Raw genomic sequence first — 70,670 nt, 5'->3', positions numbered from 1 at the left:
TATATATATAAATAAATAAATAATGAACTATATATATCCTTTTGGTCATATTCTATATTCTAATTTACTTCTGTCTATTTTCTTATGACTGTACACTGTGTGAGTGTTCACCATAAATGTCCCCTTTATTCCTCCGATGGCTGTTAATGAGGTATATTTCATGTTGTTGTTCAGAATTACAGTTTTTATACTTTGTTTTGTGAATAGTGTTATGTTGATATTTCTGTTCCTGACCCTGCTTCGTATTCCACATCCTTCCTCAACTGAGCTTGTTTTGCGACAGACGTTACAGATTTTCTAAACTTGTAGTTTTCATCTTTCTCTCCCCACACAGTCATGTGATTTCTTTGCTTAGTGGAACATACTGTATGGATGTTGTTGCTCTTCTACTATGACAATTCTTTTTATATTATTCACATTTCTTTTTGAAAATCCCCTTCTTTTCAACTTGAGTTCAAATTGTGACCTTTTACACTGTAGAAAAAATAAATTTACAGCCTTTGAATAAAAAATAAAAAAGACTATGAAAGGGATTTAACATTGGCCTGGAGAAATTGTCTCATTCTTTTGATTAAAAGCAATGTACCGTGTATCATGTTGGATCTGCACTTCACTACATTACATTCATTTAGTTGACGCCTTTAAGTGCATTCAACCATGTGGGGACAACCAAAGGAATCATTCAAGTAGATTAAGTTCAAATGCTGCATTCAGACACAACAAGACATCGAAAAAGTTGTTGTTTGTAATATCCTTTTGTTATTATCATTTAGGAAAAAATGAAATTAATAACACAGACATTCTTATTAACTTGATGTCTCAATGGCAGTTTTTCAACCTTTTTAGCACTATTTTGTTCCAACATCCATCCATCATCTCTAAACCCTTACCCTACTCAGGGCTGGAGCCGATCAGCCGACATTGGGCGAAGGCGAGATTCACCCTGGAGAGGCCGCCAGACTATCACAAGGCTGGCTCAAAGACACGGACAACCATTCACGCTCACATTCACACCTACAGGGGATTTTAGAGTCATCAATTCACCTAAGCTGCTTGTCTTTGGACTGAGGGGAAAACCACGCTGACACGGGAAGAACATGCAAATCCCCCAAAAAAGGGCCATCCAGACGGATCGAATCCGGGCCACTTTTGCTGAGAGGCCATAATGCTAATGCTTTGGCAAAATAGTTTTTTTTATATATATATATGAATAATAAGTATCAGTGTAGATCTTCCATAAGCTGTTTCCAAGAGTCCATGAAAGACGGTGGAAAAATGTTCCAAATGCCCTTTGGAAAGACGCATACTGTTTGATGACATCATTTGTCTGTCCCTTCCAAAACTGTTACTATCGTGGTTTGGACTAAAATAACTTCTTTGTTACGGCTTGGGGAATTTTCCCAACTGGCAGTTAAAATACATGGAGATTTATGACAATGTGGGGGTCATTTGTTGTATTTTGCATTGGGCCATTTGGCCACTTTCCTGCCATTAGAGGCAAAATCCTGAGGAGTGTCCCCAATTGGTCCCAAGGGGGCCAAAGTTTCTACCAATTAGCCAGTAAGGCCAATAATAAGAAATATTTTCTAACTGAAAAAGATTCACAGAGTGACACACTATCCAGAACTGGAATATCTAAGAACAATAAACTTTTTTTCTCGAGATGCCACAGAGGGCAAGTGGTGATCTGGGCTTTGGTCAAGGACCCACTCGCCCTGTATGTGCAAAATACGGGATTCCTGGGACCATCCTCTGAGAAGTCGCCATTCCGGAATCCCTTAAAAATGGAATCTGCCATTTTGAATAACTTTAAATGGGGCGAAATTTCAAACAAATGTCCTGTCCAAGTTTTTTTTTTTTTTTTGATCCACCCATATGGCAGAAAGTTTCTCATTTCATGGACAGTGAGAGAAATTTCAATCTACTGCAGTGCGTTTATGCCCACACAGTCCTGAAAAGAGGTGTAATCATTGTAAGTACAAAATAGTGTAGGGCCTTCAAACGTCCTAAATGTCCCCATGAGGGGGCGACGGCTCAATGAGAACACCGCTGATGATGAAGACACATTAGTATGTGACCTTTTCTACTGATTCATTGGATAGAGACAGCGAGTGCGACTACTGACAGTGGCAAGCGTCAGTCAGGTGTCACAACAGCGGCACTCGTTCGGCACCCATCAAGAAGCTGCTGAGCGGGTGGAGCCACATTTCCTGAGAACGCCCATTGTTGTTACGACAGGTCAGCTGCCATAAATCAGTTTTATGATTTTAGTTGAGTCACCTGAGCCACCCGTTCTCTGTATACATCCTTCGAGTAACCACATTGTACTTTTTTGTTTCTCATTCATTTTATTTAAGTATGATTTTGCTGGTTTTGAAACAAAAGGGAACATAATACACTCTTTCCAAATTATTACTTTTATAGTCATTTACAACAATCGGCTAAAATAATGAAAATAAATCATCCGTTTCATTATCATTTAAAAGTATGTATATACAAACGTTTTAAAATAAAAACCCATAAAAGTCCAATCCAAAAATACAAGTCTGAAAATATTTTTTTCTTATATGTAGATGTCAGGTGCCACATGTGCCACCAGTAGTCAGTAGCCAGCACTTTTCCTGAGGCTCCCTGATTGCAGATCTGTCAAACTGGAAAAGAGCTGTGCGTTGCTCCTTTTAGTATTGTAGAGTGCTGCCTGCTCATCGTTCATCCTTATTTGCATGCAGGTTGATACTAAGGGACTTCTTAGTGTGAGTGACTGGATGCTGCTTGCTGGCAGAGGCAGTGGGGCTGAGCTCAGTAAAGCCTCTGAAGCAGAGAAATGGTGGGGCATGCTTGGGGATGTGCCTTGCCTCAGCTAAGGGAACACTCCCAGTAGGGGTTTGACGGAGGCCTGGCAGAGGCAGCATCTTCAGGAGAGCACTGGCAGGCAGCAAGGCCCCCACATCTCTCCCCGTATAGCAGCGGAAGCGTGGCCACCACACTACCACAACCCTTAATTCCAAACATCCACGTTTCAAGATTCAAGATCCCGTCTCAGCAACTGGCGTGTGTGAAATTCATTATCATAATGTGTGAGGAGATCAGAGAGGGAGAGAGAGCCGGGGAGAAAGAAAGAGAATGCATGCATATAGAGAGTGTGAAATGAATGACTTTAATCTGGTCCTGCTACTTATCTGTGGCTTGTGAGCAGCGCTGGATCGCTGCAGATGAAATCGCTTCACTGCATTTCCAACGGCACAGAAGATGAAGTGGATCATTTACCCAGAGAAAATGCTGTCATTATGGAGTTAATGACTTTACAGCAACCCAAAGTGACATATGGCAAGAGTACAACCCGTTTGTCTGATTATCTGTTATGAACAGAATTAACATGGAGAGCAAGGTGCAACTGAACCATTGAGTCCATCAGATTGAGGGTTCTAAGCGGTGGTTTGTGTTTTATTGGTGTTCAGCAACTCACACATCTCTCTTGACAGGTTTTAGTCGAAGTCATCCCCAAACACCCCTGTAGTGTCCAAAACTTGAAGCAGAGTGTAAACCTTAAGTAGATGTGTTTCTTGTCCTATGCACATAGCTCACACCACTCCTAGGTGAAAGCAAAAAAGGTTTTTATTGATCCAATTTCCCTCAAACAAGTTGATGAAAACAACTTCCTTTCTTTCTAAAAGTATCGCAGTTTATCTCAACGGGTTAATCGACGGGTTAGTCGACGGGTTAATCCACAAATTGTTCCTCAAGATAATCCAGTCATTTACGTGTATTCCTTACAATAAAGAATGACAACAACATCCTACACTGTAACGAATTACTGTAAATTTACGGTGGATTTTCAACGGTATCTTACAGTATTTCATAATAACTGTAACATACAGTTAAATGTGCATCCCTCGCATGTAAATTAACAGTTAATGCCGTCAATTAACAATAACAGCAGACCACCGTAATTTAACAGCATAATACAGTATTTTTTTGTGAAGAGGTGGATACTTCTCTACAAGTTGAGTGAATCACAGTGGTGGGCCGTCAGGGCCTGCAAAGGCTTCTCTGCTTGCCTAAACAGAATCACAAAGTTATATCTATTTTATAATTTAATAATTTTTCTTAAATACACTACATGTATTGTAATTAATAAAAATATTTTTCCCATTATCTTATTTTCTCATTGCACAGCTCCTGTCTTCCTCAGTTGCTCTGCTTCCAGTGCAGCTTGTTTTAAGTAGAGCTTTTATCCAATCAGATTTCACCTCTGTGTCTCTAGGTAAGAACAGAGGCAGAGACCTGCAGACTCTCAAGTGAATCCATGTGCAGTTTAAGTGAATGGGGACGATATTGTTGATTGTCATAGTGTTCAACCAATCAGATCTTTAGTTTGACATGTTGGGCGTATTCTTTGACATGCCAGAGCCTGCTAGCTGGCTTACAAGTATGTGATTGGTCAGTGGGCTGACATGTTGGGCGGTGACAATCCCAATATCTGCTGCCTCTGTAGAGCGGACATTTTCAGCCCTCAAACACATAAAACCTATTCAAGAAATACAACTGGGGAGGCTCGACTGTCTTCACTGGCGTCCATGAATGGAGAAGGACTTCTTACTGGAACTAAAACACACGGATGTACTGAACAACCGCGAGATTAAACTCTTTGCTAACAAAGAAAGGAGGATGCACTTTGTCTTTAAATAGTGAACAGCAGCTCTGGTAAGTTAACTGCGTTTGTTTTTACATCTGCAGTAGCTTTAATATGCTTGTTGATATATTATTATTTGTACAACTTGTTTTTATGAAGATTTTTGTTTGGTTTTATATGTGATAGGAACCATTGTTACGTCCAATGTTGCACTGGGGACATATTTAGCAGGTGCCAGTGTTGGCAACTTGGCAACTTTCTCACTAAATCTGGTGACTTTCCAAACAATCATGGAGACTTTTTTTTGTCAAAAGCTACTAGTGACAAATCTAGCGACTTGTTCTGGTGTTATTGTAGAATTTTCTGGTGTTTTGACGTTAAGCCTCGCGCTGCAGTCAGAGTAGAGAGGAGACGCACTCTCGGCAGATAGTGTATCTACAGGTGTTGGCTTCATTTTTACACAAAACAAATAATAACCGTAGCTGTGTTTCAGCTGCAGGACAGCAGTGAAGGCCCAGGTATAAAATGCCCGCCACTGGTGAATCACAATCCATCTACATCGTACTGTCTATTGTAGGTTAATGTGTCTGCAATGACGATAGAATATTTTTATTATTCAAACTGTTTATTGCCTAAAAGTCATTTTTGAGTAACAAGACATGACTGACTGCTCCTGAATGTGACTTTGGACACAACAGCTTCAGTTCATCCTTCTGAGCACAGCCATGTGGAGATCAAGCGAGGAGCCAAGGTAACTTACGCTAATCATCCGAAATTCAAAGTCTCCAGTATTGTTTTGTCTTCATGAATATTGAACTGTTAACATCTCAGATAATGTTTCACTTGGTCTGTTTCGTTACATTAGGTTGCTAATATTGACGGAGCTAGCTCTGTGACGTTAGCTAGCTCGAGCTCAATTAGCCTTACAAAGGTTAGCTAGCTAACAGCATAGCAAGTCAAGTTTACATAAATGAAGTTAATCACCAATTACAGTGTTAAGATGTAACGTTAGTAACCTAACTTGTGTTTACTTGTACTATTATTGAACATACTGTAGGACCGCAAACGGGACGATTACCAAAATGGAGAGGGGACCAGAAATCGCCGACGTGTGTTCAAGAAGATGAACAGTTTAAGGTAACGCTAACAGTAACGTTAGCTGTGTCCCAGGAGCAACATTAAAACCAGATCAAACTCATTTTAGTGTTGAACGTTCGTCCATTGTCTTAGCTTCATTTCTTCACCTAACGTAATCTGCTCATCACATAGTCTGTTCATTTAAACTGTATGGTATTGTTGTATTAGCTTTTTGTAAAGACTTGCATTGATATGTTAACATGTGTGAGTTTTACAGTCATTCGTCATCAGAGATTGAGGATACCAGCCAGACGCTGCAGTCAAGTCCTCTTTTAAGGTGTTCTCTCTCCTTATTGTTTTCATTCACGTGTGAGTTCATGCAGTTCAAATTAACTATAAATGTGTATAAGACTTGTTAACAAGCTAGACTGTGATGCAGTTCTATTACAATGTTCTTGATACTATTTTAATTCAGTGTTACACTGTTGATGATAATGAGGTCAGTTAAGCTGTTCATTAATGATTTTATTGGTTTATCAGTTTTGGTTTATTATTGGTTTATCAGTTTATCAGTCTCAACATGCAGTACATTGTGAGTTTTGTGATGTAATACAAATGTCCCTTTATTATTTGAGAACATGTAATAAACTGCAACAATTATGTATTGAATGTCTATTGTGATTCTTTTATTTGTTGGGAATTAAATGCAAAAGTAGGGGGTTGTGTTACCCTTTGTAAATAAACGGTAACATTCTGGCATATTGAATTTGGCTTTTACAACCACCAAACCAACCCAGCCAATAAAAGCGATCTTAAACTTTCCCCTCCAGATGTTGCACTCCCACATGCCCCCAGTGCATTAATTGACTTGGCTAATTAAACGGCACATATTGGTGATGTCACGAGATCACGCACAATTTTCCGAAAGTGACGGCCCCTTTCCAACAGTTTCCAATGACGGCTCCTCAAATGGCTCTGTGTCTCCTGCAAAAACGACATCAGAAGAGAGTGCTGAGATTAAAGACTCTTTGTCGTTTAGCAGTTTCACCCTTTGATGCTTTTCCAGAGTTGTGATGTGCTGTTTGAGGTGGACGCCTTTCCTTTCATCCAAACGTACCACTTTTTTTTCAGTACGTCAACAGATCTGATGAGCTTGCCAGTGTTACTGAAGTAATCACTCACTTTAATACACTTTTGAATGTTTCATCCAGAAACTGGTTTCTATCCTCTAAAGAATAGAGATCTGAGTTCGTGTTAGAGGCTTCGCCAACCGATACCAGTTACCAGATACCTTAGGGACATAGTTCATGTCTTCTTCACATGATACCTGGCTATTGGACACACCCTGTCCTTCACTGGTGATCACAGTCTGATCTCTTGCCTCATCTCGGTTGTGGAAGCTGCTTCATCAACATTTTATGTAAAATAGTACTTCAGTGTGTCAGTGTCCTGTTTGAAAGGGGCTTCACAGAAGTGAGCCACCGCAGGCTGTTGATGCGGACGTGCAAAGCGTTTGTGTCTCACATCTCCACACTCGATACATTTCAACTGTCCTGAGCTGGCAAACATCACCGCGCTTTACTCTGAAAGACACCTCCAGTGTTTGTGGGCATGTCTAAGAACATGAACACCTGCCGCCTCAAAGGCCGCGCATGTGGGATCCTTACATCCCCAACTCCCTGTTTGGAATCCACCGGAACATTTACCAAACCTACGGCGCTCGTTCTCTAACAACTTATTAGGTATAAATGGATACGGTGCACAGGACTTTTCAACCAGTAGACCGGTGTTTGATACTGCTGTTGAGTTATTTAGAAGTTGCGTTAGTGATGTTTGTGACGTGTCTTCCGTACTTATGTGACGTTGTTTACATTGCGTTACGTAATAAGCACAACCACAATGTCTTTCTTCAACCTAACAAAGTGGTTTGGTTGTCTAAACCTAAGCAAGTGTTCTTGTTTGAATTCACAACGTTAACCACATGTTTACAACGACCGTTCACTGGGCCAACCTGTGTGGAAGAAAGTGACGCAAAGGAGTCGAACAAAGCGGTTGGTAACTTAAGCGCCACTCACAAGAAGGAGAGGAGGAGGTGGGAGGGCGACGTGAAGTGTATGACCTCTGTAAAAGGTAAATATCTATTTAATAAAGGTTTATCCCTTTGGCATCTCCACATCCATTGGAGACACATAGACCTCGCTCTATGTCCAATGTGTTGAGTTTCATGAGCTTTATCTCAAAAGTAACAAGTAACAGCCGTCACATATACTGTATGTTGTGGAGTAAAAAGTTATATTTCCATCTGAAATATAGTCAACAGAAGTTGAAGAATACTCAAGTCAAGTACAAGTACAATTGTACTGAAGTACAGTACTTGAGTTTAGGTATTCATCTATTTTCTACCACACTGTGTGTTGCAGTGGTAGAGTCAGCCAGTCAGTCTTCACGTGTCCACACACTTGTCAGAGGAAGTGGATAGTGATTGTGGTTACACTGATTGTACTGAACCCATCTGTGATATCACAGGCTGCTTTTGAAGAGTTTCTAGCAGCTAGAAGGATACACTGGCAGCACTCGAGGCTTGTGTCTGTTACGTGTACGTCTGCTTTACAAACTGTTGACACATCCTTTGCAAACGCAACCACTATTATTGGAAACTAGTACTTTCACATGTGCAGACATGCCACTAATATGCACAATATCAATTAGTAAAGTTACATCCTTTAAAAACATCAAGTTTCTACTTCAACAAAATAAAATGGGATGAAAGAGAGTAATACAGGTGTGATGCAGGGGTGTGTCAATGTAATGTCTCTGGAGAGACATTTGTCCAACATGGCCCAAAGACAGACAGGATGTGGACCCGTAAACAAACCTCAGAAAATATTTCATTTTATTTCAGACTGACATTTGTGTAATTTATTCAGAAAATCTGCCTTCCTGTCTTTAAGAATATATCACAACAATGTAGGAAATCTGTGAACCAGCAGGTCCACATGCTGCCAATGTGTAGCTTTATTATTTGAGCTCATGTCCACATGGATATATTACTCATAAGGTTGTATTTAATGTCTGTTTGTGCAGCGGAGGACTGTTGAGCACCTGATGGAGACTCTGAGGTAATTCCTGTTCTCAGCAGGGACCCGAACATTCTGTCGTTACCATGTTTACCAAAATGTGCATGTGTTCTAAATTCGGAATCCAGAACCAAGCGTTCGGTCAGAAAGCAGAAATCTCTACTTTCACTCGACGAAATCTCCATAAATACACCTTCAAACTGTAATTCTTGCATCAGGAACTCTACTTGTGACTGACTGTCAACGTTTTTGAGAACTTTTTGCTGGAAAGAAGTGAGATTTATACACTTTATAAACCACTGTTGTTTTCAATGTATTTTACCATAGAGACTTTTCAAACCCCCCTGAACACACCGATGTTTATGCTAACATTGCTAATATTTTAGTTATCAGTGTATATTAATCCACTAGGACTGACTTTTGAGTGTTGAGACCAAGTTTAAACAAGTTTATCTGAACTAAAGCTGCTTTCTTGGTTAGCTAACGTTAGCTTTATAGACCTGACCGTCCAGCATTAGCTTAAACTGAGAAATGCTAATAAAAATATATTTATATAAGTTCTAGGTGATACAGATCAAAAGTGATGCACGCATGACAATATAATCTAATGTGTTCACAATTCACACATTTCCTACATACTTTTATCTTTTATCAGATCTTTAGTTTGACATGTTGGGCGTATTCTTTGACGTGTCAGAGCCTGCTAGCTGGCCTACAACTACGTCAGCATTAAGTGCAGCTCAGTTTCCATGTGCAGCTCTGCAGCGAGGTACAGCGTGTGCTGTGATTGGTCAGTGGGCGAGCACGTGACTATCGTGAAATGATCACGTGATGCAGCTCAGCCAATCAAATATGGGCATTCTGACAAGTTTCCTGACTCCAGTGAGATGTATACACACCGTGACACGGGGGGCTGAGATGAGGAAAGACCCGAGCAATACGTTCTTCATGTCAGTTGTGAAAGTAAAACCATAAGACGGACTCCAATAGAGAAGAATGGGTCGTGGCTTGTCATTAAGGGGTGATGGTGGACCCCGCAGCCAGACCAGTTGATAACCACTGTCCTACATGAGTGCAGAAAACAATATATTTCCCTCAATTTAAGCTTCTACATTTTCCTAACGCACTAGCATTATTCAAACATATTGTTCGGTTGGTAAGCCTCGTACCAAACTGTTTAATACGAATACGTAAATAGTTACAGTCCTTGAAACAGTCCTTGATGGCACCACAGTCCTAGCTGTGGTGCCATCATGTGGTTATAAGGTGGTATTTCAGCTGCAGGACAGCAGTAAAGGCCCAGGTATCTCTGTCTGTCTGTGTCTCTCTGTCTGTCTGTCTCTCTCTGTGTCTGTCTCTCTGTGTCTGTCTCTCTGTCTCTGTCTGTCTGTGTCTGTCTGTCTCTGTGTTTGTCTGTCTGTCTCTGTTTGTGTCTGTCTGTCTGTCTGTCTCTTTGTCTCTGTCTGTCTCTCTGTTTGTCTGTCTGTCTGTGTCTTTCTGTGTCTGTGTCTGTCTGTCTGTGTGTCTCTTTCGCTGTCTGTCGCTTTCTGTCTGTGTCTCTCTCTCTCTGTCTGTCTATCTCTATGTCTATCTGTGTCTCTCTGTGTCTGTCTGTCTGTGTCTATCTCTCTGTCTGTATGTGTCTCTCTCTGTCTGTCTCTTTCTGTGTCTCTCTCTCTCTGTCTGTGTCTGTCTGTCTCTGTGTTTGTCTGTCTGTCTCTGTTTGTGTCTGTCTGTCTGTGTCTTTCTGTGTCTGTGTCTCTGTCGCTGTCTGTCGCTTTCTGTCTGTGTCTCTCTCTCTCTGTCTGTCTATCTCTATGTCTATCTGTGTCTCTCTCTGTCTCTCTGTGTCTGTCTGTCTGTGTCTATCTCTCTGTCTGTATGTGTCTCTCTTTCTGTGTCTGTCTGTGTCTGTGTCTGTCTCTGTCTCTGTCTGTCTCTTTCTGTGTGTCTCTCTCTCTGTCTGTGTCTGTCTGTCTGTGTCTCTCTGTGTCTGGTAGTGCTGTTGTGAGACTGGTCCCAGTGGGTCTGAGAGGAGGCAGTTAGTCTCAGCACCAGCTGACATAGTGGACTCTTCTCTGGAGGGCTTTGGAGTGGAGGGTGTCTGGGGGGATGGATTTAAGGTGATTGAAGAATGTGAGTGCTCTCTTTTGAATGTTAATGATCAGTGGTATCGGCCTAGTTCTGCTCTACATGCTGTCTCTGTCTGTGTCTCTGTCTGTCTATTTCTGTGTCTGTCTCTGTCTGTATGTGTCTCTCTGTGTCTGTCTCTCTCTGTGTCTCTATCTGTCTCTGTCTCTCTATGTGTCTCTATCTGTCTCTGTCTGCGTCTCTCTGTCTCTGTCTGTCTGTGTCTGTATCTGTCTTTGTCTGTCTTTGTCTCTGTCTTTCTGTGTCTCTCTGTGTCTGTGTCTCTCTGTGTCTGTCTCTCTGTCGCTGTCCGTCGCTGTCTGTCTGTCTCTCTCTCTCTGTCGCTGTCTGTCTCTCTCTCTGTCTGTCTGTGTCTGTCTGTCTCTGTCTGTGTCTGTCTGTGTCTCTGGCTGTATCTGTCTGTCTGTCTGTATGTGTATCTGTGTCTCTCTCTGTCTGTGTCTGTCTGTCTCTCTCTCTCTCTCTCTCTGTCTGCCTCTGTCTTTCTGTCTGTCTGTGTCTCTGTTTGTCTCTGTCTGTCTGTGTCTGTCTGTCTCTGTGCGTCTGTCTGTGTCTCTCTGTCTGTCTGTGTCTCTGTCTGTGTCTGTCTGTCTGTCTGTGTCTCTCTCTGTCTGTCTATCTCTGTCTGTCTGTGTCTCTCTGTGTCTCTGTCTGTATGTCTCTCTCTGTCTGTCTCTCTCTGTGTCTGTCTCTCTGTGTATGTCTCTGTGTATCTGTCTCTGTGTCTGTCTCTCTCTGTCTCTGTGTCTGTCTGTCTTTGTCTGTCTTTCTCTCTCTGTCTTTCTGTGTCTCTCTGTGTCTGTCTGTCTGTCTGTCTCTCTGTCACTGTCCGTCGCTGTCTGTCTGTCTCTCTCTCTGTCTGTCTGTCTCTCTTGCTGTCTGTCTGTCTCTGTGTCTCTCTCTGTGTCTGTCTCTCTGTCTGTCTCTGTCTCTGTCTGTCTGAGTGCGGAGTTGACGGAGCGTGTTTCAGAGCGATTAATAGGGGACTGACGGAGGACGAGGTTGAGCTGCTGAGGACAGAGGAGAGGAAGCTCCTGACTCTACAGATCTATTTCCAGATCTAGGATTTATTCCAGAGCTGAACTGGGTCTCAGGACCATCATTCAGTGAAACAGACTCTAAACTCTTGGACCTCCACACAGGGAACGGGTGTGAGAGCCGACACTGTGTGGGGACAGAACCTGAACATGAACAACATGCAGGATTCGTTGAGAAACGGTGCAACAACGAAGCACAATGTTGTGCGTCTGGAGATGAACTAATATTCAACGCTCCTTGAAAATATTATGAAGAGAAACCATGGCAATGCTTTTTTGTTTTTCCATGTTTTAAGAAAATAAAGGTTTCTAAAAATCAAAAAAATCTCTCTCTCTCTCGCTCTCTCTCTGAGCTGATTGTGGGCTTTAAAGTAACCAACCAGATTCTGCACAGTTTCTTTCAGCCAATCACATCAACTTTAAAAATGTTCTCCTCATCTTCATCATCACCCCCCCTCGGTTATCTTACTTCGGGATCGAATCCAATCGCCAAAGACTTTGCACTATTCAAATTGTATGCATGTATAATAAATTATTGTTCAATTCTAATAACGTCTCCTGATTGAAATGCATGCCCCCATACACACCACAGCGTGTTTCTGCTCTGCTAAGCTAAAGGCAAGAGTTCATCCTGGAGACGCTGTAAGCAACATATGCTGAGGTTACTTCTAAAGATGTTTGTCCAATAAGGAGGGAAATAAGACTCCATCACTCGTACCTTACTTTCAGAAGGAAACATGTTTTATTTTAATCTATTTATGCATAAATTGGAGCCTTTGCCATTATTTGCATCTCTGTCACCTTTTTGAAAATCCCACTGTAATGTAAAGTCTGCACTGCACCACCACTTAACCACCATGTCACTTTTACCAAAGTAAATGCAGACCTGAGTGATGGATTACACCACTGGTTTCATTTTAATGCCACATGGAAATGAATGGAAACTTATTTTGTTGAACGTAAAAGCAGAAACATATAATCAATAATCAAAGTCATTCTTATATTTTTCATGTTAGAGTGAAATCAGCTCTAACAAAGTCATGATAATATAAATGTACTTGTTATTTATTGTGCTGTTACTGCTATGGTTGTAGAAAAGGAAGCAACATTACTGAAAGCTAAATACTAATGAGGTTTGGCATTTAATGTTAAATAAAAAATATATATTTGTAGTTATTTGATCTAATGATCATGGCCACCAAGTAACACAACCAACCAGCTGTTTGTGTTTCCATCAAAACATCCCCTGCACCGTCACTGGTCTGTTAAAGGTAGCAGCAGGAATCAGAACAGCAGCGCTTTGTGGGCCAGTGAATGAAGCAGACGGACCGTCACTGTACCTGCTGTAGATGCAGCCTGGTTCTGAGTGCCAAACACAAAGACCAACGCTGGCACAAGATGAAAGCCCACTGCAAACACAAACCATCTGTGTGCTTCTAATATGCAAACACAACATGACCTGATTAGTTAAAGAAATATACATAATGAATGAATTCCCCGCAGCACATTCAGCTTCACTTTTGCAACTTTGTGTGATTTCCTCCTAAAGGGCAAGAACAATACACGTGTTTTATTCACAGCAAGGCATTCAGGTAATATTTATACTTTGTGATGAAATTAAAAATAATTTAATAACTTTATAAAAAGTCAATTAGTTTAACAGTGACATTATAAGATCAAGACATTCATTCGTTCATTCAGACCTTTATTTAAACTGAAAAAGTTGAGAGTGACGTCGAAGTCAAAAACAGGCACACAACAAGATCAACTATGAAGATAAACCAGGGACCATAACACAAGAACAAAAAGAATAAAAAGCAAAGATGAGCTTGAACAGCTCCACGTTGGCATACAGCGGGCTGGGATCAGGGTTATGAACTGTGCATCTGTTGGAAAGGTATCGACCTTTACGCTGTGTTGAAGGTCATTCCATCAATCAGGAGCACTCAAGGAAAAGGCAGAAATTCGAAAATCAGAAGAAGGAATTTCTCGGCAATCTAGCCAGCCGTTAGCATAGCATTCATTGAGTAGCTCTTATACTTTGCCCTTTTCCATTGTCAGCAGTATGAGCCTCTAGAGATAGCAGCAGCTGTTTCTGTCAAACAACATGCTGCTCAGCGTCCCGCCTGTCCTGCCAGCTCACATAATGGAAGGTCTCTGCATCCATTACCACTGTTTACCGTGTGGCAGCTCTCACACTCACCGTACAGTCTCACCCTGTCCTGCCCAGGCTGGATATGGACCAAGACTAGTGGACACACACACACACACACACACACACACACACACACACACTTTATAAGTAGACATTATACGGATTACTGTGCATTCTACAATCAATTTAAAGTAAACAATTGTAAAAATATGAATTATTTGAAGGGACAGCTTCACACGATGACATGACACCATGATTTAAGGCTTTTTAAAGCCGTTTCTCACCAGTGCAATGTTGTGGCCACTTTACACAAGAGAAACCTCCCAAACAAAGAGTGTCTGAGGGGCCAACTTTAACAACGCAATACATAAAGTAATCAGTAGGCTTCACCGTGTTTGTTGGGTGATGAAAAGGGGACTGTACATTGTTCCGAAACACCAAAAGTTCGAAAAATGTCTCATTTGACCAAAAAAAGCCCATTTATCCGACAATCTGTCACCCCGAAAACAAACTGCCATTGTTCCTATGGTGCAATAAACAGGAGCCCACGGCTAATTATTATGCAAAATGAAGGCAATATTTTGTAACAAAGGAATGCATTACTCAAACATGCAGCAGTTCCACAGGGTGTGCAAGCATCCACAGGAACCCACAAAATCAGGTTTTATAAATTTACGTGCAAATGATTTGGGTAAAAATCTGTGCTTAGTTTGAAAAGACGTTGACACAGATTGATTGGTGCATAAAACAAACTGTCACAGTCCTGTCCTCTCTGGGGTTGATCACTCAACTGGTAACGACGGTTAGGTTTAGGGTGTGGTGTGGTTGTGGTCAGAGGCAGCCTATATGAGACACACTGGGCTTTCAACTAACTCCAATGTAAACCCACCTGTGTCATTATTAGACGCTCAGAGCATGGCGGAGTATAAAGTGTGCAATAGAACACTTAGGGGCGGTGCATGGGTCGAACAAACAGGACTTTAACCCAGGAGACCGCTGTTCGTGTCGCGTTAAACTGAAAGTCACCATTGTTTTCTAATTTAGTTTTTGGTACTTCTACTTGAGTCAAAATATGGTGATGCTTATACCTGTACCACCTTTATTTTGGAGGAACATTACAGTAGCAGCCTCACTTCCTGGCTAGGCCTCTTCCAATCCATCTTAGACTGTTTTCATCCTGCCTGCCTGTTTCTCTAACTCGCCTGTCGTTTCAGGTCCTGCCACTCACACCCTATCATCCCTCACTCCCCTAACTTGATCCCTGACCGATTGTCTGTGTGTTACTGCCGAGCTCTCCAGCGTTATCCTTGTTTCTATATCTGATCTGCTTGTTTCTGACCTCGGATTTTCTGCCTGCCCCTTGTTGGATGTGTTTGCCTGAGTGACTGATCTCCAGTTTTGACCTTTGACCCTGCCTGAACACCAAGTAAATCCAACTATCCTTGTAAATCTGTCTCTGTGTCGTGCTTTGGGGTCCAGTGCGCAAGCACGTATTACAATTAACATCACTGGTTAAACAAAATAATCCAGATGATAAAATGTTGTTTTAAATATGAACCCATATTAAAGTATAGCATCCGGAATAACACCGTATCATTTTCTTCACAATAATTAGCATTTGACTGTTAGGCATCCCATGTCAAGGTAAGGGGTGTAATCATATTACATTCTTTCCTTTTCTATAGTTGTGTTTTCATTCTTTCATGCAGCAGACATCAGCAGCGCTGTGTTCTTCCCCTCCGTGCCACCACAGTGCATACGAATTAGTCGGCTGCCGGGCTGAATGAGATGGTGATTACTTACTGCCGTGTCAGTAATCTACCTCCTGAGACGTCCCGGCTCCCACCAGGTTGGCTACTTTCATCCTTTTTTTTATAGGGGATTGGGATTTAGAAGTGTGTGTTCCACATTATCATAGGCTAAATCCCCTGCACTGTCAATTACACTGAACGCACCGTCTGCAGGGGTTTGGGCTGAATGTAACAGGTGGAGATGACTGACAATCAAGCCCTGAGGGAACACTTTTAATGAGGCAAATGTGTTTCTCTTGTCAGATTATGATGGCGAGAATTGTGATGCGATACATAGAGAATCAAGTACTCTTATCAAAAGCCTCTCTTCTCAGAGGACAAGTGTTGACAGCACAGTCAGGGGCATTATCTGAAGACTGACACAGCTGGCTGAATCCATTTTATTTCTGTCATTGTTCACTTGTTGACTTAAATGAATGCAAGTCTAAGAAACACAATCCGTGTGCAAGGGGAATCTTCTAAAAATAAGGTTAACTTTGTAGGGATTCACCCGTGGTTGCAGATGAACGTGGTTTATGACGTGGCTCAAACCCCCTCAGTTTAGAGACACTAGCAGGAGTATGGACACAAGAGCATAGCAATACATGGCTGTGGACAGGGCCAGCATCAAGAGATATGTTAGCCACCTAAAGAAATCAATCAGTTCAAGTGTACACTATATTTATCTACAACGGGTTGTTTCAGTGCTTTGAAGAGAGCAAAGATAAGTGTCACTTTCAGTTCAGATCCCCTGACGGCAAGATAAAGCTGTGAAACAGATCAGAATGTAGCATACACTTAAACTGATACGGATTTTCTTTAGGTTGGCCTTTCTTTAAAGTGGCTAAAATTTATATTTCTGCCGGCCAGTTTCAAGCCCACTTCCAACCGCTGCCCCCCCCCTTTCAGTAGCCTGATAGGCATGTCTATTCCACTGTGAACACGTCCATTCATTCAGTAGTGAGATACTGCTGCCTCAAAAACCTATAAACCAACTGAAGAATCATGGTTTGCACTGCGTTTCTCACAGAGCTGAAACTCTTTTCCAGGAACTGGACTTTCACCCATTCACACCCATTCATCTACTTATGCATGTGTACCATGCCCATCAGGAGTTTCTAATCATTCATACACCGCAGGAACAACCTATGAGAGCAATTGGGGGTTGAGTGTTTTGCCCAAGGACACATCGACATGGACTAGCGGAGCCGGGGATGGAACCACCGATCCTCTGACTGAAGGAAGACCTGCTCTCCCACTGAGCCACAGTCTTGGGCTGGTGTGGTCACATCATCCTGCGGTGATGAATCATGGTTCATACTCGCAGTGTTGAGACCAGCTTGAGGTGTGAGCTCGTTTTTAGGTGCTTTAAAACAGCACCTAAAAACCTTGTGTCTTACAGCCCAGTGCTGAGATACAGAACCTAACTCATCTCAGTCACAGAAAGGAGGTAAATAGGCCTATGTCTCAAAATATATATATATCACAAACATGGTTTACATCTACCATAAACATGGTGAAAGAAACCTAAAAACACAATGATATATTTTCCATGTTTTATTTAAATAACTTAGCTTTTCTTTATGGTTTTACTGTAGCGTTGTTTATTTGAGTCATCCTCTGAACCCAATTAAGGATAAGGGCTAATTCTGTTCTAATATGACCGCTGCTACAGGGCCATAGGTTGTGCAATATAATTATGAGGCGGATTGATCTCTTTTCTGTCCGCTCATCCAGATTCTTAACGAGGCCCTTTGGGCCCCTGAGCTGTGTGGTTGATGAGTCGCTGCACATTAACACGACGGCTGCATATCGATCTCAATGAGCAGCTCTTGCAATCATCCGCGTCCAGTCTACACACGCTGAAGGATTTCAGACTTGATTTCGTGCCGGGCAAAGAAAGACACAAAACGACAAAATGGAGGCAGGATTTCCTCTCAGTGCCGGCCGAGGACAGAGAGCTCCTCCCAGCTGCTGGAGGGGACAGACTTCACAATCACACTAACACATGAACTGCATTCATCTCAGGGTCAGGGTCAGGGCAGGCCGACCAAACGAAAGCAGAAAGACAACACAGTGAAGCGGCGATGCCTGCGCCTCATCAGCAGTGGGCGGCGGCCATTAAGTCGTATTATGTCACGCTGACTGTGGGTCTGGATCTCCGTCAGCCTCGGGGCTCACTGCGTGGGACGCAGGGCTTGCGTGATGGCAGGAATAGAAGAAGCAAGTTGGGCCACCGGCGTCCAGAGGATGAGATATTGCAGAAATATGTGGTGATTCATTTTTAAGAACACGTTGTGTGGTTCAGGGGAGGACGAGATGGCTGCACGCGGATTACACAATGTTCCCTCCATTCATTTGAGACGGCCCGGGGGCAGCTGTGTTGTTTCACTGGCTCAGTGCCTATGCATAATAACATATCATATTATAATAATCAGATCTAATTTGATTTATCACCATAGCTAAAGATAGAGTCCTTTATCCAATGTGAGGATGTCGTATGTTAGAGAGATTTTAAACCTTCTGAGGGAAACTAATTGATTGTCTCTCAACCTATTGAAGACATGCTCTCCTATTGTCTTACTAAGTATATCTATATATACGTATATAGATATACTAAATATCTCTGAATGCAGGTGAAGGAGTTCTTTTGTTCTCATTATGTTGATAAAGACGTACTGTGGACAGCAAACATTTCTCTTGCAGAAGTACATTAACATGATTTCTAGGCGAGAGGACTGAACTGAAACATAAAACACATTGTCACAGTCTATATGCCTTGCTCGAATTGGCAGCATACAGAGAAGAAGTAGGGCATGCATGGTTAAATGCATTAATAATGTGTGTGTGTGGGTGTCAGGGACACATGCAGACATGTTCACATTCACACACATGGAGAACCACACTTCCGGGGCCTCAGGAGGCCCCTCAGCGCTGCCAGACTTGGATTGACTCCATCACACTCAGCATGTCGTACAGTACCAGCATGCCTGTCTTCATCTAGGCTAATAGAACATTCATTCTCTGCCAGGAGCCATGAAGGACCCTTCTCTCCACCTGAGGCACGCTCCATGAGTCCATATGTGCTGCCCGAAGGCTCCACGAGATGAGGCAAGAGAGGGAAGATACCGGCCGTGTGGTTTGTGGAACAACCTGCTCTTTAATGGAGACGGTGCATCGGTCAGCTGATTGTACAGTGAGAGAGTTTCCTGCAGAGTGCAGTTTAACATGTGCAGGGTTCTGTAATGTGTATCTTCTTCACTTGTGTTGTTTTATGTGCACAATTTTAGACCCGTGGAAATTACAAAATAACATTTTGTAGTAATAGTAATATTGCAATGTTTCACTGGAGCATTAAATGCTATTAGTAGGTCCTAGGGCCCACCATCCACAGAGAAATCAGTGTTATTGTTACTATATTCTTTTATTAATTAAAATGTATTTTTGTCATTATTGTTGTTATTGGATGTGCTTTATCCAAATGTTTGTATTTGACTATCTTGCAACATTAGTGTGTGTGGAGCTTCAAATGGGTTGTGAATCCATGTGTCCACATGTGGGAAGGACTTGCGTAAATGCTCGGTGAGTTAGTTGAGGTTCTCTTTGTCATCAAACAAATGCTTTATTTGTCGTGTCACAGTTCAAACTGTCTTGTCAACACTTTGCTCCATGACAACCAATGCACCTCAGTATGTAACAGTGGGAACAGCCTGGAATTTAGCAAACATCACTGCATCATAGAGGACTGAAATAAGATCATCCGACATGTTTGTGGCTACGCGGGCCTCCTTCTAAACACAACCAGAGGATAGAGCTGTTGCCCCACCAGGCTCAGTCACGCGGAGCGTGGCCACTGCATTCCACTGGTCTTCATACATTCATTGTTGATTTGGATCAGCAAGAACTTGATGACATTACGAATCATAGAAATCACAAGACCGTTTACATTTCAACGAATCACAATCAGAAGCCTCAAACAACTAGTGCACAGTTTAACTCCGTACAAAGAAGATGATTCTCTCTCTACAGAGACCTCCATGCAGGGCACAGTGAATAGACCCAGCAGTCATCAACACACTTAACATCAGTGTAAACCTCTGCTGTATGTACATGTAGAAACACGTGTTCTCCCCCCCGCTGCATTAGGAACAAGCGCTTGTGGAGTGCCTCATTTTCAAGGCACCGCTTTATTTAGAGTACGCTCTTTAGTATTTTATTTGATTAAGCGTGTAGGATAACCTACTTAGTGGCAGCACATGTACAGCTGCACAGTCCTCGCCAGTTATTGCTAAAAGCTTTCTTGCCTCAATGTTTTTTTCTGAGGCAGCCAGGACTGTTACCTGTTGTCAATTCAACCGATGCTGTCGGCTGCTTTCAGGACTCTGATAGTTCACTTCATGTACATTAAGACCATGTATGTTAAGGAGCTGTACTGAGGCATTATGGTTGTTTTCTATAGGAAACTGCCACAGGCAATACAACACCAAAATGACATACTTTGGCTGTTATTATCCAAATGATCAATGGAATCTTGCTATTTGATTTGGGCACATGGTGGAATTGGGTCCTGATGCAAATCGAGCGGTGCATTCATCCCATCCCATAACCATATGATGGACGTGTTGACCAGCGGAGATATGTCTGCAGTGGTGTAGCTGTCCTCATGGAGGAAGAGAAGCCAATCGGTGGGACCACACTGGCTCCTGTTGAGGTCAGGATCTCCTCTAGTTTACATGATGCTTATGAATCTTAGAACAAAGGTTGAGTATTTCTGACAACTCTTAGTGAAATGCTAAGAGTATTTAAGTTGTGCTTTTATGTGGAAAGGTGAAAACGAAAGCAGTGAAGCTGTAAAACTCCCAAAGCTGTTGACGTTGTAAAGAGTGGTTGCCGTCTTGGTTCAGACTACGGAGCGTCAGCGTCAGAGTTCTTGTTGTATTATCTGCATAAGAATAAACGCACCAAGACCACACTATGTTTTGGCGAGGGGTCAGTAGCTCGCACGCAATGCATCCTGGGATGTGTAGACACTGCCAGTACAGCTCCATAAGGCAGGGAACTGTAAATAAAGAAGGCACTGAGGAATGTATCGCTTCAATGGACCTATAGCATCAGCACTGATTGGAATAGAGCATTTGTTAGGCAGGTACGCTTGATTACACTTGGACTGAAACTGATCCAAAACTCTATTACTCTCCTCAAATGGATGTGTTGTTAGTGGGTAGTTATGCTTGGCTTCTCCGGCCAACGTGCTGTGTTGTTGTATCCCCGACAAAATCACTGTCAGTGAGGAGCCTCCTTATTACAGAAGATCACTCAACATGTGGGCTTGCTTCATGTTTCGTGCCACCTCGAATGAAGCTGTGTGTGTTTGCTGGCCAGTGACTTGACTTTGATGTACCATCAGGTGTTTGAGGGGGTCCCAACGTATATCACAACTGATCCAAAACAAGAGATTAAATAAAGAAATAGAAACACAAGTACAGACGGACAATTGACAAAAGAAAGACAAACCACATGCATTAAGTAATGAAATCATTGAAAACATTACAACCACAATGTAGCCAAAGGAGCCGATACATCAGCAGGAGAGCACGAGTTGATCACCAAATACAATCAGGTATAAAGAACAGATATTTACGTATAGTTTTAATAATAGCCTAAAGATATGATGATGATACACGACTTATGCAACTGTGCTAAGATGTAATAAAAATATACAGTGAGTTTTGAGCCAATAAAGCCATTTTCGACACAAAAAAATAGATTCAGCATCTGCTACTTCATCCAAGTCCAGTTGACCTTTAACTCCACTAGATAAGTGATGAACACATTTATTTCTCATGTACGCTAAGACAGAACATGGACCAATCAGCATCCCTTTTGATTGACAGATGGTTCATCCAATCACCTGCTAAATACTTTGTGAAAATGTCGGCCCTTTTTCAATGAAGGCTTCTCTGAGGTTTCTGAACCGTCTGGTGGGTCGGGTTAAAAAAGTTAGTTCACTTTGAAGAGTCCTTGTTGGAAATGTGTTCCTACACGTGCACTGATCCACCTCACAATTATCAGATGACCAGAAACTTACAATGAATGCTAATGTTGCTCATCACTCTTTGAACCGATGTTAAACTGAATCTATTTCAGCTCTTGTATGTTTTTGAGATACTTTTAAACTCTGCATTCAGTTTAGAAACAGGCTGGAAGTTTAAGAACAATGAGGTGGAAACGTAAGGACACAATGACAAGTGTTTCACTTAACTGCTCTTCAATCTGAGGAGCAAATCTTCTGCACTTGAAAAGGATAAACTACATTTTTGTGTGAAGCAAAACTCAAACCATTTCCCCCCTTACGGCATAAACCTTTTTATTTATATAAAAAAAAAGGAAAAGCGAGCCTTTTCAGTTCAGCACTGGAGCGATAATCATGTGTGCTCTAAAAACATTCTCCTAAAAAGACGTTTCAATCCATCCGCTGTCACGGAGGAGGAATAATGAACATAACCGCTGCATTCAGGATTAGGCCTGCCGACCGGCACAGCTGTGCGAGACACTTTGCTTAAAACATTTGCTTTTTTGCAGGTTGTTTATCCAGTTCTTCCCCGGTGTCAGAGGTGTGAGCAACAAAACTTTACAGTCTACAAACAGGAAGTGAAACAGTGTATAGTGAGGCCTCGTCTTTATTATCTCAACATCTCAAAATCCATTTTATTCATACTTTTTCTTTCACATATTCAAAAATGCTAAAAGCAATAAAGAGACAAAGATATCAGTACGATATCAGTACAAAAAGATTATTCAAGCATTCTGTTACAGAGACGTTGCAGACGAGTCAACGTGAAATCTCTCATCGGCACAAACAACCAAACATTCTGAATTATTGTTTCATGAAGCTTTTGAGGCTCCTCTGCTCAAAGCTCTACAGGAGACCGGTCCTGTGTGATTCATGGCATTCTGGTCTTACATGTTGGCCTGGACGTGGCTTCAGATGGATGTAGACATCTGTGTGTCATGTTCAATGCATTTCTTCAGCAACTTTGTGTTATGAGTTTATGTTTTATTGTCTACTCTGACTCCACTTCAGTACATAAAAGAGAACATACAGACAAAGGCGTTTCTATTCAATCATATTTTGAATGAGAGAGTTTGATCATTGACTTGTGCAAGAATCAGAATATTAGAGATGCTCACTGCTTCAGATGAGGCGATCAGAGGTTCCTGCTGTGACTTGGTTAAAACACGAACATCCAATGTAGAAAAAACAATGTGGTATAAAGACACCACGTGTGCTCTGTGTCGGTGTTTGCACTTCATCCAGCCCTCCATGTTGCTGAATGTTATCAGGGTTTCACAACTACACCCATCCGTACGCCGACGGGAGCAATTTGGGGTTCAGTGTCTAGCCGGAGGTCACATGGACAGGAGGAGCGGTTTCAGGTTCACTGTCAATGCCACGGAACACATCGTAGAAGTTGTCGAATAAATGAGATGTTGTGCCCAAAAATCATTTCCATTCCCAACAGCCCACGTCTGTTGGATTGGACCATTGTCCGGCCGACCTCTTGTTAAAACCAATGCTGTGGTCTAGCTATCGTTTTTGCTCAGGAACTTTCCTAAATGAGTGAAATGACCCAGAAGAATCTACGTGGCAGCCGTGATAAGAGCCGGTCCAACTCTCTAGACGCCAAGGAAAGGTGCTTTAATCCCTCCTCCCTTATATCCTTCAGTTCAGGGAACACTGGACCATCCTTCACCAAAGGAAATGAAATGATGTAAATCCCAAAATTCCTTGAGGCAGCAACATTTAAAGCGACGCACCATTTGTCTGTCAATAATACCCACGGTCAAGGAAAAGTTAAGAAAAGAGATAAGACGCCATTTTTTGATCTATCTGACTGCTGATCAAGTCTTAAAGCCGCACAGCATTCTGGTCTTTAGAGGAAAACAGTCACACAAAGGTCCCTGACTAGCTTCTACCAGGACTCACAGCTAGCTAGTGGAGCTCCAAGGACCATTGTTGTCAAACTATTGAATGAACTTTCACACTCCATTCACAGATAAGTACCTTGGAACCATCAACACCGTCTATGTGTTATAAACATACGGATGTGTTATAATCAGCTTACAGCTCTGTATGAATATACACGTAAAGGAGAATTGCTTTAGGAATTATATATCATTTGTCTCAATTAGGTCTTTAGAGAGTTTTTGGTGAAATATATTCGTGAAGAGTAAATGTTCATCACTCAGTTGTGTTAAAAGTACTTTTTTAGTCATCACAGATCTGACAATAAATGATCCCTGAATCATTTAACTGCCTGCTATGGCGGTAAGAATGGAGTATAGAATTTAGATAAACATGCTGTCACTGTCTGAATCTGCTTCATGTCTATTCTATAAGCAGGGAGACGGTGTCCTGTCCCTCGGACTCCTCTCTGTTCTTCCAATATGGTTTATAAAGTGCCGTCCTTTGGTTCTGCCCAAATCTATTTGCTGCTCAGCAACTATTGCTACTATGACAAAACCAAAACAAAAGAGCATTCCTGTAGCGCATGTTTGAATTTGCATCAGGAGGAATATAAATAGAATATTCTCTGGTCAATATGGCCGACATCTTCACATTCAAATTGCAACAACAGGGAAACGTTGTCCATCAACTTTGACTGCATTTGAGCATCATTGATGTGAACAGAGTCCACCTCCTCTGGTCCCACCGGGGTCCTGGTCTCTGTCCCGCAAGCGCAGCTTGATCCGGGACACCACGATGGAGCCACTTCTCTGGATTCTTAATTTAATCCATTTTATGTTCTTGCAACTGGATATTAGCCAGGAGCATGCTGGGTAGTGGAATAGCCTCAGGACTTAGCTGGGTTAGCTTAGCTTCCATCTCCACTCTCCTCCTGGGGCGGTCAAATCCACCGTCGGTGGTGTTTGGTCCTGCAGGTCTGGCTGGTGGGTCGGAAGATGCCGTGGACGGTGACCTCCTTACCGTTGTGGTTTCCTGATGTATGCGCCCACATGAGCAGGTTGCAGTATAGAACACCATGTTATAAAGCCTCCAGAATCATATCACTGTTGTAAACAAAGCCGTTGTTCCCCTTTAGAGCACCCAATGACCACTGAGAGTAACTGATAATCACATTATAATGCATTATTACAGTTATAAAAATGCATAAGAAAATGATTATAATGTAATACTTAAACTATGGGCATATAATACACTATGATCCCTGCAAAAACAAACAGTGCTATAAGCAGTTTAAGTATGTTTAATATGCATTTTATGATGATTTGTATCTACGATTCCTCCATCTATGGTTCAAATGCATACAATTAGTGACAATACTCCTTCAACTAGAGGTCTAGAGTTCACCACTCTTACTTGGTCAGTTGAGTACAACTTCCTGATAGAAAATTCCAATTAGTGGAGTGGAGCTGGAGACCTGGTTGCATTATTAGTTTGGGTTTCTACAGTTCCTGTATCCACCAAAAATAATGCACAACAAAGCAGCAGAGTAGAGCCAGAAGAGCCGCGAGCCTTCTTTTAGCTTTTGGCAAACCACTCGGTCGACTGTAAACACCAGAATGTGGATATTTGGATCTCAGTGTTGGTTTTAGTGATGCACAATCGTCACTGGAATGGTGGGCTGGGATGTACTTCTTTGGCCAGACAGACAGACAGAAAGAAAGAAAGAGAGAGAGCGCTTGTTTTTCGTACATGATGCATGTGTGAGTGAGTGGGCATCGGTTCAGAGTCTATATTTGGATGTGTTGGAGAGACAACAGAGAGTCTGCTGTGGAGACGTCTCCACACTTTAAGAGGCGTCTTCCCCATCTCTCTGCTCGCCGGGCTCCACTCTCTGAGACAGAAGGAAGGACTCCCACACAGCCAGGCACTGGAAAAGAAGACGCATCATCATCATCAGCATCATCATCACAGAGGTTTTCGGATCACCAATATTAGAAATCTATAGAGTCGTTGTGAGACTCTATAGAGGCATTAACCAAACACGTGGTACAGAACGGGTTAAGTTGCGCCCATCATCATGAAACAACAACAGAGGCTCCATATATATCGTATATAAGAAGTGGACGTAGTCATCATGACGTCACCCATTGGTTTGTGGACCGATGGTTTTTTTTTTAACCAATGAACAGAAGTGAGCATATTTGCAATGTGGAGGATTGACGTAGAGACGCCGTGTAGAGAGAAGTAGAGTCATTTTCTCATAGACTTCTATACAACCAGAGGAGTCGCTCCCTGGTGGTCAGTAGAGAGAATGCAGCTTTAAGACACTTCATCGGCTTCACTCGGCAGAACCCGGAGGTTACTGCCTGCTCCGTAGTCAAAACCAAGACGGTAAACTTTATAATTCCTTTCCATCTTGACCAAGACAGCGCATACCAGATCTAAAACTTCCGTTCTTAACTTTCACAATAAGAGCTCTCGAAGTATAATATTCTCAGGCAAGTATTTCGCATTTTTGTGTCATTTATTCGTCGCGTCCCCGGTGTGTAAGGCCTTAAGTCAAATTTAGATTTTCTTCTTCTAGACCAGAGCCTCATTAGCATAAGATGCTTGTTGACTTTGTTCGTAGTTATTTGTTATATGTTGTCTTGCATTTACTTGACATCACATTTTAAGTTGAAGATGAAAAGCTTTGTAAACTTTCACAAGTGAGAATCATCATGGCTATTATCTGCGTGATAATCATCTTCTTCACTACCGTTCCACTTTAAACATCATGGTTCTCATCAGAGCTCTAAAGCGGCGGTCAGCTGAAGAGCTTTTCCAAACATCTCTCCCCTTTCCCTTTTGAACTGCCTCGCTCTTCTTTCCTTCCTCGCCATCTCATCAGTGAAAGCACGTTATTGCACCGACAGAGGCACTAAGAGAGCCCCATTGTGAGGATGCAAGTGTGGACGTGTGTGAGTGTGTGTTGCAGAAGACTTGCCAAAGCGAATTACATTTTTATGGCATAAAAGCAGTTATCTAGAAAGCAGAGGCAGGAAGTCATGCAGCCAGAAAGTGAAAATAACAAGCACACACCAACAGGCACAGAGCCTCTCCAAAGCTGATCTATGAACTGGGGTTCCACTCTGTCAGCACACATCAATAAAGCACAGTCAGCTTTTTTCAAAGGTAATAGCAGTTTGTTTTGAGGCAGTAATTAACATTTAACAGCCAAGTTATTTCAATAGCACCCACAGCACCTTGGTAGCACTGTGGCAGTGCAGGCTGGTGCTGGAGGCAGAAATGTCATTCATTGGTCAAGTTAATCCACAATTGACCCTTTGAGTCGCGCCCCTTTAGGCTCTGTGCTCCAATAACAATTGAGTAAGATCGGAGCCCGGCAGAACCTCAGTCAAGTTTCCCTTTTCCGTCTGTTTAAAGTTATAACAAGTCACATTACATTGGTGTCACAATGTTCACAGACGATCCCTTTAGGGAAGCTCTCATTTACCAACAGCAGGGTCTGACAGTCTGCACCACTCAGTCCTGGCTCCCCTGGGCCTCCCTTTTCTCCAGCAGGCCTTGGCCTCCCACAGCATGGTGTTGGTTTTGGCTTCCAGACAGGACTGGAGCTAACCGACTGCACTCCCTGAAGAAACTATGAATTAAATTTTGGTTTCCAGAGAGAAGCAGACAGAAGGGTCTATGTACGGTGTTTGAGGGACGTATCCGGGATGTGAAACTGATTCAGCGGCTAAAAGATAAGAGATAGAATCTAAAGCCTACGGATCACAGTGTAAACGAGTATCACTATTACCCAACATCTAACCATGGCTTGCTCCAAATGCATCCAAGACCTGATACAATCGCATGAGAGTCTATGGAGCAGAGTCGGATGATTGACGGACGCTGATCGGTTACTGGCCAGTCTGCACCGAGGGGCGGGACTTAGCGAGGGGTTAATTGTCGTCTTTGCAGCAGAACTGGTTCTTTTGGCTTGAGAAGAAAGATCTACCACAAAGTGTTTCTAACAAAGCAGACCGAATGTGGAACTAAACTTTAAGGAAGACTACAGAGAAAGCCAAGGGACATGGAGACGGTACAGTAGCACATTAATGTGACAACAGAAAGTGCTGGTAGAAAAGTAAAAAGGATTCATTCATTTCCAGTTTAGTCTGGCAGGTGGAGTCTCTGGATTTCAATCAGCTCTCTGGATAAGCAATATGCATTTTCTATATCGTGTCCCACCGAGCATTTTTACATCAAATGATATCTAATTTCTGTCTGATGAGCATTTTTGATAACTAATTTTGCACTCTTGGCATATAAACACATGCATCCAATTAAATGTGATTTGAGACAACTAGCTTACCCCTCCCTTCATTTGAAACTACACTTGGCTATTAGCTCGTTGGTTGTGGTAGCTTGATTAGCTAAACTGCCTAATATTTAAGTGCAAATATCAAGCATGTTTGGCGAGAGGGGAATCTTTCTTTACACTAAGTACCACTAAGCAAGCCTTGGGATTGTCTCAACTTGACTATTGCCGGGCAATCTGGTTAAGCGCTGCAAATAAAGAGCTAAAGAAGCTGCAGCTAGAGCAGCTCGTCTCACACCGTCCTGTAATTTGATTCAGGAATATGTGTTTCAAAACAAAACTGCCTGTACTCAAAAATAACTTTATTTACAGAACAGACGCAAACGTGAAACAATCCAGGCTCATTCAGCTACATGTTAATACACACACACACACACACACACACACACACACACACACACACACACACACACACACACACACACACACACACACACACACACACGGTGTAGCAGACAAACCTAGCTCTAATTACAGGGTTCATTAGGAAAGCCGGCCTGAACAGCTGACTGCTGTCCTCAACAGGTAAACACAGAGAACCAGGCCAAACACACACAGATGGCATGGCGACACACTGCCACCTCTCTTACACACACAAAGTAGAGTGGCAGAATTCAGTCACTTACTTGAAGTCAAGGCCTACTATGCGTGAGCTTTTTGTCCATTACAGACTCGAAGCAGCTACCATTACGGGGTTCAAACTATGCAGCGTGAACTCTCTCTCTCTGATCTCTCAGTCAACTCTGTGTCTTTGTAGTATCACTGCAATGAATCGTACAAACAGGGAAAAGGCTTTTAGACAGACTCTTCTCAAAGGCATTGACGAGGTGGCCCTTGGTTGTTCACATGAAAAGTAGTTCCAGGAAGAATCAGCTGAAGAGAGAATTTCAAACACCTTAAAAAAACAGTACTTGTGGACTCATGACACTTTTTTTGGAGGGAAAAAAAAATGTGTGGAGGAAGCTTCAAAGTGGGAGACAGAGGAATTGTGCTGCTTTAAACACAAAAGTCTAAGCTACATACTTGACGCGCTACTCCGGTCACGGCAGAGTCCTCACTTAATCGCTCACTCGACCCATTCGGTAGTTTGAGCTAGACACAGAGCAATCGGACTGACATATGGACACATATGGTGTAAATGTAAGCAGGTTGAATCATATCTGGATACAAGGTGTATTTTAATGCAGGCTGTAGAGGGACGTCAATGTTTCCTATAACTAGGTCTTCTATCTTCGTTATAATGATTTCTTCTGGAGAACATTGATTTCTCTGCCATGTATATGAAAAACGTAACGTGTTTTCAAAATATAAAAAAAGTGGTAAATGTTGAAAAAAAAAGGCGGTAGTCATCATTATGGACCTTTGCTTGCTTTTCGAGGTGAGGTAAGAATGCGAGGAGAGCAGAGGACAATGCTGTGTTATGGGGGACTGCCCATGATTCCGAAATCCCCAAATGTCCGAAAAAAGTCCCATTGGTCCGAAAGCCCATTTGTCCCACAGCCTGAAAACAAATGCTCACTGCTCCGAGAATGCACACTCTCCCTTCAACAAACAGAAATACATGGCTAATTATTATATAACACGGCTTTATGTCTTTACCTTCACTATTGTTTTTCATACCGTGGTGAAGGTATGACCTGCCTTTCTCTTCCTCCAATCGGCCAGTCGCCATTTGCCTTTGTTGGTTGGGTTGGTCAAGTTATGGCATGACGTGAAATTGGTTAGGGTAAGAATATCAGGGAAAGCCAATCAGAGGCAGCGAAAGGCGGGTCGAGAAGGTCCGATGATGTCATTCTGTATAATAGTTAGCCATGTGCTTCGGCTTGGTGCATGGAGAGTTTGTATTTTTGGAGCAATGGTACATATTTCGGACTATTGGGGTTTCGGAATAACTGGCTGTGGGAACTCCGGCGTGGCACTGTTTTATGCAGCTGCTTGTATTTCAGTTGTGGTCAGTAGCTTAGCTCGCTCACTGACTCATGGCCACTCGCTGGTTTGGAAAAGTTGCACGTGAAATGCATTTCCGCTTACGTAGATGTTGTATATGGATTTGTAAACGCAAAAGCATTTACACTTGCGTTCAATGTGGTCGCAAAGGGACCCAGACCACCGCTGGAGGTGGTCTGGCCGATCAGATCACAATCAGTCTTCAATGCTTTTTGGGTTTCATTTCACATTTGTTACTTTTAAGGTCAAATAATATAAAAGCCAATCAATAAACTGCCACATTAGAGTTAAGACAATTAGAAATACATTGTCAATTATAACCTTATCCGAAAAATTGTACAATGCGTGTCGAACTAAAAAAATAAATTAAAACAACTGTCAAAAACTAAGATTTCAAGTTGAATCCAGCTATTATTTGTTTTAGTGTGCCATGCTTGTGTAAATGTTGAAGGGAGGGATTTTTCATCTCACAAGTCGATCATTTTAAAAGATACTTCAGAATCTAAATCCTCATTCTGCAACACACGGGCACAGCTGTTGACACCATCAGTCCAAACACACCAACACTGCCCTACAACAGCAATTCCAATTCTATGAAGACAGTAAAAATAATCCTGATATGTAAGCAAGTTCCTTAAATTTACATCAGTCCCTGTTGCTATGAGGTAACCATGGCAACACTGACAATACTCTGCCGCTGCTATTCACGGCTAATAGAGTCACAGCACTCAGCTCATCACTAACCTGCATCTGAATGATGATCGCTGCATCCGTAATCACTGCTGGATTTGAGGAACAGTACAATGACATATTTAGGAAGCTAACAGTTGAGAACTTTAAGTTTGGTTAAAAAGGTTTGAATCAATTATGCGGTGTCCTAAATAATGTACTTAACTAATTAATTTTCTCTATTTAGCTGGTTGATCTGGACTTACGTTTGAGTTTGATGCATGACAACAAGCATTGTGTCAAGTGTGTTTCTGATGCTAATGATAGTCTACTTTAAGACAATACCAATTTGCAGATTGTGTCAGAGGAATAACTGCATGTAGCTGTGTTAATAGAACCTCAAAATATTGATGCATCCTCATTCTGCTACGCCCACACAGCAATCACTGCATGTTTTAGAGCTAATATACTGTACAGGCCGGTGTCTATCAATATATCACAGCAGCAGTTGGTTGTTATTCCTCAATTAACAGATCAAAGTTCCCAAGCAGGCAGCAGGTTTGTCACATCCATACATAACATGAAGGTAATCGCCTCTCCAGTCTGTGGTGTACCACTAAATGAGTCTGTCCTCCATCGTCCATCAGTGATCTTCTTTCAAATGATCTAATGCAGTGAATAAAGCATCTGAATGGCAGCACACTGACTGGCAGAGAATCAGGGTTTATGCATGAGGATTCACCGTTCCCCTTTCTCCCCTTTCTCCCAGCACTGAACGCTTAAGAAACACTCCAGACACGCTGCAATTTCATTAAAGTCTTGACGTATACCACCAACCGCACCTTAAAAGAACATTTTTTGTTAACGCGCTTATTGACTTCTTGCCGATGGTGAGATGAGAAGATGTAAACCACTATGTCTGTGAGTTAGAACACAATTAGCTTAGCATAATGATGGGAAGTAGAGGGGAACAGTTAGGTCTGTTCGTCAATCACCATTTGTATTCTTTATTCTACGCAGTCTAGGGCTGCAAATATCCAGTTTTCATTGTCAATCTGCTGATAATGCATTCTTTGTTGTTGTAAATTTTACTTAAAAGAAGTTGTACTTGGCAATAAGCCATTTCTGATTCTGATATGACTGAAAACCAGCAAATCCTCACATAACTTGATCAACACATCAATAACCAATCATCCCTTAGAGAAACTAACAAATTACATTCAAGTAGTATATCTGCATTTATAAAAAGGCTGTTTTTTTGGGAGAGATTTTTCAAAATGTACTCACTCGGCTCACTGAGTATGTCAGGGTGAACATGGTTCCCCACCCTCTTATGTTTAACTTTATCAGGGTTTTTTCCCAAAATGTGTATTGTTCATTCTTCTAAAATACTGGATGACCTACTTCATTGGCCCCTTCTGTCTCCAGCCATCTCATCGTTATGCCACAACACTGGTAAGAAGAAGGGCAGTATACTATGTGTGTGGGTAAGCAGAGGTCTGAAGGTACTATAAGGTCAGGGGTGCAATAAATGCAAATCTGAAATAGCATCTACGCACACCCACGGGGAGTTCATGCCGAGTTTAAACAGCTCACTGTGTTCCTTTAACACTTTCTTTTGTAAATCCTGGTGCGCTCTTTGGTTTCCGCTGAATCATCGGATCTCCCCGTGACTACAGGGCAGTCATCAACCCCATGAAGCCACCACCCACTCATGCTAGGTGGAGATACAAAACAAACTCTGCACAGCAAAAGCACTGAGTGATCGACTGCTGCTGATTCTGAGGGGCCGATATACCAGACAGAACGGATGAAATCTCTGTAGAAATCTGTAGACTTTTGATATTGGAAGTGTTCTGTTTTCTGTTTGTAGACCGAGTAGCATTGATCAATCACGTTATAGCAGGCTTTGGTTGAATGCAGGTAAACAGTCCGTGTGGAGAGAAAGAAAGGCGGGACACATTGGCAGACATGTAATCTTGGAGCCCACCGGCTATCGTCTGATGATGATTTAGCTTTTTAATGGTTTTAAATTAGCTGGTAAACTGGTTACTTGTGAAATAATCTGGTCGTACACGTCTTCTACGATTTTAGATCACATGTTCCATGTTTTTAGGGCAAATAATATAAGAGCCAATCAGTCAACTGCCACATTAGAGTGTAGAAAATCTGAAATGCTTGTTTAATTATAACCTTATCTGAAAAATGTTTCAATGCGTTGTCAGTCTAACGTTTATATTTCCTGACCAGAGACCACCAACACACATGGCAATCAGTGTGTATACGAGCTAAATAGATAACCTAAATAAGAGGCTTTACAGCTCTCTAAACCCCTGGATGGAAACGTGCCTAACTGGCATTTCCTTTTTGGGACATTTCAAAAGTTTGCTTACGATTGCAATTGAATGAAAACTCAACTATTGAGACATCGGTCTGCGTGAGGGGCCTTCATGTGCACGGAGGTCGAGTTTGAAGTGATGCTGTTGATGCTTCGCTGTTGATAATGGAGCAATGGGGTCAGATGGAGTGGAAGCCGTTGTCAGGGCGTTGATTTAAAACTCTCCATGTACGAGTTTGCTACAATGGGGGGAGTGGTAACCCTATGGCCTAACCCTAACCCTATAACCCTAACCCTATGGCTATGTAAGGTAACGGTAAGTTTGTCCTGTCACTCATTTCGCTCCCTGTCCTCCCCTGCCTGCTCCTGTCACTCTGTGTTCATGGAGCATGTATGTCTTATGGGAATAACTGTCAGAAGGACTAAACAGTCAAAAGTGATGACTTTTGAAGCATCGAGAAATGTCTACATCCCTCAAGATGTCGTGACTGAAGTTCTCTGTTGACAGAAGTGCTGCAAATAACCATTTTCATTATCCAGTAATGTCTTGATTATTTTGTTGATTCATTTTTACAAAGACGAGTCTATAAAATGACAGAAAAGGGAAGAATTCTGAGTGAAATCTACTAAATCCTCACATTTCACAAGATGGATCAAGCCAATGTTTCAAGTCTACTTGACATTGGTCACAAATCAGCTTTCCTACTTAAAACACTCTGCCCCCTACACTTTACCATTTTCCTCGATCACCCCATCTACCTTCATTCATCCTTGCTCTCCATCTCCTAGTTCTCTATCTTCTTGTCCTCTCCTACAGTCCACCTAGGCGGCATCAAACCCTCCCAGGTGCAGGCGTCTTATTAGACCCTTATAGTGCTTGACTCTAATAAATCATTCACAGGCCCCGTGGCTACACTAGCCCACACCTGCACCTGAATAACAATATGAGCACAGAGCAAAGAGCGATCTCATCCTTTGGCCAACTCTCAGTAGAGAGTTATTGTTTGCTCGCTGTGTGCGATGAAATCTAAGGAGAATAAAAGGGTTGAATGCATTTTAAATTGCAACTGGTTTACCGTGTGCCAAATGAGTCACTGGGATTAACTAAATTATTGTGGTTATCCATCGTTTTCAAAAAACAGTCTGAAATCCTATCTGGACAGGAAGAGCATTCTAAATTTGAAGTGTGGGTGTAAAAATATGAATTGCTCCTTGGTAACTAGACTCATACTTTTGGATGGCACCTAAAGGATGCATCATATTCCTCAGCTCACAAGTTTTTAATTGGGTTATAGGAGGACAGCCCATTACTTCATATCTTAGACCACAGGTTTTCAATGTCTGACACTGTCGTTCCACCATCAGGCAATTTATTCATTCCCATGATGCTTAGGGAGCTATAAAGGAAGCATAATGTTGCCACAGAGCTGTGGGCTACAAAAAGCATACCGAATTCCAATGGATGCTCAGGCAACCATCACTGAATTGAACTGAAACTGTCTTTTAATTTGCAATAGACATTGGAGGTACCCTCAGAAATTGTCACACTGATTAACTTATAAAGGTGTGTGTATATGTGTGTCTGTGTGTACACATGTGACTCAGAGAAAGAGTACTATGTTTGATGCATATGGCAGGTTAAGGCCTGGAGAGAGAATCCAGTCAGCTAAACACATGCGGTAACTGCTGTTACTGCCAGTGTACGGCGATAGTTGTAGGCAATTTGTACAATAGCATGTGCAATTTGGTTGTAACTCATGGCTATCAAATTGTTGTGGCAACTACAGCTTGTTCTAACATATGGATGTTTGGAGCCTTCATTCATTTACATTGTACATTACGTTACCTCACAGCTGGAAGGTGCAGGTTTTGAATCAACCATTCTTTCTGTGTGGCCTTTGCATCTTCTCCCCTCTGTCGGTGCAAGTTCCCTCTTGTTGAATCACTTCTAACATGGTTCCGTTTGTAATACAAACAGTGGTGACCGCAGAGACGGACATCATTCATACTGTGCGGTCGGCATGTAATGTGTCTGCGGTCATATAAATAAACCCTCTTGGACATGGGCAGATGACATCATTTCAGATATACGCACATTAATGTCTTTGCAGACATAGAAAGTATGATTAGAGCTTTAGCCCTGTAGTGGATTGGGGACTTGTCGAGGCTGTCACTCTCAACCCCCGACCAGTGGGACTCCACAGACTCCAGCCCCCCCATCACCCTGCAGGATGCATAATGATTCATCATTAAATGTTACCGCCCGCGACTTAGGAAGCTAGGCTGTTGGAACTGGCAGTTGGATAACATTGACCATTAACATTTCTCTGGTTGGAGTTATGCAGCGTTCCGTGCAGCGGTTATATTACAATTTGATACCCGGCTTGGATGCAGCTGAGATGTGCAGCTTGTATCCATGCAGATCTCAGATACGGCTGGTCAAAGAGAAGTGATGCTACCTCGGGTCGGACTCATTCGTCCCTGTAAACAGCCCCAAGTATTTTAAAATCCATCTTAGTGTACGCAAAGGTTAGGTGAACTTAATCAAATCGTGTTAATGAGACATATTTCTCAGTTCTGCGCACACTATTTACTCATTCCTACAAAATAAATAGTATAGGCCTACAGTGATATGCCAAATCTTCTTTCATTACACACCACACCGACTCAAACTGATTATAGAGTTGACGATACAGGAATTGCTGCTTTTCATATGCTAAACCTCTGAATACATTTGGAAAAAACAGGTATTATCCAGATGGAAAAAATCCCCAGAGGACCCACAAGTGTTCCAAAAACAGCAGGTATTTGGGGCTGTAATTAATACTTGGGGCAAGAAGGCCAAAAAACACACACACATGCACGCGTGTGTGTGCTCTGGATAGATTTGAAATCATTGAATATGCAATATGAAAATCATCCTACCAACCATACAGACTAAGGCTTGGAATGAGAACTCTGAGGTGTTCTCACCAAAGATGGGGCACAATAGCATTGATTTTAGGGGCTAACAGATTGGCTCAATGAAAACAGCCAACCTCCCATCAAAAATATATCTATTCAGTGCCTTAATAGGGTATAGACCTGCTTTGGACAAGGTGTGAAATCTGCCCGTACTTCTACACAATATTTGTCTTTATAGATTTATGCAAGTCCAACAGAAGTCACAAAATGAATCCCTCACGTCGAAGTGATTTGATTTGAACCCCTTGTTCACAGATGTAGACTCAGAGTAGAACGTTTTCTCTTGTCTCCCACAAGTCTGAAGCTTACTGATGAGTTTGTGTTCAGCATAGCCTGTAAATAAAGATGGACATTAAAGCTTTCCAATAGAGCAGCCAAAACATCTTGATCGCCCCCTGGTGGCTGGTAGAAGTATAGGTCATAAACCTCATCCCTTCTATGTTAGTAGATGGGGCATGGGACAAATTTAAAAAATGTAAAATACACATCAAATAAACTTTACCCCAAGACGTTTTTGTGATTTGAAAGTAGTTCTTATCACGCCGATGTATGGTCAAGTTTTCATTTATCTAATTAGTTATTTGATGCTCTAAAAACGGGATGTGACGTCATGATTAACAGCTGCTCTAAGTGTGTTCATGTACGCAGTGTAGGAACATCAAGTTTCCATTACCTTCATACATACAAACTAACTGTATATAAAAGGTCTTTATAAATACAATCTATGGGTCATACAGTCACTGGCTTGTGTCGCTAGCTACATTTCCACTGACTTAATAAGGTTAGCCAGCACTGTAGGACCATCGTGTGTGTTGTGTGGTGCTAACGCAGCAGCTAGCTGGCTCTCAGGCTAACACACTTTTGAGTCTGGAGTCACCGCGCGTGGTGCAAAGCTATTTGGAGGTTGCATTCACAATGCATGGCATCCTGCCATGACTGAAGATTTTGAGTCTATACGTGTGAAAGAGGGCTGAGGACCAAACCTTCTAAACAGACTGACGTTAGCATTGCGGTCAAGTTTTGTTCAATGAGCTGAGCTAGCCTGAGCAGCTAATAAGCTATCTAGTCTGCAAGATAATTTGAGCTGCATTTGAATTTCAGTTGGACTACACATACTCTGTATTTATCCTTTATAAAGGCAATGCCAAAGCAGGGGGGTTAGCATGTTACCATTAACTGCTGAGAGTTTATCACCTACATGAATTATTGTAATGGAGTTTCTGTCTTTGTCCGAGCGGTTTTCTTGCAGAGGCCACTGCTGCATTATAAATGTCTTGTTAGCACTGTGTTCTCTACAAGTGAGTGGCCGAGCTGTGTCAACCTGATGTACCGACTTGGCGGTGCAAGCATCTAATAATCAATATGGACTCTGTACTTTGTGTTTTAATTTGTTTGGTTGTTTTATTTTTTTCTCTCTGAAGGCTGGATTGATTAACAGTCTGTGCTCGTTGGCAGAGCATTATTACAGTAACTGAACAAACTTAGGTTATGTTTGATCTGATACTTAGATAGAATTTGAAGATGCCAATCCTCAAGTCCTGCTATGCAAAATACCAGTAGAGAAGCTGTCATCCTGGTCTGGTTTTCTGGACCTTTATGCCGATTCCCACCACAGACCAGTTGGCCTTTCAGCACTGAAGTCTTGGATTGTTGGTCCAATTGACAACGGAAACCCTTCTCACACACAGAGGAAGAGAGTGCGGTGCACTATTTGCCGTTTGCTGTCCATATTTCTATATATTAAAAAGTGGTTGCCTCTGAACCAAAGGCCAAGACTTGGTTGCCAATTGCAACCATGATACCCTTACTGTCGAGCCATGTTACCACCCACACACACACACACTAAATGCAGAGGAACAAATGGCAAACAGGACCAGCACAAAGGCACTGAACCATTACAGCCGGTCATGGTGAGTTCAAGCATCCTTTCATAACATCCTATTTCTGGTGGATTCCTCAAGTCAATTGATGGCGACGGAAAGGATGAAATGCGGTACCAAGCCAGTAACTACGTAGCTACGCTGGCAACGTGGCTTTCGAATGTGGAAGCAGGAGAAATGGAGGTCCAACATTATGCCCTTTCAACAATGGCGCTGACAAGTCACAGTGTAGAAATACACACCACATGAACTCGCTGTGACGGAGGATGCTGGTAGACATTGCAATGTTCCGTTCGCAGTCATGGTTTCTGTCCACAGACTGTGGTTCTCCTCCATGTTGTCCTCAGGACGGATTCTGCTCAGCACTTCCGTCAGTCTGGATTTCACATCGTCGGGGTTTGTAAAAAGTGACGCAAAAGACAACTTGAAATCAGATTAGAGTGGCCAGATTAAAATGGACAACACGGATTTGGGCTGGCAGTCTGAGCAAGGCCAGAGACTCCATCTTTGGAATAGTTTTTAGTTGATAGTTTTTCTTCCATTATTATTATTATTATTATTATGTTATTCATCAAAGAATGGGAAGCCATTCATGCAGCACATATATCTGCTCTTAACTTCTGAATGATCAAAATACCAACCTTTGAGAATCATTAACATTTCATTTCTGGAATCTTCAGAAGTACGAGCTAAACGTGTCTGTGGTAGAACTCATAAATATGCTGAGAGCATTAGCCTCATTTGTTTGTATTGCTGTGGATGTCCATGATCGTTCATGGTGTCCATGACGGTTGATCAGGCACAGGCAATGATACAAAGCTCAGTTTCTAACAAAATACTTTTGCCTGTATTTGAAAGGCTTTCACATTCAGAAGCCAAGAGCCCTTCTGGCTGCTTCTATATACGCATTTTCACATGCACAGTCCGACATGTGCACACACACCAGTTTGCTTGCTGGGGGCAAGGACACACACACACACACACACTAAATTATTATTAAGTCTACCCAAATGCCATTATGTTCTGATGCATTACCAGCACTAGAAACCCTGAAACAAGAAAGGCTGCCTGAACGAATACGCTTCTATTTTGGCCTCTCACAGAATCAAAGTAGATACAAAACATGTCTGTTTTACATAGCATGGCCAAGAGTACACGGACAGTCACACAAGGTATAAGTGGATACCTGAACATTCCAGACATGAAGTACATCACAAAGGGGTTGGATATGGTTGTGGTCAGGTCACTGTGCAGGCCAGTCAATTTCTTTCACAACAAAGTGGGTAAAACATTTCTTCAAGCACACTTTCATCCAAAATGTCATTTAGATTTTGCCATTTCAGATTCAGATTCAGCTCTAACTGTTCATCTTAAATGTTGATGTCTGAGGAGGTGAAACATTAAGTCAATGTGGATTTTCCAAGGATTTTTTCTTGGCCTCAATGTCTTTGGGTTTTTGACGGTTGGTCAGAAAAAAAGAAGACATAAATATGTTACTTTGGGCTCTGGGACATAGTGAGACATTAACACATGTCTAATTAGCGTTTTTCATAATCAGCAGATTTGAAAAGTCCTTTAACAGCTTTCCCAGGAATTACAATGTTGTACAAAGCTGGCAACACTTTTTTCAGGCCGGCTGTCTGAGGAGGAATAAAACGTAACGCGCCGCTACCCTCTGCTGGCAGAGCTCCGGCCTTCACCACCAGAATACATCAAACAGAAGCATATTTATGTCCTCGCTGCTTTCTAAGACTCCAGCGTGACTAACAAAACCTAAAAAAAAGAGTAAATGATGAGTACCGTAACAGCTTCATTGTCTCATTCTCCTCCTGCTGTAATGCTCTCCATCTAGCTCCATTGTTCTTTTTCAATGTCTTAATTCCCCCACTGTCTCCACCGGCCTGCCTGCTCCTTAATCTGGATAGCGGATTGTCCCTTCCACATTTTGTTCCTGTTTCACTATGTATGCATCCATCCTCTCTCAGGTAAATCCTCTCCCTCTGAGATTGAAACCAGGAAGGTTTTTGGTTCCGTTATTTTGTGCTGATTCCCAATAAAACCATCAGTCAGTGTTCAATCAAAAACACGTTTACAGAGAAATAGCACAACTTGCTCTCAGAGTTTGACAAACTTCTGCTCAAAGTCCACTTTGCAGCTATTCTGGGGCTTTTCACTGCATCTCATGGTCTTCATCAGCAGATGGCGTTGGCTCAGCTGTCATCACATGACCATATTAACGGGTGGTCTTTCATGCCTCTGTTCAAACATGATCTTTGGTGCTGGATGTGAACTCCATGAGAACAAACTCACTAAACTGATCTCCATGACAGCAGAGCAAACCTCCCCAGCTGATGATGACCATGAGATGTGGTGGAAAGCTAGGATGTGGACTTTGAGTTCAAATCTTGAATAAACAAAAAAAATATAATGACAATCACAAATTACATACGAGTATATTAAATTACTGAACACTATAGGGATAGTATATTAGGATTGGGTGGGTGTATGAAAAGAGAGGGAGCGGTGAACAGGGGGAAGTGATTGCCCACGTGAAAGGACAACAACTCTGAACTCGAACATATCCAACCTTCCACTAGGAAATGTACAATGGAGCGCCACTGAAAGTCAGAGGTTCAACTTGTAAATTTGGGGCAAATTGACCGACCGTGACATTACATTACAGTCATTTAGCAGACGCTTTTATCCAAAGGGACTTACAATAAGTGTATTCAACATAGGTATTCAAGAGAACTACTAGTCACCAGAAGGCATAAGTGCATCTCCTTTTTTAAACAAGCATCTAAGGCCATTGGTAGGCCTGACAGAGGCATTCGCAAGTGACCATACTTTCTTGCAACATTGGTTGCAAGAAAGCCAAGATGGCGACGGCAGTAATCCAAGATGGCGACGGTCAAATCGCAGATCGAGGCTTCACAGCAGTCCACAAACCAATGAGTGACATACCGACAACTACTTCAACTTTTAACATACAGTCTATGTTCTGAATGTATATTGATTCATGTGTCGTTTCTCCTCCTCTGTTCCGTTTATATATGCAAGGAGGCTGCAACCGCTGAGAGGTCACTTGTGTGTGCACTTTGTCATGGTCAGCCACCTGTTTTTTGGTTTACGTTTGGCGTCGTGCACCTGAAACGTTTGGAGGTCCAAAGTTGGAAATTTCAACTGGGAAATTCCGAGGTCCGACTTTGAGTGAAACACAGCATTACTCATCACTGTCAACTTAGACGCTGTGTACCACACAGTCTTCTAGCACCTCCAACACTCCATGCTGATGTGTCACCTTTCTTCCCACATTCATAAGAAACCATTCCATTGATGTGTGAAGACTGATGATGGGCTTCTATAATTAGGAATTGGCTCCAGATGGAGCCCATCCTAACAGCTCATGTGTGCCAAATCAATAGACTCTTGGCTTCATTAAGCCTTGTCTACCCTGAATCATTTCCCTTTAAGTTTTAGAGCAGAGTTTTACAGTGCGATTCCATCTATAAACCGTTTTCTCTGGTCTCCATCGCCAGCTCACCTGCTCGTAGCAATCCACGTTCTTCTCAGCGGTGGATAGAAAGGCTGATTTGAGGTCAGATCTCATGCCGTTCTGCCAGCGGGACCAGTCTCCCTTCAAGGCGTTGTTGGACAGCTCCACGCGGTCCGCCAGTCCATCCACCTCATCCTGCAGCTGTGAAAAACATGAACCAAAAAACTGAACACTTTAAAGAACAAACGTCACAGTCTAACAAATGCATTATCTGTTTAGTAAAAATAATGTTACCAGAATAAACATAGTATATTGTCGGTTATTCAGAAATGGGAAAGCAATTGATTGTTCTGCTGGTCAAACTTCCGTCTGTTAGCTATTGAGTCCAAGTTTAAGGGGTTGTATAGAAGTCTATGAGACAATGACTCTACTTCTCTCTTGATTTATTACCTCAGTAAACATTGTAAACATGAGTTTATGGTCTCAATCTCTAGTTTCAAATACAGCATGATGTTCATTTAGTACATTATGGTCCATTTAGAGTCAAACAGACCATAAAGCAGGGTAGGCTTTAGGGTGGGCCTACTGTGATTGACAGGTCGCTGCCGCTACCAGAGCATTATTTGGCGCCTCTACGTCACTCCTCCGTGTTCAAAATATGGTAACTTACTTTCATTGGTTGCCAAAAAAACAACATGGCCACAGCCGTATTCCAAGATGGCGTCGGCTAAATTGCCAAACTCGAGGCTTCTAAACGGCAGTCCACAAACCAATGAATGACGTTAAGACAGTGGTGGGCCGTCAGGGCCTGCAAAGCCTTCTCTGCTGGCCTAAAGAGAATCAAAAAGTTATATCTATTTTATAATTTAATAATTGTTCTTAAATACACTACATGTATTATAATTTATAAAAATATTTCCCCCATTATCTTATTTTCTCATTTCACAGCTCCCGTCTTCCTCAGTTGCTCTGCTTCCAGTGCAGCTTATTTTAAGTAGAGCTTTTATCCAATCAGATCTCACCTCTGTGTCTCTAGGTAAGAACAGATGCAGAGGCCTGCAGACTCACAAGTGCATCCATGTGCAGTTTAAGTGAATGGGGACGATATTGTTGATTGTCATAGTGTTCAACCAATCAGATCTTTAGTTTGACATGTTGGGCGTATTCTTTGACGTGTCAGCACCTGCTAGCCGGCCTATAGCTACGTCAGCATTACCTGCAGCTCAGTGTCCATGTGCAGCTCTGCCGCGAGGTGCAGAGTGCGCTCCGATTGGTCAGTGGGCGAGCACGTGACTATCGTGATATGAAACTTAACAGCAGAGGCTTAGTCGGGTAGTGAATCACATCACGTGATGCAGCTCAGCCAATCAAATATGGGCATTCTGACTGAGTGAGATGTACAACACCATGACACAGGGGACTGAGACGAGGAAAGACTTTGCAGAGCAGTACGCTCAATGTTCAAGTTGTGAAAGTAAAATCTTAAGACAATCTCTGTAGGTCGCGGCTTGTCATTAAGGAATGATGGTGGGTCCCACAGCGAGACCAGTTGAGAACCACTGTCCAACATGAGCGCAGAAAACATTATAATTTCCTGAGTTTAAGCTTTTTCATTTTCCAAATGCTCTAGCATTGATCAAACATATTGTAAGCCTCGTACCGAACAGTTTAATACGAAGACGTATATAGTTACAGCCTTAAAAACGAATGATAGCGGTGGGGCCATCATGTGGTTATAGGTGGTATTTCAGCTGCAGGACAGCAGTGAAGGCCCAGGTATAAAATGCACGGCCCGCCACTGCGTTACGATAACTACGTCCACTTCTTATGTACAGTCTATGGCTGCAAGTCATTACCCTTTCCTATCCGTCCCCACTATCAGCTTTCCGATAAGGCAAAAAAAAGACAAGTAAAGACTAAATGCAAACTTCACACACACTTCACTAAACTATTTAATTTCAATTAAAATCTTTACACACTTTACAGTCCCATTATGCCCTTCAAGTGAGAATATTTAGTATTGTTTCCTCTGTCAATCTGTATTTTGGGTTCTATTAATTTATTTATGACTTTACATTAAGCCTTTAAGAATATTGCCGAGTTGGCCTCTTGCTCTGATAGGCGTACCAAATCTGACAAATACACCCGGACAACAAAGTGAGAGCGAATGTTCAATATTTAATGTGTACGTGGCATTTAGAACCGAAGATAATTTGTTAAGCCTGTCCTAGATGGGCCTCGACACACATACACAGAACTCACACAAAACATTACGAAGTACACGCAATATAATAAAAAAATACTGTAAAATATAAATAAAAAGTACCGGATCAATCATGACTACATGAGTAATCCTTTCTTTAAGCTGCAATAGTCAATATATTTAGAATTTTTTTTTTTTCAAATGACCATGTGGTCTATGAAAGTCTTCACATTTGTCATTACTGCTAGAAAAAAGAGTAAATATTGGCCTTGCACACAAATACGATTCAACATGATTGCTTTTGTTGCTCTGGGTCTGCTGGATGTAGAAATAAGCAACTGTTTGCTGCAAACACGTTCAGGTATTAACCTCCAGGTCTGAAATGTGAAGCCAATGCTAAAGTGCCTTAAACCTGCATTCTCTCTAATGACCACCAGGGTCGACTCCTCTGGTTGTATAGAAGTCTATAAGAAAATGACTCTACTTCTCTCTTGATTTATTACCTCAGTAAACATTGTAAACATGGGTTTATGGTCTCAGTCGCTAGTTTCAAGTCTTCTTCAATACGCATGATGTTCATTTAGTAAATTATGGTCCATTTAGAGTCAAACAGACCATAAAGCAGAGTATGCTTTCGGGCGGGGCTACACTGTGATTGACAGGTTGCTACTCCGGCTTTGCTACCACAGCTTTGTTCAGAGTTCCGTTGTCTAGTCAGCTGTTCATTTTTTCTAGTCAGTCTTTCTTGCTTTAAGCATGTTTTCATTGGCAAAAATTAGCATTCCAAATACTATCACAGTTAACGTGACCTACGGGTGCAGCTTGCTAACTGAGCAAACTAGCGCAGCTTAGCGGGCCTCACTCCTCCCCAGCTCCACCCTCTCATCACAATATGGCCACTTCTGGCTCCAAAAAACCAAGATGGCGACAGCCAAAATGCTGAACTCAAGGCACACAAACAGTCCACAAACCAATGGGTGACGTGACGGTGACCACGTGCACTTCTTACATACGGTCGATGTAGTCTTAGTCTAGTTTACAGTCCGTCAACATTGTAAGGCTTTAATATGTCAATGATGTGTATACAGCTTGTCCTGCTGTGACTAGTTATACAATAACGTTAACGTGAAATGAATGTGGAATGCATACAACAATTTGCAGCATGGAACAATAAGCATTCTCTGATGAGTCTAAATGTATGAAAATGTACTTTGGCAATCTTGCTAACATTTGAATAAAAGAGTCTTTTTCCTTTAGTGTAGTTTTCCTCCTCTATGCATAAAGTTCGTACACTGCAGTCGAATAAGATGGACTTTGTGTTTTATTGTAATGGCTCATAGGTTTGTGGCCTACAGACCATTAGAGCAGAATAAGATAACCAATGGAGAATTACTGGAGACGCCGAACAAACACCCACTTTATCAAGCTGCCTTGGTTCCAGTGCCGAGTTAGCCTCACAGTAAACCAGAGTTATTAGTAGTTATTTGGTAATAACTATTAGATGTATGTCAGCATCAATAAATGAACAGTATGTACCCGAGACTGTATGAAGACCCTAAAGTATACATCCTATTAGCTCTCCTCAGGATGTTATCATGCAGCAGCATTCACAGAGCCTCAGCAGGGATTAGCAGTCTGACATTTAGACTGACAATAGCATTTACTCAAGTTCAATAAACAATGCATGCTGAACATGGGCGAGCGCACACACACACACACTCGTGTAAACTGTGGAGACCTCAGTGGCCTGCTTGTTACTGCAGTGATATCGATCCATCTATCGATCTCTGAAGAGATGGCAACTGTCTGTGTGTGTGTGTGTTTTCCAGTAGTAACATGAGAGCCAGGGAGAGTTTCAGCTCTGAAGCAGTGCTTACAGTGTAGTGACTGTATAATCTGACAGTACAGTAGAAATGCCTTCAGGTTACACTGAGGGGCCAATTCACAAAAGGATTGGGTGGCCTTTGCAGACGCTGAACCTGCACGCATACGACGAAAAGAAACAATGTTAAATAATGTGTTCCTGTCCTATTTGCACGTATTTAAATCCAGTAATATGCACATTATGCGCATAATCTGCCTCTTTCTATGCAAATGAGCCTTATTGCAAATAAAAGTTCATGAGGGATTTGATTGGCTGTGTCGGAATAAGGTCTCCCTCTACACAAGTCCACTTCACTTATTGTCTCCTGTTTCTAAACAAACACAAAGGAGTTTTCTTTTTTGGCCTATATGAACATAAAGTAGTCAATTTACCAAGTTGATTTACTCAGCTGGGTCACAGTTACACCTGCAGACAAAGGACCGTATTTGACTTTTGCCTTCTTACAGACACATCGGTGTCTTTAGGGAAGACCCTGCAGGTGTATAGAGCAATGGCTGTCACCAGATAGATACCACCATGAAACTTCTGAAAGTTATGTTTAAATATGCAAATGACTCATTATCTAATGGTGACTTTTGTGAATTTAGGAGAAACCTACAGATACAAATCCAAGAAGTAGTAAAATAAACAAAATTGTGGTTATTTTCTTATGTTATGGAAGCTAAATAGACCAAAATCTCAAAACTGAAAAACTATAATAGTAAGTTAATATGTAATAAGTAAAAGCCCGGCACTCTGAACCACACGACACAAGTGTGAATATTATTCATTTATCATCATTATTCACATTTTTAGTACTATTACTGCTTTTATTATTTATTTATTACATATTTTTTATCATTCCATTATATCCACTGCTGCTGTTATTGTAAACATTTGTATATAGTTACTTCTGCTATTATTAGTGCCACTACTATTGTTACTACTCTCATATGTATCAGTTATCTCATATGGAATAACTATGTTGTTCATTCTGTACACATGGCATCTATCACACTTGTGTCCATCCTGATAGAGGGATGCTCCTCTGTTGCTCTACCTGAGGTTTCCTCTTTTCTTTACCCCGGGTTTTTGAGGGGGAAACTTTTTCCTGCTCTGATGTGAGGGTTCTGGGACAGAGGATGCCGCATGTGTACTGATTGTAAAGCCCTCTGAGACAAATTTGTGTTTTTTTTTGGCTTTACAGATCAGATCTAATCTAATCTAATCAAATTCATATTTTATTTTAATCTAGATTTTATTTTAATCTAATCTAATCTAATTTAATTTTAATCTAATCTAATCTAATCTAAATTTTAATCTAATCTAATTTTTATTTTAATCTAATCTAAATTAATTAATCTAAACTAGTAAAGGTAACTGAATGTGCCTTGGTGAAACATACCTGGTTCCTCAGAGTGTGCTGTTACTTCAGAGCAACACTGCCCCCTCCTGGCTGTGTTGTGTCATAGACTCAGTCCGTCTTTGGTAGATTCACAGAAAAGGCTCCCTATTTTATTTATAATAAAAAGGTCAAGATAATGTTTACAGGAGGCAGGAATTCAGTTCTGTGCTGTTGGGAGTTGAGAAGGATCCTACTGGTCAGAAGACTACAGTCTGTAGAGCAGATCTGACAGCAGTGTTAAAGACGCACATCACCCCACACAGTGATAATAATCAACAGGCGTCACATGACAGCTCAGTCATAGAATATGCCTCCCAGTTATGACTGAATAGATGCCACAAACCGGTTCTCTGTGCTGATAACGCTGCAGCCACGCTGCTTTTATGGACCACTTCTAAATATACGATCCGCTCAGTTATTTGTGGGTCACGTGAGAAAACATATGATCCGTATCACATGCGAGGGACAGAAGAGCAAGAATCGATGCTCTTTACTCTTGTACTTCAGGACAAGGAGCACCGACCCTAACCCAACACACAGGAATACACTTTCAATCAAACAGACTTGTAAATTATTACATATTTTTTCTCTGTCTTATGTCCTGTACGACATACTTTGACCTGAAGGCAACAATAAATTAGGGTACAAGTTATGTATTAGTGTAGGTGTATTTTAGCATTGTAGCATGAATCAATGCACATTGTAAAGAATACAAACATTAAAGTAAATTAGACAGGGCCATTGAAAAGGTTGCTGATCCTGGTCTGACTTCATCTAACAGGTATATTATTGATGTGCTCGTGAACTAAAAACAATCAAATGACACACGGCGGGCTGCTAGACCGCTGCAGCTGCAGGGGCTAAATGCTGGCGGTGCTAGTGTCAACAGTCACAAAAGGGGTAAATGTCCATACACATGCTTCATATTCATATAAGAAAGATGCTTTTTATGACTTCAAATAATGCCTAATGATCAACATGTATAGATTTCTTGCGACCCTTCTTCAGATTTGTCCAAACTTTACAACAAATAAAGGCTAGAAAACGTTTAAGACATTTGTTTTGGTCCAATGTCCAATATATGAGCATGTTTAGAGCGTGTTCACATGCAGGCACATGTTAAAACGTATTTTCTTCTTTTCATAATGCATGTCGTCCAACATCTATGGTATCAGTGCCACTCTCCCTGATGGAAGTGATCCCGTCGATACAGCAGCAGTAATACGGCCTGCAGAGAACACATGTATCCACCACAAAGAAGACTCAACCCAGTCCCATTAAACTGCACCCCGAGCCCCGTTAATGAGAAATACCGTTTCTATCCGGTATCACAGGTGGCCTTCCGGATTCCTTTCAAATCAACATTTTCCCCACCTAACTAATACGTTAAATAAATGAAATGGAGGCCGAGCGAGAGCCGCTTTGTGTTTCCTGGCTCTCGTTCGGCGTGTGACCACGTCGTCTCTCTGACAAAAAAAGCGGTAACAAAGGCATCTCTTTGACATTTCCCTTCTCATTAGTGCAGATGTGTTAAAGGCAGACTGATACGCATAACAGCTCACTCACTCACTCACACACACACACCTAATTAAAGCAGGAATACAATACAAGTCTGTGGGGGGAAATCTCAGTCCTGCTTCTTAATTAAAACCTCACAGATGGATTTTGATATCAGCTGGGTGAGGGGGGATACACACCTGCAAATCCCACCCACCCACCCCCACACACACACACACACACACACACACACACACACACACACACACACAAACACACACACACAAACACACACACACACACTTCTCACAGATCCAAACACCTCAAGTAAAAGTGCCTAAAAATAGCCCTGTCCTTTGCTCGCAAACTTTCCGTCTCCGTTCTTTGTCTCCTGACATTTTGAAGTGAGTCGCCATCCACTGAGGATGTAGGAATTTTCATTACGCCGCGATTAACTGCCGGGCTTACGGTGTGAAATAATATTGACAGCTCTTATTCCCACAGAGCTGAGGAACCACTTCCAAGCGCCGAGCCTGGATATTTAGATAATCCCTCCCAGGAAGCCCCGTTTCTTCCCCAATATGAGCTGAGGGTGGCACCCCCCCCTCCCCCCTGGGAGACGTCCCACCCCATTGCTTCACTTTATTACACCTAATCTCTGGAAAGGTGACTGGGGGACACAAACGCTCGGCTCAGAGGGACGCGAGGAGGGGAGGGGTGTGTGTGTGAGAGTGCCTGATTTTCTGTCAGTGTGTGTGGATGCGTTGTTGCACTTACCGCTTCTTGGTCCGCCCGTCTGGACGCCAGGGCCTCGTTCTTGGCTTGAAACTCGGCCTGGATGTTGTCTCTCCGTCTCATCACAGCCTAGGACAGATTTACAAACAACAGATGAGTCTCGTGAGCGTTTTGAAAAGCGGTTCTGCGAATACGCTTAACAGACGATAACGCGCGTCCCTGTTGTCCGAACAGTCCCAATGGGATAAACCCAGGAATGAGAAAATCAGGAACAAACCAGTCTTTGTGCGCATATCCGTTTGTGTTCCCACCACATCTAAAGGATTAGGCAAACCACACCCATAACAGACTACGAACACCGTGGCTTTGTAGGAGACGTGGTGGCACAACAAGTGCTGTTAATGATGCAAAGGAGTCATGCAGAGCTGGAAAGAGGAAATACAACTCTGAGTCAATCACACACTCTGTTTATCACCATACTGATGGCTCTATGAAGGTTATGTCAGTCAGTGCGTTGGTCCTCCACTTTGGTCCAAACTGACATTTCAAACTTGTGTACAGTTATTAAAGTTTCCCAGAGTCCTGATGACTGTGGTGATCCCTGACTCTTCACTTATCCATTTAAAGGTGTAGCAGTTCGAGGGATCTGTTAGCAGAAATGGAACATGTAGTTTCTTTAGTGTATAATCACCTAAGAATCTCTGTGTGCTTACAATGAGCCCTTCATATCTACACAGGTAGCAGGTCCTCTTCACGGAGTTCGCCATGTTGCACCGTTTTTACAGTAGCCAAGAACGGACAAACCAACCACTGGCTCTAGATGGGCCCTTTCACATCAGTGCCCACAGTTCTCCTACACGCATGGCAAACAGGAGAAGTGTCAGTCGGTTGCAATCTGCAACCTCACCGCTAGATGATACCAAAGTATCATCACATCCACAAGATGGATTGGCAACGTTTCATTCGTCTTCCCTCTTGAGGATGATTTGGTATCACGTTGGTGATCAGCACATTTTCCATCCTCAGGTCAAAATGTTTATTTGTCCAACTCTTTGGTTTGTGACTAAAAACCTGCAACACTAATGACATTCCCATCAGGCCCAGCTTTACTTTCTGTTCAGTGCTTATTAGCTACTGTTAGCATGCTAACACGCTAACTAAGATGATGATCATGGTAACATGTATAATGGCTAAACACCAACATGTTATTTTCGTGTCGTTTACCCGTCAAACCTTTGGTGTGTTAAAGGCCTTCAGTCGACTACTTTGTTCTGAACATCATTGAAAATGATGAGATAAAGTACGGTACATTGATTCCAATGGCAGGCCCACTGTGTTAGTGGCTTTGGGTTTGACAAAACAAAGTCCAAAGTGCAGCACTGTTAATTTCCTGGTCAGGGTTTAGGGTGTCTGGCACTAGACACCATAGCCAAGGGACTGAATCTAGAGTCTGGTTCATCAGGTTAGAACACCGGTAAGATCCCTAAAAAGGTCCATGCAGTGAATTGAGTCTTCACCACTGGGTCGTTACAGTCAGAGGTCTGTAAGTAGAGATGCCCCGATTGATCGGCTGTCCATTGTTATTGGCCGATAGCCTTGGCTAAACGGCTAACGTCAATGGAGGTTGCAGTGATCAATGTTATGATGCGTTCAAGCACCACTCAGTAAATATCTGTCATATTGGGCAAAGTCAATTAAAATGCTATCATGACGTGTTTAAATGTAGCTTATGGTGAAAAACTTAAAAATATACAGTTGTTTAAAGGAGACGTATTCATATAAATATCAAAAGGATATTAGAGAGGGAAATATGACCCGTTTAACTTCCCTGCACCAGCCTTATAAATCTTATAATACATAAATACATCAATACATCTCTTCTTTTTTTGAATCAAAGCAAATATTTAGAAAAAAATACAATAATTTATTTCTTGATTATTCAATCACTATAGATGACAATAACAAAGTAAAAGAAAACATTGCCAATTTTGGGCGGGTTACACTGACTTCAGGACAATTGAAAGGATTTAGCACGACAGTGGCAAAAGAAAGTGAGCCTTGAATACCAGCTGCTATGAGTACGGGTGGATATGGATCATTGATGATGGGCAGAGAAAAAGCTATCGGGGCATCTCTATCTCCAAGTAGAGGAGGCTGTGCTCCTTTTTGACCTGTTGATCAGAGCTCTATCGACGATGGCTTCATTGTTATCGTTTTCTCCATTCACCACGTACATTTGAGTAAACGAGCTAGAACGGGCCCCTGGTCTCACCTTCAGGGTCTCAGTGCAGAGGACGTACTCGTGCAGAGCGGGGACGAGGACTTCAGATAGATGCTGGATCTGCTCTTCCGATTCCTTACTGCACCGCTCCACGCAGCTGGCCACGCCATTCAGGGGCAACGCCAGCTCCTCCTCTGACTCCGCCCACTGGGCGTAGGTGGGACTGTACAGCTTCAGCTCATCAAAATATTCTGGAGGGAACAGAGGAGACGTTGAGACATAAACCAGCTGGATGGATTCAACGGTTAAAAAACACAACTTGGAATTTGTTTATCCAATATCAGAGGGAACTGACCAGGGCCGGCATGCAACTAAAAACATTTTCTTGAGTATTGTTCTTAATGCTACTACAAGGAACTTTAATGTTGATTTTGGCGGCCGCTGTGGACTACAGTGGTCGTGTTTCCGAGCACCAGAGTCCCTACGGAAAACCTCTCATTTTACTGCAGCAGGGTCTGACTCGTCTATTTATCAGTAAATGTCAGATTTGAAATTGTTTTTGTACAATCTTTCATTTTATATCTTAATTTTTAATTGTTATTCCTTTTTTCCCCCCGACCTCAAGACATTTGGCCCTGCTTGGTTCCGACGCAGTATTTCTGAGTCTCTACGGAGCAGACATAGTGTAGATGAACTCCTCGGTGTGTCTGTTGGAGTACCTCTCTGTTCCTTGATGATCCTCTGGGTGACTTTGTCCACGGAGCAGATCTTGCTACTGAAGTCCTCCACGTAGTCCTGCATCACAGTGAACTCCTCCGGCCGGCTCCTCAGGCCTCGCACCGAGTTAGCCACGGCCCTCACCGTCTCCCCCATCCTGCTCAGGAAGCCTGGGCCCTGTTTCTTGTGAGACAGCAACTCCTGCGCGGGGGGGGGGTCAAACATACCACGGCTTTAATTAAGCTGTGCATCAACGCTGAGTTCACAAAGGGTCACACTGGTCTAAATGCATTTCATACAAGGCGATGTATAGAGACCATGAATAAGATGCCCGATTGAGGGAATGAAGCTGAATGAAGAGAGAATTTCTGTTGAGCAGCAACTATTTGGCTCCAAGAAATCAAACGGCTAATATTTATGTAGCTTAGTGGCAAATAATACCTTTTGCTCAAACGTTCTGCAAGCTTGGTTACTTATTGATACACTTGTTTTCTTTCTGAGAGAGAGATGAGAAGATCGATATCATCAGTTCAATCAGTTCAGAGTTGAACTGAGCTGGACGTGGTTAGCCTAGCTTAGCATAAAGACTGGAAGCAAGGGGAAAACATCTAGTCTGACTCCGTCCAAAGATCAAAAATACCCCTACCAACATCTCTAACACTCACTGACAAACACATTGAGTACTTAACACTCAAAGTAAAGCTTTAGCAGTAAAAGCAACTTCTTGATCCTTGGGAAATGGAGTTCTTGTGTGTGTGTGTGAGAGTGTGTGTGTGAGAGTGTGAGTGAGAGTGAATGAGAGAGAGACAGACCTGTGCTGTGAGGAAGACTTTGAAGTGCTGGCTGTTAGACAGTATGGGATGCACGGAGATCTTGTTGAGGAAGCGGTGCAGGGCTTTCCTCCTGGTGTCGATGAAGTCGTGGTTGAAGCGCTCCACCATGCCCTTCATCACAAACTTCTCCGGCAGCGGCTGAGGACACAGCGAGACAAGGATTCAGCCGCTATTGTGTGCGATAGGTCGTACGTGTGGCATGTATATGGCGTTGCATTAATCTCAAAGCTTGTACATAGAAACCAGGCATGTGCATGGGATACGACCGCACATAGCAGTAGCCGGGAGCGGAAAGGTATCCTCCCGGGGAAGCATTTCTGCTGCGCATGCACAAATGAGTCTTTAATCATGAAATTGAAATGTTTTCTGAGGTGCCTGTTTTCAAAAGACGATTTATTAATGTGTTAAAAATGCATACGCAGGTATGTGAATAAATACTCTTATGCAGGTGTGAGTATATATGTTTATGCACATGTGGATATAAACATTCATGCAAGTGTGTAGTAAATGTGTTTATGCAGGTGTGTGAATATATATGTGTGTGCAGGTGTGTGAATAAATGTGTTTATGGATATTGTCAATATGTTTATGCAGGTGTGTCAGAGGAATGTCAAATGGGTCTGAAGTGTCTATTTTAAAATATTATTTCAAAAATGAAATATGTCAGTTTCTGGAAAAACCAGAGGAATCCTAGATGGAAAGATAAATTTGGAAAATGGCTGGCAGTGATGTCAATGTGTGACTTGGTAAATGAGCTGAAACATCTCAGCCTGCAGATGTGTCGAGTAGCTGGTGTGGTGTGCTGATGCATACATGGACAATGAGTGTCGGGTGGTTTTCTTCCAGTTTGCTTCGGAGCCACAGGAAGTCCTGGTAGCGCCGGCATACCTCGTACTCACTGGAGTCAAACTCGCCCCGCGTAGTCTAGAGAGAGAGAGAGGATACAAATTAACATGAAGCGTTATTCCTGGTATCCTTTACTTACTTGCTTTGTGTAAAATGACGCACAAAAAATACTGTTTTGAACAATTAACGTTTAAGGGGTGTAACAACACATTATGCAACAGCGCTGCATTATGTCATAACTAAAAAAAAACATTCTTGTTGCCAAAAGCCGTGAGATGAAGACGAAAACCCCAAACATCTCTGGTCCCAAAGGAAGGTTCCCCGTCCTAAGACCAGAGACGGGGCACCGGCTAAATTAGGACCTGCTCACCTTGGTCGCCACCCTGTACATGATGAAGGTTTCGATGGCAGTGACGTGGCTCTCTGGGTTATCGACGGTGATGAAGATGTCTTGGGCGTCGGCATCCTGCTGCTGCTCCTCCTCCTCCTCCTCCAGTCTGTACTGGTTGACCATGGAGCTGGGAGAGTTGGGCATGGGACTTCCATCTGCCAGCGATGTGTTCTGGACCAATGAGAGGATGCCACTGTGAGTCATGTTATTAGCAAATGCGAGTTCTACAAGCTCCGTCACTTTTCCCAAAGTGGCCGCTGTTCTTAGAAAGTGCAATGTCAAGCCATGTGCTCCGAGCTAGCTAACCTAGCTGGTTAGCATGCTCGTTCACTGCGACACCACACATCTTTGACATCAGGTCTAAACCTCTTCACAGTCTGGTGAGAATGTTTGTTCGTGTTTAAAACTAACATTCTGGTCAGAGCTCATATGTGGCACCTTTAAACTAGATTGAGAGATGTTCTGCACTTTCTGTCAGGACGCAAAATAAGTTTGTAGAAAAAACATTTTATTACACATTGAACAAAGCTCGAAATAGAAGAAAAGCTCAGGAATCATAGACTGATCTACATCTTACAAACTTTCAAAAACTGTCCTTAAAAAGACTAGTATTAGTTCCTGTGGCTCATTAACGTCTTTGTGTGCATTTTAGTTCTCGAGTTATGGCCAAATAACAGTCGGTATTATCAGTCATCACCAGCGCAAGTGTAAGTGTGTGCCAGATTTGAAGAAAGTCAGCCATTCCTGAGATACCGTGCACACAAGAATGGACCGGTTGTACGGACGGACAACCAGAAAACAAAGTCTTTCAGCAACGGCTGTCCTCAGCGCCAACCAAGTGGTGTGGTGAAGAGATGCAAAAGCAGGAAATCAATGCAAGTGAAGCTTTTTCCTTATTTTGGAGCGGTCGAGTGACATTCTTTCCACAGTGCTTTGATGATAAGTAGGCTTCCCCTCCTCAGTCATGATAAACACCATCAGAGCAAGAACCCTAAGAGTTCTAAATCCTGTTGGCTGCAGTGTCTAAATAATAAGTCTGTCCTCTGCTGGCTGATCCACCATAATGGAACTGAATGGAGCCTCCGTTGATGTTAGCCTTTAGCTCCTTTATAAGCAGGACTGTGCTTGTGGAAAGACCCCAGATTTACTGCGTATCGGCCCCTGATAACGATCACATGGATTTTTTACTTGCCCAAACACACTGGAGTTTACTGGAGTAACGTTAATGTTGAGCCCTGCCTAATGGTTCCATCCAAAATGTGCTTTCATTGCATGGAAACACACAATAGGACAACGCCCACATTTCAAGGAGCATATTGTCATTGTTGAAGACTGTGGATGGAAGTTTATCTTTGACTGCTAACTGAGGGAGCCATCTGGATCCTGTGGGCGCATTCAGAAATTCACAAACCGATCCAGATGGTGTGTGGGGAAAGAAGATGATTGAGGTTGAATATGCTCGGGGGGGAAAGGAAAAAGAAAGGAGTGTATTAATACCCATCTAGATGATGTGGAATTGGTGCGAAGCAATTCGCTAGATGTATTGCTCGAGTTGTCTGCACGACAAAAACAAGCAGTCCACAAACATTTAGACAGAGTGAAGCTCCCGTTAGCTGATAAACCATCTTTGGCTGAGTGCAGACACCGTCCTGCAGAGAGCACACAGACCAGTCATCCAGTTACAACCTGACTTCATGTTCATAGTGACAGCTGATGTCACCCACCGACGCCCATGCTTGTCATTTGAACAGTATAATTATTATTAACTTATTTATTTCTTTAATAAAATATCGTCCTCTGGGGAAAACATCCTTAGCGTTCTATTCCCTCCAGCTCTCTCCTAACAGGTACTGCAGGACAAGAAAAAAGCTTTCCTGAATGTGACGATGCAAAATTGAAAAAAAAAAAAAAAGGCCTGACAAGGCAGTTTGAGGCACGTCGTAAAGCGTGGTTTATATTCGCCGCAGGTTTTTTCATGCTTTAGAAACAGGAAGTTTTGAAAATCTTCATTTGAGTAAATATTTTGCTGCCAAATCAGATAGTCTACACTCTACAGGATATTCAGCCTTTGTTTCTTCATAAAGCTTTTAATACATGTATTGTTTCTTTACAGGACTTGTATGAAGGTATTCCAGTAGTCCATGAATATGAGATACGAGTTTACAGATGATTACAATCCCTCCTCAGCATTGTGGAGGTTGGTTTATGGCTGGTTGTCAGTTACACCTACAGTCTGTATATTGTGACTGCACTGTTTTAACTGTTTGCTGTACGTCATGTATCGTGTGTATTATCTTTGATCTTTTGTCTGGACCTCAGGAAGATTAACGGGGATTCAGCTGATAAACAATAATTATAAACAGTCTATGGGCATAACTATGAGCTACACTCGTTGTCGTTTTGATTCTTCACAGTTTGATCTGATTGTTTCAACAGGCATCCATCTTATGCCGTAGTGCTTTAGTTTTAGTATTATTCTTTGAAACAGTTTGTTGAGCAGAGAGCAGTATTAAACTGCTATTTCAACCTTTGTTTCATGATCCAATAATCTTACATTTCTGAGTTTGATGGCACTTGTAGATTTTTCATGTGGTCAAGAGAGTTATATTTCCATTATTTTCTTCCACAGTACCGTACTGTGGCTCAGAAGGTAGAGCGGGTCGTCTCTCAATCAGAAGATGGGCGGTTCTAGTCCATGTCGGTGTGCCCTTGGGCCAGGCACTGTCCAGTGGGTGTGAATGTTAGATAGTCTGACGGGCAGGGGGCACCTTGCATGGTAGCCCCTCCCATCAGTGTATGAATGAATGTAGTGTTAAAGAGCTTATACTGAGCATGGCGTTACATCGAGTGTGTAGAAGGAATGGATCATGACTGTCAATATTTCAAATAGTCATAAGAAGAAAAAAAAAAATGTAATAGTTTAGGCGACTATACCGTCCAACTATCGTTTGTGTCTCAGGTGTGTTTTGGTAGTAACGCTACTACCATGCATGTGTGTACATACGAACACACACTCCCTGCAGCTCTCACTTTGTACAGGAACAAACAGTGTGTGTGTGTTAATGAGAACGTGGCAGCACACTGCTGGAAACAACTACAAGCTATTTAACCCAAACCACATGCAGAGAGAAGCCACAATAACCAGCTGCCTCTGTTGAACTATCTGACAACATTCACACACCGCAGGCACAGCTACGGGAGCCGCAGGGGGTTGAGTGTCTTGCTCAAGGACACATGGACTTGAGGAGCTGGGGATCGAACTACCGATCCTCTGATTGCTCTACCACTGAGCCACAGCCCACAATAGATTACACAACTATTTCAACTACTGCCAAATATTTTGATCATTGATTAATAGGTTTGAGTAAATATAATTGAAAGCGTCTCTCTGAGCCTGATTATTAGACACACATCTGAACATGATGCAGTCCATACAACACCAACTACCTCAATGATCAACACTGACTTCAACTGACACCTGCATGACCGAGGCTTCATACAAGTGGACTACATGGCAGAACGGTTGTTTGTACATAATGAAGTGGCCACAGAGTGCACCTGATCATGGAGCCTGACTGCTGCTGATTTGCAACTAAGTCGACTGAAGCTGCAGTTCTGTTTGAGAGCTCCCTTTGTTCAGTCTGACCTAAATCAAGCCCGACACCACAGCCACGTTCACCCTGAGCCTCCAATGACTGTAAGGCTGCCGTACCGTGTTCACACATCACACTGAAGTAAATACTCTACGTGTAGATTTAGTACATCGCTGTCGCCGTTAAAATACATTATGTCTTTCGTTGTCATTCGTGGACATCGTACATCGAAGTGTTTGATTGTGTACATGTTTGTCTTGATTGTACGGTGCTATGAACCAATAGAAAATCTGTTCAAATGTTCAAGTATCAATGAACTAAAGCACTTCTCCCTATAGCCCACCATGTCTATATCTTTTTTTTCTTATTTTATTAAAGTTGTGTGATTCATCTTCTTCAACATTTACAATCTTTGACTCCAGTGTTGAGCTCTCATTGGAGCTCGGCAGAGTAAGTCCAGTTATAGGATTCAGAAATAAGTTGTGCAAGAAATTGCAACTTTCTCGTGTGCAAAACCAATGTTGCACCAAACTGCATATGGCAATGTCACAATATTACGTGTTCTCGATATTTGTCATAATACATGACGCGCAAAACATAACTATGGGCCTTTGGCAAATCTCCAGAGGGACTTTTTTTTTTTTTTTTTTTTTTTTTAATATTCGGCTTGTATAAAATCCACCAATGGACACCAATTAAGTGCCAGCTAAACTTTCTGTCAAGTTCAGATTCCTTTGCTTGGTGAAGAGGTGAACCTATAGGCTGAGAGTTCAACAGCTCCTGCACTAAGTGTGCATTATTGTATTGGAGCAAGGGGGGCTGTACAGAAGTAAAAGCTGTTAAAAGGATTTTTTTATCTAGAGTAAAGTTTTGAAACAAGTAAATAGACACCTAATTATTCAAAACCGGAACGGACTTGGCGTTAACGTGAGTCTGAGTACAGCGGGTCGGGAGGTCAGCTCATCAGCTGATCCAGAACGTTCGGCTTCCTTCCCCTTTATATGACAGCATGTGGTCAGTCGCGACATTCTGACCGGACTGCAGTAAGACGTACTAACAATAATTACGGTACTTTACAAGTTAAAGTTAAAGCGGGAGTGTTGGTGCCGGGGGTCAAATCCACGTAGGGAGAAAGGCAATGGGAGCTGGAGAGAGTCTGACGCTTTCGCCTCATTTCTCAGGCACTTCTTTTCTTTACCTTGCTGAAAACCTCCAGGTCGTCGTCCTCGTCCAGGTCCAACATGTGTCCCGGGAAGTCCGCGGGGACCGTCTGTACGCTCATCTCGCTCTCGAACCGTTCACAATGAACTCAGCTCATGGGACAAACCTGGAAAAGGTAAACTTCCACCAGAACTTCAGAGCAGCAGAAAGACTCCGACAGCGAACCGAGAACAGGACTTCCTTTAACTGATTTCAAAATAAAAGCCGTCACTATCATCGCTAGAGGGATAATGATTAGTTCAGCATTCACAAAAAGTTTTAACAACCTATTTTATGGTTCGGAGAGCATTAAGGAGAAGTCCCCTCTTCTTAGCCTTTGCAAGGTTCCAGACATGGATTAGCTGAAAGAATAGCAAACATGACGGTTCATTTTACTTTAACATTAAGTAACACATGTTTATTGTCGACTCTGTTTCCTCTGGACGTGTGTGTACCATTGTCCAAACCGGAGTCAAATTCCTTTTTTTAACATACACATATATTGGCCATTACAGCCGATTGATTCCGATGAGTGATCGTAAATTGAGTCGTTTAAAAATATTTAAGGTTTTTATTTTGGCGGACAACCAGGGTACTTCCGGTACAGTGCTGTACATTGATTGCAGCTGAAATGTTGAGCGCGCACACGCGGAAATCACCACACGATTCAGCTGGCAGGGAGGAACATCTGAAGGCTTGTTTAGTTTTCCATAAGACTCAAACCAAAGGAAATATAACCACGATGGAGATATTCTGTACTGTGACATCGCCTCAAATATAATGAAAAAAAAACTTGATAGTTATTTTAAATAATCATTTTTGTGAAAGACTGCCATGCAGGCCACAATTACTGCCCTCAGAGGTAAACTGTACTACAACTGCAGTGTGGAGGCTGTAATTGTGAGTTAAACACAGTGAGCTTTCCATTGCAGTCTGTTATCTGTCCTTGCACTAGTATATGAAACTTTTTACTCGCTGACCATCTCGACCAGGGGAAGAAATATTGTATCTCAGTACGACCTTTCTGGTAAAATAAAGGATAAAAAAAGAAAAATCAGTGCTCCAAATTCAGACGCATAATTAAATGTATAAATAACAGTATATATAGTAGTTAGTTTAAATAGCATACCTTGGTGTTTTCTTTTTTAATTTGATTTCTAAACTACGTTTGATGCAGGCGGCAACCTTCGGTTCTGTGTAGTGAAGCCTATGAGGAAGTGTCATAAAACCTGCATTCTCTCTAGTGTCCACCAGGGGGCGACTCCTCTGGTTGTATAGAAGTCTATGAGAAAATGACTCTACTTCTCTCTTGATTTATTACCTCAGTAAACATTGTAAACATGAGTTTATGGTCTCAATCTCTAGTTTCAAGTCTTCTTCAATACAACATGATGTTCATTCAGTACATTATGGTCCATTTAGAGTCAAACAGACCATAAAGCGGAGTATGCTTTAGGGCGGGGCTACATTGTGATTGACAGGTCGCTATCACTACCAGAGCTGTATACGTTCCAAATATGGTAACTTCAGTTCATCCGTTGCAAAAAAAACGACATGGTGACGGCCGTAATACAAGTTGGCGACGGAGAAATCGCTGAACTCAATGCTTCATAACCGCAGTCCACAAACCAATGGGTGACATCACCATGACTATCTCCACTTCTTATATACAGTCTATGGGTGATGTCACTAAAACAAAGTCCATATTTGATACAGTCTTTGCCTAGAACCACATGGGGACTGGAGTTTCAGCAGCAAGGCCTACCAGTCGTGTTGAGAATACATCAGTTGAAACTCAATCATATGTATGATACCATCAAGGGAATGGCCCCAGTCAGAGTGGAGGGGATATAACAGGGTTAAGCAGCAGCTCTGGAGTTTAGTACAGGAAGTGTGAGGTCATGCTATGGTAGCTGTTTGTTTTGTATTTTAAAGCATTTGATAAAGCAGGGTAAAAAGATTGCAATTGTAATTTATCGTAATTAGATGTGATGTTTTTGATGACTGTATATACATACATGTTTATGGTGATGTATTGTCTTAACACCAACATCCACTTTGGAAATAAGTGTCACTTTACTCTTTCATGTGCTAAGCATAGACTGTATACAAGAAGTAGACGTCAGGTGGAGGAGTGACGTAGTGACGCCGTATACGGCTCTGGCGATAGTGACCTGTGAATCACAATAAGCCCCACCCTAAAGCATCCCCTGCTTTATGGTCTGTGTGACTCTAAATGGACCATAATGTACTAAATGAACATCATGCTGTATTGAAGAAGACTTGAAACTAGAGATTGAGACCATAAACTCATGTTTACAATGTTTACTGAGGTAATAAATCAAGAGAGAAGTAGAGTCATTTTCTCATAGACTTCTATACAACCAGAGGAGTCGCCCCCTGGTGGGCACTAGAGATAATACAAGTTAAAGCATTTTAGCTTCAATCGGCAGAACCAGAGGTTGCCGCCTGTGTCAATGTCTGGTTTGACTAAAGCAGGAGTCAGCAACCTGCGGCTCCGGAGCCGCATGCGGCTTTTCAGCCCCTCTGTTGCGGCTCTCTGAGGCTACATCCACACTAATACGAAAACGATCTCCGTCCACACGGCGTTTCAGCATCGTTTTCTAAATGATCTCTGTCCAGTCTGCCTGAAAACGAATATCACGTGACTATTCACGTACACTGGGCATGCGGGTTGGTGCCGATGTAAACAGGAAGTAGATTGGTTGCAAAAAATAAGTAATAAAGTAGTCTTTAATAGTGAAAGGTCGTGCTTGATACTTAAGATCTTCTCTAAAATCTTCCTATATGAACTCAAACAGACACAGTTCGTGGAAAGTTTTATTTTTCAGACTTAGTTACAACGCTGCGGGTCTTGCTCTATCTCTCTCTCACATCACATATAGTTTAATATTAACACTTACACATAAAAGTTTACTTATGGATTAATAAATGAGGTGAACACACGTCTGTCACTCGTAGCTCTGCTGGTGACTGAAGTCTCTGTCGTACTGGAGAGCAATCAATGTTTAGTTCCTTTATAGTTTATGTGTGTGGACTTCACAATAGTTAAGAAACAATAAGAAGAAAAGGAAAGTCCTTCATTTTGTGTCCGTCCTCCTGGTGAAGTGTGGGAGAAGTGAATAAAGTTGTTGCCGTCTTGGCGCAGATTACGGAGCCCCATATTTATTATTTTATTATTATCATAAAGTATAGGTGCAACAATAACTCTCGGCTACACTATCAATGGATAAATCCAAAAAAGAAAAGTCACGGAGGAAAATAGAGAGTTTAATTCTGCGTGGACGTATTCATTTGCTTTCACTGCCAACGATGCTGGCTTACTGTAATGTAATGTTGAAAGACACTTCCAGAACAAGCACACAGCATTTGCTGATAAGTATCACACTGGAGATGAATGAAAAATAGCAATTTCTCAACTGCTGCAGCAAACTGAGCAGTTTTTTTCTCCTCTTCATACGAGTTTAATATTGTTCTAACAGGTAAAATAGCAATAAAATGTCAAGAATTGTCTTTATTCTTGTTCTATAATTTCATCAATACAACAAACTATAGTTTTTGTATATACAATATAACTATAAATACAACTTTATACGCTGTGATATCAAAGAGCTTTTGCGGCTCCAGACCAATTTTATTTGGTGAAAAATACGGCAAAATGGCTCTTTGGACAGAAAAGGTTGCCGACAGGACTAAAGCCTCCAAGGACGTTTTAAAAATATTCCGCAATAAAAATCAATCAATCGGTGGACGTTGTGTCATCGCTGTATCTGTAAAACATGTAGAGATCTTGATTGGTGTAAGGTCACAGCTGTGGTCAAGGAACTCACTTTTGAAACTGCCTATAAGTGAACCTAATGGAGAGAATTCTGACAAATGAAAAGCTGTTTTGGAATGCTAAGCCTGGTTTTAAAACAATTTTTAAATTATTCTTTTGAACAATACTCATACTGTTAATGTCTTAAAATACCAAAAGTATGTATATACTATATAGTCTAAACAGGCCTTGTTACTTGCTTAAGTCACCCCATGTTGCAGAAGGACAATAAATGATCCTTAAATGTCCAAATCCGGGCTTTTGCCTGCTTGGGCTCACCTGTGTGAGCTCATTTCATGCTCAGCCAGCGCACCGCACCTGGAACAAAGTAATGTATTCATGCGTATTTGTCAAAGCAAGACTTCCATCACCTTCAGCCTTGTCAACACTTGGCTGCACAGTCAAACTCTCCGTCGCCTCGAGGACTTAAATAACTGTCATAACACAGAAGCAAGAGCGGGGCTAACACGAGGGAGCCGTGTACAGACGGAGCATTCATTTGCATAATGTGATCATAATCTTTATTTACTGCGGCGTGGCTGGGTTGCGGCGGGCTGCACCGGCACACGGCCTCGACTCCACCGGCAGAGGAGGAACCATAAGATGTCACTGTTGCACAAGCCGAGCTGCGCGTCACTCCTTGGTCCGTCCCCGATCAGCGCGTGTTGGTCATCGATTCTCTCTCTCCCTCTCTCTCTCTCTCTCTCTCTCTCTCTCTCCCAGTGTTCATCAGCACAGCTGCTGCCTCACACATCCACCATTCTGTCAGTCCACAGCAAGCAAGGAGCAAAACAGTCAAACATATTCTTTGAATAACAATTGCTGTTCCTGGCCAAAGGGAGGCAGACATTCTTCACTTCTTCACTTATTCCCTCGAGGAAAATAAGTCATTTTGGGATCTCCTTTTCCATGTTCCTTAAACATGCACACTGTGAGGCAGGGGCGTTTCTAGGATTCAAAGAAAGGGGGGGCTTAGCCCCAAGGGGTGTGGGTATTTTTTTTGGGGCCCATTTGGAGCTGCGGATATCCATTGTTTCAGACAGTTCATAGATTGGTTCAATCAGAAAGAGTGTGATTTTGCTCTGTAGTTTTGCTGGCATTCAGTATATGATAACACAAGAGACAGAATTTGAGGGTCATAGTGAAATTTGACAACACAAATATGAACTTTTCTCAAATAAAGAATATCCGCGTCACTCCCAAATCCTAATTCTTAAAGGGAGAATGGACCTGACAGTGTCAACTTTATATCGTTAAGTATGATGATAGGCTATTGGATTGTAATTTGAAGGGGGAGAAAACATACAAACCAGAACGCACGCACATATGTAGCATGATAGAGCTATAAATAACTTGTCCATGTGAGAAACAATAGTTTAATTTAATGACATCACCAAAATAAAAATATATATATATATATTTTTTTTTTTTAAAGCCAATAATGCCAAATTATTTCGGGGGGGGCTGAAGAACATTTGAGGGGGGCTTCAGCCCCCCTAAAATAGGCCTAACGACGCCCCTGCTGTGAGGTTATACCACATAGCTGTATGTAAACATTTCCCTCATCCTGTCCTTGTCCCTGCCATTTAACTTCCTGGAAAAATAAATCTAAGAGATTATAGAGGGTAAAAAATGAAAATAAAAGCAAAAAATTATGTACCAACGCCTCTGAAATCATTTCCTCCTATTGCATGCACGCCCTTATAAGGACAATAAACTAAAAAAAAACAACAAATAGCAAATCAAATCTGTTTTGCAAAAGTCATTTCACCATCAGCTGCAGATGTCCACACATCCATGTGTTTAGGTTTGTGCATTCTGCTTTCCTTTGGTGTCAATATTTCTATACAAAGTATGTTACAAACAAATAATTGTAACCAATAAGTATGGCAGAGACAACACATGTGTGATAGAAGATTTGCTCTCTCCTATCTGGAGTATTTCACATGCCATACATTATTTGCTCTATGTACAAAGCATTCTGGCTGTTATGGCATTATAGGCCCATGTGGATATGACATGTCAACACGTTCTCACTCCCAACTCCTCAAATACAGACGCTTCAAATGTCAGGGACGGCGTGCCCGTTTCACGCATTGTGTCTTTTTAAAATAAACTTCCGTGCTCGCATGACACGTACAGTTTCCGCTCAATGCATGCATAGAGTGTCTTAATAAACTTCCAATGGAGGTGCGCTTAGTTTCTGCAAACAAAACCACTTGGTTAGGCTCAGGACGAGATTGTAGTTTGGGTTAAAATCAGAAAGTTTGTTACATAAAATAACTACTCTTGTTACACAACTGATGTTAGTAAAGTACGGAAGTAACGTCACAAAACTACGTAAAAGAAGTCAGTGTTGGTTTGACACAGGACAAAACAGTGGTCTCCTGGGTGGGAGCTGCTCTGAGCTTCTAATAATGATGTGGATGAGTTTACATTGGAGTTAGTTAAAAGCCCTGTGCGTCTCATCCAGACACTACATGTCGGTTTCAGACACCGAGGTGTCAAGCGTCAGTGTTTAACAAGTTGGGACTGAGTTGGACTTCATGGTATGTGCTTGTAAATTGCCTTCTGTGTCTTGTGTAGTTCTTATTTGGCTGGCCATCGGGGTGGGGGTGACGAGACATTAGGTAAGAGTGGATAAGGGACGAGGGGACTATGTTGTGTGCTACTTTTTCTGTTGAATTATAGAGAAAATATCAGTAAACGGTATTTTAAAATGTTCGAGTGAATGCAGGGGTTTCCATAACACAGCTAACCGTTTCTTAATTTACAGTGAAGTCAGTGAATGAGATGTGCTATTGTTGGTTAGTCAATCAATAGTAAAATATTTCCGTATTAAGTACATATAGAGTGTACTTTCTGTAAAAGTAACATGAAAGCTTTCTAACTCAATGTTTGAAGTTTTTACAATTGTTGTTCAGGTGGTTCCAAACGGTATGTTGGTCAGTTTTCTTTTTTGGCAGAGCAAAAAAAATAGAACAATTTGGATGTAAGCAGATGCTATTTCTATATAGTCATTCTTAAATCAAATAAATCCAATTTTAGAGGTTCACAAGAAACTCCTTCCGCTCAGACTCCAGCGGGGCCTCCAGCAATCTGCCGTGGACCGACCCAGATCCAGCTTCACCTCGCTGCTCCGCCGGTGCTCGGTGGGAGCCAACACCGGCACCACGCTGCTGGAGGCCCAGGCCGTATTGCTGGGGAAGGGAGGCACAGGAGAACCAGAACCAGGAATAAGCCAGGAAGACTGTGAGACGCCTGCTGCAGTAAAGTGAGAGGTTTTCTTAAGGGATTATGGTGCTTGGAAACAATACCACTTTTGTCCAGAGGGACCGCCAAAACCAACACAAAATGAAAGTTCGTCATAGTAGCTTTAAATATGTTAAATTGGCAGCAGTTTCAGTTCTTACCGAAACAGTCTGAGGGATTTATTGAGAGAAATGGAATATAATATTCACAACAATGTTTGCATTAGTGTATAATAGACTAAATCCTACACACCGCTCTTTTAAGCGATTATCCTCCATCCATCCATCCATTTTCCACCGCTTATCCGGGGTCGGGTCGCGGTGGCAGCAGGTCAAGCAGGCCGACCCAGACCTCCCTCTCACCGGCAACATGTTCCAGCTCATTCTGGGGGATCCCGAGGCGTTCCCAGGCCAGCTGGGAGATGTAATCTCTCCAGCGTGTTCTGGGTCTTCCCCGGGGTCTCTTCCCAGTTGGACGTGCCTGGAAAACCTCCAGTGGGAGGCGTCCAGGAGGCATCCTAATTAGATGCCCGAACCACCTCAGCTGACTCCTTTCGACGCGAAGGAGTAGCGGCTCTACTCCAAGCTCCCTCCTGATGACTGAGCTCCTTACCCTATCTCTAAGGCTGAGCCCGGCCACCCGATTATCCTCGAATAATTTTAAATTTTAGAAAAAGCTTCTTGTCTCAAGAAAACAAAAAGCGATAATAAGAAGAAAATCCTTGGTTCTTTAATTCCTATGGGGTAAATTTCCCAACAATGAGTCTCCACTCGTACCCATTGATCGCAGTAAATCAAAGCTATGGATGATCAAGTCGTGACGCATCAACTAAACTGACTGTCAAATTGTGCATTTTCCTCGGAATCGACGATGTTTTACTCCCAGCTCACTTGCGTCGATGTGTCATCATGTCGCTGGCTCAAAACATCACCAATTATTCGTAATGGACAGAAGGTAATCAATACTTATCGACCCATTCTCTCCTCTACAGTAACAATTACCGCTGGTCTTCTACTTGCCTGGGTCAGATTGTTCAGTCTGCACTCAGCGCACGTACACACTCGCATATCGCACAGCGCCGCACATAATTATCTATTCAAACACTCCACGGGATATTTTTCCTGTATTTTCTCTAAATGCACAGCGGCAATGGCATTACAAACAATGTGTCGTTCCACTTTTGGCATTTTGCAATTCAAAGCGATGTGAGCGCCGCCTGAGCGGAATACTGAGGAGCAAGGGAGAGGCGTTCCAGCCGGCAGCATTAACATACAGGAAGCCATTATCACATCTGGCCTTTGCAGCCAACAGGAAGGCTGCTGTGTGTGTGTGTGTGTGTGTGTGTGTGTGTGTATGTGTGTGTATTGTGTGTGTGTGTGTGTTTGTGTGTGTGTGTGTGTTTTTTGTGTGTGTGTGTGTGTTTGCACTCACGATTCAGCTTTATTGCATGTTTCTACCTCGCGCGTGTTAATTGTTTTCATGCATGCATGCACGCGTGCGTACCTGTGAATATATTAATCTACATGAGTGCATGCCATGTGCGTGTCCGGTACATGTGCATGATGCGAATGCAAGACATGCTTGTGTTTGGTGTGTGTGCCTGTGCAAATTACATATGTATGTGTGTGTGTGTGTGTGCGTCTCCCCGTCCCCCACCTTTCAGATTAGAGGCTTCTGTAATGGTTCCACAAAGGTCAGGGTTTTTCAGTGGTTGGGATGTAGCGTCAGGGCCGTGTTTAAAGGTCACCATGCCACACCATTGCATTATCTCTCTGCCATTTTATACCAGTTTGTCTGTTTGATTGATTTAAAAAAATAAAGCTTTGCCTTCTCCAAGGCTCAGTCTGGCTGCTTTTTTTTCTCTCCTGGTGAAAGCAGGGAGAAAGGAGGAGGGGGAGGAGGTGGAGGGGGCGTGTTTGTCAGAGCTTTGTGAGTGTTAGACCGGTAGAGAGATGTCTAGTTTTCGTGCCTCTGATGGTGATGATGACTAGAGCTCGTGATGATGCTGGGCTGCTGGGTTTTGTCCCGGGTTCACCGTGACGCTGTGCGCTCTATCTGAGCTGGTGTGGAAATCTAACGTCATGTCGGTCACTGCTCTGGCTTTAGCATGGCAGTGGTAAAAAGTGAGGAAGTATTTGTTGCAGTGCAGCTTGGTATTTGCTGCTAATTGTTAGACAGTTTTTAGATATTTCATATTTAGATTTCAGCACATACTGGTGATTTTTATTTTACATTGAATCTTGATGTCTTGTTTGACTGTTATTTTGCATTATGAAACACTTCAACTAGTCTTGAATTATTTTTCCCTGTCACCATGGAAAAATGTTATTGTACATTTATGCATGTTTAATGTCAACGTTTTTGTACTTGGTCAGAGCAAGTAATGTACAATGAGCAATGCGCAGACCAAGTGACGTAACATATTGAAAATTACGTGGGATGAAAGTTATGTGGATATAAGAAGTATAAGAAGCAAGACTGTTGTTTTACGTATCGTTCTTTTAAGTACTGTTGATTTATGCACCATTGTTTTCTGTACCGCTGTTTTCTGTACCATTGTTTTACGTAGCGTTGTTTTATGTAGCGTTGTTTTAAGTATCGTTGTTTTACGTATCGTTGTTTTATGTATCATTGTTTTACGTATCATTGTTTTACGTACTGTTGTTTTACGTACTGTTGTTTTACGTAGCGTTGTTTTACGTAGCATTGTTTTACGTAGCGTTGTTTTACCTAGCTTTGTTTTACATATCGTTTTACGTACTGTTGTTTTACGTACTGTTGTTTTACGTACTGTTGTTTTACCTAGCTTTGTTTTACGTATCGTTGTTTTACGTACTGTTGTTTTACGTACTGTTGTTTTACGTATCGTTGTTTTACGTATCGTTGTTTTACTTAGCGCTACGTAAGAAAGTAAGCTATGGGCTATTGTTGTTTATTTACCATAATTATGTTGTTACATTACATTGTCAAGTTATCATTTAACACAAACCCTGATGTTTTTTCTAACCTTAGTTAGACTTAGTGAACAAATTGTTTTTTTTGCCGAAACCGATAATTTCCCGACTTTAACCCTATATGTGTTTCTGCAAGCCTAAAATGAGGTTCATATGAAGGTAATCATTTCATCTTGGTTCACAAACAATGCCAGCATTTTGTCTGGCGACTATTTTTTCATATGAGTTCCGAGTTGGCTTCATGGAAAAGCTTAAATTTGGCTCAGTTTGTCAGGCTGTAATAATAAAAAAAAAATTTTTTGTATCGATATATGTCTTTAACTAAGTATATACAAGTAAATCATTATGGTCAATAGTGACATATGAGACGGGGTGAGGCAGCTTTCATTCTAGGGTTGTCTATAACAATCCTTCCTCAGCAAAGTGATGCGATGGTTTGATCTGACATATAACAACAATAATAAACATATTGACTACCTGTCGATATGATAGAGGAACTTCATTATGTGAGAGCTGGATTGGACCACAGCTGATTCTCAATAAAAGACAAGTATTGACAAATGGATGTATTGGTGTAACCCTGCTATAGACTCCCCACGTCCTCCTATCACCAGATAACTGGCACAGTATCAGGATCACCAGCAGCATAATAATCAGATCAGCGACCCCCAGGCCTGCTTCAACAATGGCTCGCGTAGATCACTGCTGTCAAAACTGCTTTTACACACTGTCACGGCCATTAGCCCACACAGGCCTGAGTGGCTTCTTGCAAAGGAAGAAAAATCTGAGAAAATGGAAAACATCCACTGTGACTGTTTACCCTGTACAGCGTCTAAAATGACTAAAGTAGAAAAGCATTACAGACAATTACGCCACAACTCTTGTGTTTGTCAGTTGATGTTTCTCCCGCTCTCCTCTCCATCCATCGTGTGTGTCTAATGCTGAATGAATTGCTATTTTTTTCACAGAAAGAGATTAAATGGGGGAACTTGGCCACCTGGATGAATGCAGGGACTGAACAATTAAAACTCAATTTACCGTCAAAAAGCTTTGCCTTCTAATTAGGACCGCATGCAGGCCAGAGGGGCTTTTCTGTTGAAGGGCAACCCTTTTTTTTCCTCCTCGCACATTGTTTCATATTTGTGTTAATGTTTTCCCCCTAACTATCCCATTGTTTTTCATCCTCTGCTTACATTCCCTCATAATGATAATGCAGCGGTAAATAGGGTTTTATTCAGACATGGACTAGCACAATAGGCCTAAATGTATCTGCTAAATGGAGAGACATTTGTTTTAATTCTCAGCAGGTGTGCAGTGTTTGGACCAGTCTATATTCTGATAGGGATGACAGTGTCTCATACAGCATGAAGCTCCAGTGTCTCATAAAGTATGAAGCTCCAGTGTCTCATACAGTATGAAGCGCCAGTGTCTCATTCAGCATGAAGCTCCAGTGTCTCATACAGTATGAAGCGCCAGTGTCTCATACAGTATGAAGCTCCAGTGTCTCATACAGCATGAAGCTCCAGTGTCTCATACAGCATGAAGCTCCAGTGTCTCATACAGTATGAAGCTCCA

At 42.1% G+C, this 70,670-nt stretch overlaps 1 protein-coding gene across 1 annotated transcript; it reads right to left on the bottom strand.

The window, feature by feature from the left end:
- Positions 1 to 22,270: 22,270 nt before the first annotated feature.
- On the bottom strand, positions 22,271 to 59,225 carry snx7 (sorting nexin 7). Its single transcript, XM_031873670.1, has 9 exons — positions 59,050 to 59,225; positions 54,238 to 54,429; positions 53,835 to 53,945; positions 53,001 to 53,159; positions 52,191 to 52,389; positions 51,523 to 51,722; positions 49,293 to 49,379; positions 41,595 to 41,747; positions 22,271 to 25,816 (listed from the first exon to the last, which is right to left on the bottom strand). Exons 1-9 carry the CDS (start codon positions 59,131 to 59,133, stop codon positions 25,736 to 25,738), a joined length of 1,266 nt encoding a protein of 421 aa, XP_031729530.1. The 5' UTR covers positions 59,134 to 59,225; the 3' UTR covers positions 22,271 to 25,735.
- Between the last annotated feature and the right edge of the window lie 11,445 nt (positions 59,226 to 70,670).

The sequence above is a fragment of the Anarrhichthys ocellatus genome, unplaced genomic scaffold, assembly GCF_004355925.1.
Source record: "Anarrhichthys ocellatus isolate YVR2014 unplaced genomic scaffold, GSC_Weel_1.0 scaffold73, whole genome shotgun sequence".
NCBI lineage: Eukaryota > Metazoa > Chordata > Actinopteri > Perciformes > Anarhichadidae > Anarrhichthys > Anarrhichthys ocellatus.
Note: the sequence above shows the minus strand (reverse complement) of the source record. Positions and strands in the feature narration are given on the sequence as shown.

Bases quoted from the DNA above. Each gene is read 5' to 3' on its own strand.
- snx7 (XM_031873670.1), bottom strand. From the start codon at position 59,133: ATGAGCGTACAGACGGTCCCCGCGGACTTCCCGGGACACATGTTGGAC. The intron at 54,430-59,049 runs GTAAAGAAAAGA...TCATTGGTCCAG, and splicing joins ACCTGGAGGTTTTCAGCAAG to AACACATCGCTGGCAGATGG. The intron at 25,817-41,594 runs GTGAGCTGGCGA...CTTCTTTTCCAG, and splicing joins ACGTGGATTGCTACGAGCAG to TGCCTGGCTGTGTGGGAGTC.